This window comes from Falco cherrug, chromosome Z (genome assembly GCF_023634085.1).
Source record: "Falco cherrug isolate bFalChe1 chromosome Z, bFalChe1.pri, whole genome shotgun sequence".
In the NCBI taxonomy this organism is placed as follows: domain Eukaryota; kingdom Metazoa; phylum Chordata; class Aves; order Falconiformes; family Falconidae; genus Falco; species Falco cherrug.
The window spans coordinates 45,829,928-45,902,016 of NC_073720.1; the positions used below are offsets into that span (position 1 = coordinate 45,829,928).

Sequence of the window (72,089 nt, forward strand, 5' to 3'; positions counted from 1 at the left end):
TTGAAGCCATCTTTCATGTTGCAATGAAAATGCAAAGAAAAAAAAAAATCTTTGCTGCTTTATTTTCACACTGCAGGCACGTTTACTTGCTTGGCCATATGACCATGCTATCTGCCTAGAAACCCATTTGCTTCATTTCCATGTGGTGATGGTTTTCATCCTCCCTTTCATATTAGTTGTCTTGATCACAGTGTGACTGCCCATCAACTTCATTCTTATTGGGGTTCAGCTTTCATCAGCCTTTCAGCAAAGTGTTCATTTAGGTGAAGTATTATGAACCTCTGTGAGGATAGCTTTTTGTTTGTCAAAAAAAGTGCAGATGGATGTGCAATCTCTCATACTGTTGTTGTCTTTGGCATGGGTGTAGCTACCAGCTGTTGCAGTTGATAAATTTAAGGAGTGATAATGCTAAAGAGGGGACTGGACTTTTTTACTTCATAGTGAAAAGACTTTAAGGCTAACACTGGTTGACTGAGGACAAGAAAGATTGGGAGATTGCAGTCTGGAGGTTGTTTAATACTGTATCAGAAGGATGAATAGTTCCTTTATCTGTGAGTCAGCTCAGTGGAAAAAAAATATTAAAGAAACTAAAATTGAAGTGCAATAGCTGGAAATTACTCTGAATGATGACAATAAACAAAGACCAAGCAAACAAAAATCCACAAAATGAGTAAGAACCAGAAGGGCTATATCTTTTATTTCTTTGGTGTTATGGTGATATGTGGTGATATGGCTTTTCCCTCTGTGTCTTTCTTCATTTGGTATTCATTAATTCAGCCCAGAAATAACTCCATGATTCATTTGAGCTTGGAGCTAAACATCCCAGTTTTTGAAAGATATTTAGTGTTTGGGAAAGTAGGCAAGCTGACAAAATTGTGCAATGTCTGTGTCTACGAATTGCTAGATCTTAAGTAGGAAAGCTTCAAATTTTCCCCCACGGGCCCCTTGTTCTTGTTCAAATCTGCCCTGAAGGTTACACCTCTCTGAGCCTTGCTTGTTGAGTGTGGTCTTAAGTGTGAAACAGAGCGCTTTAGCAGTCATGTACTTCTCATAAAATGGAACAGACAAGTGCATTTATTTGCTTTGCTTCTGATTTGAAGCAGTGCTTTAAGGGTGAAAGGTTTTTTGTCATACTTCCCAGCTAAGATATCCCAACAGAGATTCAGCTGACCTAAACTGTAACATTATACCTGGCTGTGCAAATGACATTTAAGACTTCACTGCTTATGTATCTTGGAAAACCTTTTTTCTGTTAAATATTAATACCAGCTCAGAACAGTTGCTCCCGAGTAAAGCAAACCTTCAGGTCTCTGCAGCACGCTCTGTTGGGAAGGGTTCCACAAGATGGCAATGTGTATCCAGATTGTGTTTCCGTTTGCTTTAGTAGGAGATCTTCCAAGTGCATCAGCAGATTTTGCTGGTGGAATGAAATATTAAAAAGTTCCACAAGACAAACCCCTTATTTAATTAAATATTCTTGATTATTTTGCTTAAATTTAAACCATCTAAGTTGTTTTAATATTGCCAGATTAATAGGCAAAAAAATGATTGTTTTGTAAAATATACGTTTACAAAATAAAATAAAAATATACGAAAACATACGTTTTCTTTCCCCACCCCATTCCATATAATGAAATATATCTTTGTTCACACAGTATTATTTTATTGAGACAGATAACTGTATAGAAAATATAAGTAATTATGTGCATTCATAATTCAAGTAATAACCGTTTTAGTGAAGGAAACATTGCAAGTTAATTGTGCCTGGTTTTGTATCACTCTCTGCTTGGCTCTAGCTTAGCTGAAGATTGCTTTTGATAGCATCCCGAATCATACACGTAAATTGTAATCCACCAGTCAGTCCCCTACAGATTAAGGAGGTCTTTGTGGGGCAGAGAGATGAGCAACGGGGGAGTTCTCTTGTCAAAAGGGATAGGCAGGAAATACTTGCCTAGTGATGAAAGGCAGAAGTAACTCCCTTTTCATCCTGCATAGAAGATATTCCTCACTCCTTTATTACTGTTGGGCTCTGGTGCCTTCCTACTTTACATGAAGTAATAGATAACTACAGGCAGTTGGTGCCAGGGGCTGGGTGCAGTAGTACATAGGGAACAGGACCCAGTGCACAAGAGGCTGCATTTCCCCACAGAAGCAAAGTGGAATCAGGGTGATACTGAGGGAGGCTGTTTTAGCAGATTTTTAACAGTTCATCACACACACACACACACACACACACACACAAAATGAAGCTCATTTGTGAGACAATGAAGGAAGAGTGAGCAGAGCTATGGGAGAGAGAAAAACAGTTCCTCCAGGAACTACAGTACTATTAAGATCTGGTTCCCAGTGGATGTCTGTGCCTTATGGGGTCTAATAGGTATGAGCTCAAATCTAATCTTTGCTGGCAATTGGAATATTCAGAGACTGCTGAGAAACACCAAGTTTCTTTTTCAGGGGGTATCTCAGGTGACTAGTAATGTCAGAATGCATGCTTTAGCCTCTCTGTCTTTGGGGCACTGTTGTGGCTCTCTCCCTTCATTGCCTGCCTATTTCCAAGCAGCTTCCTTTGAGACCCCTTTTTCTTATTTGGCTGAAATTGAACATAAAGTTCAGATATTGTTGAAGGGAAAGAGACTGGCAGAGGTATGGGCAGATAGCAAGAGTATGTAAAAGTGAGGTTTCATCCCTCATGGTAGCGGGGGGAAGAACAGTGTTAAAAATGCAATTTCTGTTTCTCACCTTAAACTTCTGAGGAGACACAGGATCGGTACTGAGGAAATGAGGCTGAACTGTATCTTCTGCTACACATGAGATGACATGTATTTTAACAAAAATGTAAATATTTTGGGTGATGGATATTCATCTGAAGTGGATTCCTCAGGATGAATAGAAATGGGCTTTATTTTATATGCTGGTGGGCTACTTATCTCTCCTTTTACCGTCCTTCTAGCCTTCTGAATTTACAAGAGCCTGCTAATTTTCACTACTGGAGAATCTGAACATTCTTACCAGACACAGTCACCAACTTTCTTATAATAAAGGCAGTTCTGTAGAAGTGTACATTATTGAGGGAGTTCAAAATACTTGCTTCTGTGTAACTAAACTGGTGAGCTGTAAGCATGTACTTTAAAAGATTTATTTCTGGCATGTTGTTGAGGGTTTTTTTGGTTACTTTAGCAAGGTAAAAAACTATGCACAGAATGTTATTGCTCTGCCTAGTTGTAGTCTGTCTTTAGAGAATATGTAGGAATTTTGCAATGTATTGGAACACCTCAATTTTCAATTTGTTAAAAGCACTGAGCGTTTTCATAACAGTGTTTCAAAAATATGTGTTTTGGTAACATAAATGAGTAATGTAACGTGATCTTGTTGAGTTATCTGAGTCAGCAGTGGAAAATGCCTGTTTATTCATACATCTGTCTGCCTGGTGGTATAACTGCTTTCCTTATTGATATGAGACTGGCAACATGATTCTTATTTTCTGACACTACCTAGCTGATGCAAGCCTAAAGTGACCCTTCTTGATTCTTGCTGAAAAAACACAAGTAAAATTTTGACTTCAGTGAAGTTACAACAAAATTCTCACCCACCTCGATAGTTAGTGGCCAGAATTTCAGCCATATCTAGTAAGAAACTTATTCTGAAGTACTTAAAAATAACTAGAAGAAAGGAGACACGAGAGAAAGCTGCTGCTCACCCCCACCCCCACCCCCCACCCCCGGGTCTGGAGGTAGGTGACTGAAATACAAGGAAGCTAGGTGGGACCTTTTGAAAAGCACATAGTTGATACGGAGATCTACCTGGAAGCTATCAGAAATGCTTATGTGTAATGCCAAACTAAACAGAATTCTCAGCAGTTCCCCTGTACTTCCTATATACCTCTAATAACTCTAATGCTGTGTGAATTTCTTGAGAACACCTTGGCAAACTAGGCATTGGACCACTTTGCACAACCATGTCTTGATACAACCATTAAGCTTTGCTTTTCCGTGCAGTGGGATTGTGCAATGAAATATTTTACTCAGGATAGATGCCTCATTCAAAATAAGGCCTTGTGACCTTGGTTGTTGCGTACTTGAAATGTTCTGAACTTCATCTCCATTCTGCAGGGAGGTAAATGCAACTACTACAAAAACAGTATGCAAATTAAAATACTGCCCTGAAATCACTGTGGGAAAAACAAAACCCAGCATGACCCAAGAAAACAGAAAAATTCCCTCCAATCTCCACCTGATGTCCTATATGACTAGTTCTGTAATTCAGTCACCAGTGCACACTAGACACCTTGAGCACACCAAATGTTCCTTCCTTGCATGATGCAAACCTGCAGATAAGCTCTTTGCAAAAATACCAACCCAAAACTGAAACACTTATTTAAAATTGCAGATGTGGTAGACAGCAGCATCAGCAATGTATGTTGCACAGCATATGAATAAATCAAGTCCCATCGATAACTAATGAAAGGCTTTTAGATATGCTTAACACTAAATTACTTTTGATTAAAAGCTTACTGGAGAGACAAATGCAAACTGTAGCTAGGTGCACTCACGTTAGACAGTTACGTGCTGAATCTAATTTGAAATGGGTAAGTGCTAACACATTTCATTTCCTGCATACTGAGTGAGACAATGTTCACATTTTTTTTAAACAGTAATTTCAAGTGAGTCTTTCAAAGTGCTTGAGTCAGCAACGCAGCAAGAGTATTTGGAAAGATGATCAAGCAAATGGAACTTCAAGTGATTTAATGTGCTCACCATCACAGGTAGCTAGCTTGATCTATGGCATACTTAGAATGATGGAACAAGCTGTGTACATCAGTGGCGTATTTCAAGCTGTTAGTATTCTTAGCAAATAATGTTTAATATGGGTTTATCTTTAGTCTGGAAAACTTACTAGGAAGTGTGATGAATAGCAAAATTATGGAAGCAACAAATGAGAGTGGATGTCTGGATGTAACAGCAGAGGGGAGAGAGAAAATGAGCCGGCTGGGCTACACCATAACTGTTCTGGATCTCCTTATGCTAAGTTGTGTCAGAATTGTGATTTCTTATGAGTATTTCTCAGACTGGGATCTGGCAATCTAAGAGGAATAGCATGTGTGGTACTAGTCGTCACAGGAAGGAAAGCATGTTTGTGTGAAAGGGTGCAACAACGAGTTCAGGGTCAGTCAAAGATGAGAAGCAAGTGCCTCACTAATATCTGAGGTAATGGAGTGCTGGAAGTCAGGTAACTTTGTACTAGAAAATGCTGTTTCCAAATATAAAAAGCCTTGAGGTGAAGGAAAGAAATGTTGGGCACTGACAAAAGCTTTTTAAAAAGGTAGAGTCTGTAATGATTTTAAAAATGTAGACAATTCTGTCTGCAGTTGTTTTTGCCCAAAGGTAATAATATTGCATTCTAAGCAAAGCAATAGGCATGTAGTCCTGTCCTAACATCATCCTTTTAATACTCGCAGAGGGCAATGAGTACACTTGCTCTTTACTCATCATCAGTCCCAGAACAGTTACTGCCCTCTATAGCAATTAATATAAACAAAGTTTTTCACAAAAGAAATGTGTACCTTTTTGCAAGAGGACATAGTCTTTGCAGTTCTGGAAGTCTGAATAGGTAGGCACTATTTTTTGTACTTCTGGTGGCATTTAAAATGGTTTTGAAATGTAATGATATCACTAAGTTTTTCAATGCAATGGTATAGTTTGACCAGAACTGATACTCTCTGTTTCTTTTCTAACCAGACTTTGGCCACAATTTCCATGATGGCAGCAATCTGCTGTCTTGGTGTCTGGCCCATAGTGGGAAAACGAGACGTGAGGCCTCTGGACTGTAGTGAGACAGAGTAGCGACTGAGTAGGCACAGGTCTGTGCTGAATGGAGCAGGAGTAATACATCTGAAGAGCTCCAAAACAGTTGTTTTATTGTGCTTTTTTTTCCTGAAATTTCTGCTTCAAAGTAATAATTATTCTTGATAATAATTTGTCTTTTGGTCCAATCTGGCTGCATGCAAATTAAAAAAAACTTTAATTTCCAGTAGGATAAAAATTATAGAAAAGTCTACATGGAAAGGGACCCCTGGAGATCACCTCATCCAAATTTCTGTTGAAAACATTGAGTTATCCAGGTCCCTGTCAAGCTGTCTTCAGTATCTCCAGCAAAGGAGATTCCACCACTTCCAGCATTTAGTTGTCACAGAATTAAGGAATGGTTGAGGTGGGAAGGGACCTCTGGAGGTCATCTGGTCCAACCCCCCTGCTCAAACAGGTTGCCCAGGACTGTGCCCTCATGGTGAAGTATTTTTTCTATATCCAGAAGGAATTTCCCCTGAAGCAACTTCTGGCTGCTGCTCTTCTGTCACTGTGCATCTCTGTGCAGAGAGCACCCTCACCTCTTCTACATCTGCCTTTTAGCTACTGGAAAACTTTCATTAGGTGTCCCCAGAGCCTTCCCTTCTCTAGTCTGAACAAACTCCATTTCTTCAACATTTCTTTGTATATCTGATTTGTCAATCCTCTAACTTAGTGGCTCTTTGTTGGACCCTCTCTGGTACTTCACTGTCCTTGAGCTGCAAAGCAGGATGAATTATTCCAGGTGTGGCCTGACAAGCACCAAGAGGAATATTGACAGCCCTCAAGCTGTTGGGTTACCTCTGGCTGTTGGCCTCTTTGCTGCCAGGGCACACTGCTCGCTTAGGCTGTTTGCTGTCCCACGGACATCTTGCTAGGAAGGCAGTTAGGTGTCCCCAGCCAGGCAGTTAGGTCTGTCACTGGGTTCATCTGTATGTCTGCTCTTTGGACTCTTCCTACTCAAGATACCTTCCCAGCCTCTCCTCCACCACTCTTTGCTGCCTGTGTGTGGATCTCATGTGATAAAAATCTGAAACATGAGTTAAATGGTTAAATTCTTCTAGTCCGAGGGAAGTAAAAAACCAGTGCTTCCTGCTAAAGGTTTAGAAAAGGGGATAGGGATGTCATGTCATTATGTAGCAACCTTCCTGTCAGAGAAAAGATACCTCCAGCCCAAACTGAACTTGAGCCTGGCCATCAAAGAGGAATCTGCCTGAATACTTAACCATCCCATCTCTGAGGAAGGGACGACAGGCTGTTCTTTTTCTGTTCAGTGAATTATGTATTAATGACAGAAATGTGCATTTTATCTAACTTTTACCTAAGTGCTGTGATTATTTTTTAAAATTTTTTAATTTTAAGTACAGAAGAAGGGAGTTAAATCCAAAAAAGGTACAATGGAGGGCACAGAAGAGGTACAACTGGCTCTTCAGTCCACGTGTCAGTCTCTACGTTGATTCCATTTTATGTTATCTGGCTGAAATATCCCAGCCTTTCATGCCAAAATCAGTTACATCATACCTGTTCCTCAGCCAGACCAATGGTACTTCTGAACAGAATACGACTACACCATTATCTCAGAGCAGTGGTTTTTCTTTAGCTTTTAGGAACTGCCAACAGTTTAACTGCATTAAGGGTACTATATATATAATGTTTTTAACTGGGCCCTGTTTCTAATGTTCGTGTAGACTGTCTGACCTACTGAGACAAATACCTGCTTTGCATGATCCATCACCATTACTGTACCTGTGGAAAAATGTAAATTCTTTCTGTGCTGAACTCAACCTGGGGTTAAAAAGAACTATTTTTAAAATTCCTTAAATCAATCATGTACATATTGTTATTATTCTTCTTTTAGTGAATCTTAGATTAATCCATACACATATACTTTAAACTGCCTTCTACATTTTCTGCAACCCAAAAGAGAGCACCTTGTTATCAGGATAAAGAAAACAGAAATGGAAGAAACCATAGTCTGTGCTCCATTTACAAAAACCTTTGCAAATCTGAACCAACGCCTAATAGAAATACAAGGCAAAAGATAACATTTGAAAAGGAAAAAGTAAATGTAATACATATTGCATGAACCTATTATAGTTATATGAATTATCTGAAATCAAATACTTTAGAAGACATGGCTTGAGTTTATAACAAAGCCTGAGGTTTAGCAGATCAACCTCTGATCTGTAGCTGGGTATATATGCTGAGATAGTTGGGTAGCATTTAAGAGAAAAGTCAAGATAACTTCCAGTGATGTATTACTGGGCACTTCAAGAAAAAAGCGGTGGAATTCAGCTGAATGTTTTTCAGAAAGGGCAATGCACAGTGGCTTTAGGATATCATCCCCTTCACAGCACTTCACTTTCCCACTTCTCACACGATGGAATTGGGTATGCAAGCCCCCTGCACAGAACACAGCACACAGCTCTCACCAGTCATTTCTTCATCTTCTGCAGTACTGCCTGCTCTGCTCATCACTTGGGTCAGAGCAATCAGTGGATTACAGGGGCATATGTACCCTCAATTGAAATCTTTTCACACGGTTACACCAGGGGTGGTTACCCTCTTTTGGCATCTGTGCTACAGCGCTGCTTATGAAGCTTAACAGTGTGGGATAGGTGCAGAAAGATACTCTGGGAGACTGGGAATGTGGAGCCTCGTAAGTAAACTGAGTTAAGTCTGCCGCAAGAGGAAGAGCTGAGATATAGATTAACAATCTAGTTACTATAGTGACAAAGGGGAATATGTATTGAATGTGACAGTGTCCTTTTCAGCACTTGACATAATATGTATCTTTTCTAAAATAACAATACAATTTACAATAGGAAAAAAAAAGGCAACTGTGTAAACTGTGTAAACTGTGTATGCTGCTTTCTGGTATTTATTGTGTGTATTTATTTCACAAAGCTGCAATGGGAAAAAAACCAGCAAAATATCCACCCTGGTAACAGAAAAAACCCTGTGTAAATAGGTATACATGCGCTGTTACATCAATGAACTAATGACTCACTAACACTAATGCTTTCGTGTAAACTCTTTGGTTACCTGGCAATACATGGAACAGAATCTGATCAGTAAGAATAGCCCTGTTTTAAAAATCACTTCTCAGTTTCTTTTTTATTTGTGAACACCTACTGTTAGCCTCCTTTGTGAAAGGGCTCCCACAGAGTGCATAAAGAACTGCATTAGCAATTAATTTGCCTGGCCTCATTTCCCAGCTGTACATCAGTGTCACACTATGCATTAAAATAGCTGTCTTCATAAATTTTCCAGTAGGAAATAAAAACAGAATGATACTTTTTGAAGCCTAACTGAAAACCGATAGTACAGACATACAATGTTTTCACTACCGTAAAGAGGAAAGTCACGTCTCATACCAACAAAAGTCCCTCCTGTTGAAAATTAGGAACAGGCTCCCTGGTAATTTTTTCCTAAGAGGCTTTAAAGTTTCCTTTTCTCAGGCCTCCAGTGTTCTCAACTGCAATGCATATATTAGTATTATTATTTAATTATTTTGTACTCTTGGATACTATTTCAAAGAAAGTTAACTGCTTGTTATCATATAGTATTTTCTTCAACTTTCATAAGATGATTGCATGTTTTGACCTCTTCTCATCATGACACTGTTTAATTCTGGGTTCTCCTTCTTTTAAAAAAAATTTCTCCCAGGTCTGAATCCTCACTTTAGACAGCAGAGTTGGCATTATTCAAAGAACTGCTATCTTGCTATCTTGCATGGAGCATTAACGCAGGAATGAAATGCCTATCTGCCTAATGGGTTAAATTTGTATGAAGGAGGAGCTGGGAGGAGGTATTGCAATTCTAATGCTAGAGGTGACTGGCTGAGGAGCACCACAGGTCCTCCTCCAGAGCAGTGTCTCACAAAGATTGCCTTGCATGTCAATGACTCTTATCCCTGGCTTGCGATAAGTGACAGACAGCTCAAGTATGTACAATGCTCATTTAGTCTTTGGCTGACTTGCTGGTCCTGCCAACAAAAGGACGAGTTTGAACTATCTGCAGTGGTGGCGTTCTGGTGGACAACTGCGGTAGGATCTGATCTGAGATGGCCAACTCATTTCACATAGATTACCCAACAGCCTTCAAATATAGCAGGGTTGGCTGTTACTGACCTGGGCTGGATTCAAACTGGCAATTAAAGAATGAAAGGCTCCATATGCCAGTATCTCCCCGAGCCATTAGGTGACATATGGTTTCATTCTGAGAAAAATTATGTTAAGCTGCTCTGAAATTATGTATGCAAAGGTTAAAGGCATCTTTTGCCATACCCCTTGGGAGCCTTTTAGAGGTATTTATATCACAGGGGAGTAATCCATAGTGTGGAAATTATAAGTCCCTTCATTCATTTAGTATGCCTATTCATGTTAAATTGAATGATAAGTGGTATCCTAAAATGTCTGAAGAAGCCTTCAGGCCTTACAGTTTGTGAGTTTTTTGTTTGGTTGGTTTCGGGGTTTTTTGGGGGGCTTTTTTTTAGGGGAGTGACAGTAAAGATGGTTGCATACTTATTTGTTCTGTTCTAATCCCTCTTATGAAAAGTAAGTCTTTTAATTTCATTTCCATCCACAGCTGTCATGTCACCTGTCCAGAGTTCTTGTATAGCCTGGCCAACAGGACTCCTAAATCTACTTCTACTGCTTTTAGCTAATAGGGGCAGCTGGACTCTTGTTTCTGTCCTACTCCAAAATATGTCCAGAAAAGCTTTTGAGAAAATTGAGAGAGGTGATTGGAATAAGCTATCTACAACTGAAGATCATGTTGAAATTTTAATTTCTTCCAGGCTATGGATGCAATTTAAAATATTAAATTTTCTTCTCCCATTTGAATGAGTCCTGGTATCTAAACAACAGAGAGGTTAGCTTTACTTAACTTACATTTCATGCAGTCCTATAGAAAAAGAATCAGCAGACTACATTTCCTTCCCACACCAAATGTTTAAGAAATCTACTAAAACTGAACTTAAAAGTACATGAATATTTAGAACAGCAAGGTGATCTCATAGCTAGGTTGTGACTGCCAATCTGAAAGGCACTGAGTGGGGAAACAGGCAGGCCCGGGTTCATTTTCCACTACTACCAGAGTCACCCAAAAGTTTCAGTTGGAAGGAAAAAGAAGACTGGGAAGAGGCCAGGATCTGGACTCACAAAAATCTGGTCACAAATAAGTCTTCCAAGGCTTTTGTCAACACCAAAGAATTACTGCTATGCTTCCCCCTACTAGTTCTTACCTAAAATGTTCATGGCACAGTCATTTTAAGTTGGAAATATGGCACAAAACCTGAAGCAGACCTGTTGATTTCCTCTGAGAATTTTGTTAAGTGTTTTTATTCTCCTCACATTTCCTTCCTCTTAGTATGCATTATAAGTGCAGATACTACAGTGGGCATAGGAGACGCACCATTATTCTCAGACATAGGTCTACAGTTGTGGCACCAAATAAATGTTACTTCTGATGCCCCTGAACTTTTGTTGTAAATATGTCCCCAGAAGAAGAAAATATGCTTGTTAAGGGAGGGACATTATATGTGAGAGCATGCCTCAAGAGGAGGCAGAGAATGATTGAAGTTTCAAGAGGAAGCCATAGGAGAAAAGGTCTTTTATAAACCACAGAGAAGCCTGGAGCATACCCTGTGGGATCTGGAGGAAGAGATAAACCTAAGGAATAAAAAAGTGTGCACCAATAGAATGATGTAAATTACCAGGAGAAAGAAGTGATTGTGAAGAATGAAAATATTTATCAGACACCTGCTGGAAATAAAAGTGTAACAGACTAGGAACACTAGAAAGTGATCCTTTCACTATCTAAATCAGTTCATAAGCAACGTGAATAGAAAAGGTGTTTTTAGCCTTTACTGCGAATAAGAGAAAATAACATGTATTTTAGTAATTCAATTACATACGTCATTTTTGTAAACTTATAATAAAATATGATGTAGCCAAAGAAATGGAATTAGGAGTTTTAGACCACTAAGGATGACTGAATGGATTGGAATGGCTTCTCTGGAATAATCTGAGGACGGAATATATGAAAAACAGTATGCATATTATCCTATACTCAGTATATACTATTGTCCTGGTTTCAGTGGGATAGAATTAATTTTCTCCTCAGTAGCTGGTGTAGCGCTGTTTTGGATTTGGTGAGAGAACAATGTTGATGGCACACGGATGGTTTTAGTTGTTGCTGGGTGATGTTTATACTAAATCAAGGACTTTTCAGTTTCTTAGGCCCTGCCAGCGAGAGGGCTGGAGGGGCACAGGAAGCTGGGAGGGGACCTGAATTAGCCAAAGGGATATTCCATACCATATGATGTCATGCTGAGTGTATAAACTGGGAGGAGAAGATGGAAGGTGGGGACATCTGGCATTATGGCGTTTGTCTTCCCAAGTAACCATGACATATGATGCAGCCCGGCTTTCCTGGGGATGGCTGGGCACCTGCCTGCAGATGGGAAGTGGTGAATGAATTCCTCATTTTGCTTCACTTGTGTGTGTGGCTTTTGTTTTACCTGTTAAACTGTCTTTGTCTCAACCCATGAGTTTTCTCACTTTTACTCTTCTGATCCTCTCCTTCATCACACTGTGAGGGAGTGAGCCAGTGGCTGTGTGGTGCTTGATTGCCAGCTGGGGTTAAACCACGACAACTATTTTGCTTCAGGTTTTGTTTCTGGGCCCTGTCAGTCTTCTGTTCTTTTTCTACTCTATGCAATCAGGTGTAATTAACTGCAGTTTGTTTTGTGGTGGTTTTTTTCCTAGAGCTATCTACAAAAGCTCCCACTCTATGTGTTTGTATAGCTCTCTTAAGCACAACCATGAAAAGAGCTGTCAAGAGCTGGGCAGGGGTCAATGTTAATCAACAGAAAGACTTGGAAGAGGAATAGCCTGATTCAAGATCAAGCTTATCATGTTTGGGCAGAAAAGAACTGGACAACACAGTTGCTTCTTTTAGTGTGAGAGGTCATAAGGCCACAGAGGAGAAAGCTGCAACAGCAAAGTCAAGGGCATCAAACGTGTGTGAGGATTTCAGTAGTGATGACCTTCAGGCAGTGGCACTCCTGACCTGCTGCTTTCTGGGTGGTAAGGAAAGAGAGAGGGCACGTAGCTTAAGGATCAAGTTCAAGGTTCAGAGCTGGGTCAGGTTTTTCAGTTGCTTAAATTTTTTGCAGTCTTGTTCAATTTTAAGTGCAAATCAGCACACTTTCACTTAATAGAGGCTGGAAGACCTGAAGGTGTAGCTGGGGACGGAGTGAGGAAAAGCCCATAAGTTCATGGGAGACAGAAAAGAAGAGCAGTCATACATAGCATTGCTGAAGTATCTTCTGCAGAGAAATGGCGGCTGAAGATCTTTTTATTAAAACTGGTTGTACTTTCCCAAGACTGATTTGTAAGTTTTCCGTGGGAGGACAAGGCTGGTTTATCCCAAGGCAACTGCTTTTCATAGTGAAAATCAATCATTTACAATCAGAGTCTAAAACAAAGCTAAACTCTGTGAGCATAAAGATTATATATATCTCTGCAGAGTGCAAACTGGGATCTGATAGAAAATTTACACCAACAGTGGATATAAAGCTTAGTAATGTGACTCAGATTTTAAGCAGGTGGTTATTCTAGTGGATCTGCTCTAATTTTTGCTATTTTATGCTCCGGGCTATAAATCTTTACCACCTTCAAGTGTTTCACCCCTTAGAGGGCTCATTTTTTTTAAAGTTACATGCTGATCTAATTTTTAACATAATTATGAATGGAACATGAAGTATATGCATTTTAAAGCCTTTTAACTTGATATAGTTAAACCAACACTTGGGTAGTAAATGATTATTTTATCCAGGCTGAGGTCTTTTTCATTTGTACATGTATTTCCAATAGGTGGCACTCCAACAACTTCTGTAAATGTTACGCTGTTTGAATCTGAACTCTTGCAAAAGCAGAAAAGTCTGTACAAATAATGAAAAATTTATTTGTAACCCATTTATTTTAGACATCACACCAAAATCTCATGTGTTTATGAATTATATGTTTAAGGCTGTAAACTGGGGAAATAACAGGGGAGGAGGAGAAATAAATTTGTGGACTTGTTCGTTTATAAAAAGGTTGTGAAATGTGCTACTGGTAATTTGTTTCAGTATTCTCCAGTCATCTCCCGAGATAACTACAGTCCTTGTCCAGAAAGTTTGAAGTGCCTGGCGTGGAGGCAGATCTCCTACCTGGGGTGTTCTGGCATTTGATTCAACAGAGGAGAGATTCTTCTGGCCCTCAGAAGAGCTACTGCCAGTGAGAGAAAAAGGGAACAAATAGACTTGAAGGAGACATCAGATTACACAAGAACACAAGAAGGAACTATGAAGCTGGATTTACCTAAATTCACAATAACAGTAAGATACCCTGAGCAGGTCGATGTGCTTACTCCTAAAGGTGATCTGACTCCAACCTCATGCCCTTCTTTGGAATATGAATGAAACTGGGGTGAAATCCCGACAACACTGAATACAATAGCAGAGCTTCGTTAAGTTGAAAGAGATGGAGATTTTACCTTGTGGCACTTAATTCTCCATCCACCTGTAACCATCACTTGTGATACAGACAATAGCAGGGCTATGGGAAAAAAATGCTTGTTCTGAACGCTCTTTAAATCTGGTTTAGCCATGAAAAATTTGCCTGTTCTTCACTTTACATGAAGCAAATTTGGTAAGTCAGTGTGGTCATTCTTTGTGCCAAGCAGAGGAAGGGCATACAATTCAAAAGACTGGGGCATCTCATTCCAGACCAGCTCAATCTGCCAAGCAGCAGCATTACGACTGAGACCTTGTAATGCTGCTGGTATTATATGTGTTTCCCACGGATCTTTAGTTTTACTCAGGATAGTCAATCTTGCACAGTAAAACTTTGGAAAAGTGAAAAATAATACCTTGGTGATTTCTTAGTTTATGTGCACTATTTTAGTTGCTCAGCTTATCATTCTGGGTAACAGTTCATCCTTCCTTGTCCCTAAAAGAAGCACATTTGAAGGTAAAATGTCTTTTTTGTTAACATACAGTGTAATAACAAACTTCTAGTTCCACTTCCTAAGGGATAGTTTGACATGGTTAATGGAGGTGGCAACCAAAATTCCTGAAGGGTAAAAGTGCTTTTAGCTAAACATGCTGAAATCTGGCAAGCTAAAATCAGAGGTAATATTAATTAGGAAGTTTTGTCATTGTGTAGATTTCATTTCATATTTTCAGTAAAGGGCACAGGATTTGCCTTCACTGCAGGTTTACCTGGAACACAGAGAGCTTTATGCTGTATTAAATGTTTTTGTTGTTTTGTTTTTTTTTTTACGGGATGAATGAGTATCAGTGTGCAATACCAATACATAAACATGCACTGCCTCATTGTGAAGAGCTGTTTATATGAACATAATAAGGAACTTATTGGAACATTAACTGCATTGTAGAAAGTCTACTCTCTTGACAGCTGCTCAGGTTGCTTCTTTGCCCTGCCCTTCAAATCATGTTTGGTCAGAGCACCTTACTGTGTTTTTGTTGTCCATATTTGTGTTGATCAATCTGTCACACCAAGTTAAACAACACTACAGCTGGACTGTGCAATATACTTTATTTTTAGGTTTCTGGAAAAGGTTTATGTCCTACATGAGAGCTACGGAGGAAAGGCATCATTATGGAGGCATCCTAATTGTAAATTGAACCACATAATTTCCTCCATCCCCAAACTGGCAGTGTAAGGTAAGAGGGATTGGATTTCAAAAGCTGCGGCACTCTTCCCTCTGTTCCAGTTTACTTGTCCTTGATTCATCTGGAGAGAAAACAGGCATGTTAAAAGGCAGTATAAAGCAGATACTTCCATGTACAAACAAGCATCTCTCAGCCTCATAAAGGTTTGAAAAGCCCAGCTATTTATCATGTTACATTCTTGCTCATTGCCTGGTTTCAGATATCAAAGCAATATAGTCATACTTGTCAGGCAGAGGTGTGAATTTCTTATTGTGCCTTCCTGTGAAAGGTTCAGTGTTTTAGCTCCTCCTTTGCATCATTTGTTCATAATTATTGCCATCCTACAAGGGCTAAGATTTGGCTCCTTTGATAATTTACTTGTTTTAATACATATGACAAGTGGCTTGTTGATTAGACTGTGCAGACTAACCCTGACTTTTCCTTGGTGCTGACCAAAACGGTTCACACAGGCTGGCTGGCTGTGACAGTTTCAGCTGAGGGTTTAGAACTCCAACAGATCATCTATGGAGGATTTAGCTGCAGGAGTTTTGGATGTTACTACCCCCACCTGCCCATTTCTCCTTACCAGCTGCAGGTTGCTGCATTTCCTAGCCAGGATGACAGAATGGAAATTGCGTCTGTACTTCAGTTGTCCCAGGTCAAGGACTTGCATTTCAGTGCAAACCCTTCACTCTTGGCTTAAGCTAGTTCACTAAATTGTACCTGCATGCTTAGGTGGGCTGGGAGCCTGGGAACCTGGCAGCCTGAAAACAGGGACCAATAATTAGGTACTGCAGTACTAAATCTGCCAGAATATCTTGGTGGAAGTCCTACAAAACACGGAAAATTGGAACATCTGCCTTGTGTTGCACCAATAGATCAGTTTTCAAGCCACAAAACAGCAGCTGTTTGGGAGAGGTGAAAAAATGAAATTACCATTTATTTTTCATTTTTTTAAAAAAAGGTCGGATCCAGGAATTCTGACTCTTTTCTCTCTCCTTTAGCTTTGAAATCAACAAAAAATACTTAAATTTAGCTTTTAGCTTGGCTAGGAACAAATCTGTGAAATTGTAAGTGGGGAAAATCTATATACATAATTGCAGAAGTATTTTTTCATATGCATATGCTGTATTTAATATTGATATTTCATACATTATGTTTAATATATTGACCATACAAATAATATTTCTGTTAATTATTGTTCAGCATTTCACTTTGTTCAAATGTATTTATATTTTTTATGACAGTATATGCCTACACAAACTTAATTTTTAACAGGAAGCATATCTTGCATTTGGTTGTATTGAAGAGCTAAGCTATGTGAATGCCTGTGCTATAGAAAGAAGGGTTGTGTTTTTCTGACAGATTTTTTTAAGTCTGCAGTTCTCATAAATACGATTTGACATGAAATTTTAGGATCTCTTTAGGAGTTCCTCAAAAAAGCAATACCACACATGCTCTTGGAGTTCTGTATTATGATATAACAAAATCTTTCCTTAGGGTATTCTTCAGTATATTACCTGTCAGCTGGGGAAAGATGCTAATTAAAGCATGAATTCAGTTACCTGAGCTTATTAGCCTATTCCTAACTAACAAGGCAAAAGTCTCCTGAGTTTTGGGAACTGAACGGTATTGTGTTAAACTCTTCTCCCCTGTGAGAATTGCTGAGCTGCATCTTTTAATGATGCTTCCTTTCTTTGGAGACAAAGAAATGTTAAATGTTGTCAGTACCCTCCTTCCCAGTTTCTCTTTTAGCTCTGTCTGAATAACTTTCTGCTTTTACTTATTCCCTTGATGCAAAGTTTATTGAGATCTCAATTCCTTGTAAATTGGATCTCAAACTACCTTTTGAATTTTATCTAGAGGAAACATAAAGCTACTGAGAATGACTGTTCCTCTTTGTCTCTCCCTTCATGCACTCTCAGTAACTCCATAGACGGTGAATTATTTTACTCATTTCTGTGGCACCTTTGCTCTGCTAGCTGACTAATTTACATCTTGTAGAGTGACTTGAAGGTTATGAACACTGGACTCTGATAAACTGCCAATGAAGAGAGTATTTTCAAAAGTCAGGACTCCTTAACAGTCCTGCTAATTCGATGAAGGAGGCACACTTAATTGATTGAGATTCATTATGAATTTGCTGGATTTCCTCTGCTGCTAGATGTAGTCAGAACTAGTCTCAGAGTTTTGAATCCCCTGAAAGCAAGGGATTCCCAGTCAACCCTCAAAGCCTCGCCAGTACTACAGCCAGAAAAGGTTAGCTAAAAGGTGACTGCTCATCCTCAGTTCACATGAATCATTGAATGAAAAAACAGCGAGGCAACATACCGTGGCAGTATGTTCACACTTATCACCGTAAAGCTGGAAGCAGGAAGCTATACTCTGCATTTGTTCCATGTCCCAGGGGAGCTTCCAGGGTGTCAGGGAACACCCTGCACAATTCTCAAGGCTAAAGGCAGCAAAGGGATAGGTGAACCTGCTGGTTATAGCCCTAGGTATTGAAGACTGTTGAATCCAAATAATATTTTGCACATTAATTTATTACATGCACAATGAAATTGCTAGGTTTGGGTACAGCGTATTTAATGCTCACAGTAAGGTGTGGCGTTAGGCCTTCTGAATGTGAAAATAAGCCACATACCTCTTCCCCACTGCAGCTCTGCTCCCACTTTCACTTACATTGTATTTCATTGTGCCCACCCAAGGGAGCTTGTCCTGGACGAGCCAGGTCTCCCTAACCCAGCAGAAGTCTCATCCAGGAAAACTGGCTAGGTTTCTGTGACACCAGAGAATTTAACTGGCAATGTGCAGAGTCCTGCCTGCATGGGGGGAAGAGCCCGTGTGGAGACATGGGCAGGGCAGCAGGGGATATGGCCTTCCTGGTAGCAGCTGAATTCTGACAGCAGCTCAGTCTTTTTGTGTAACTTTGCAAGCTCAAGAGAGAGAAACTAGTGTGAACCTCTTTTTAATACAAGTAGTCCTGTACAGCAATTTGTTTATGGGGCATGATGGAATCATAGAAAAAAGTATTATGAATTTCAGGAAGGTTAGACCATGAAGTTTGAATGCCTGATATTTTTTTCTGTGCTGTATAAATTAAAAATTAATGTGACTTTAATGAAAACTCTACCATAAATTCTGAGAAATGTTAACATAGGAAAAACCTGAGAAAGCAGACTTCAAAGAACATGGTCAAAATTTCATTGGAACAGTCTTATTTAGCTAGAGAAATATACAACAACAGTTTAAAAGCTTTCTTTTCTGGATCTTCTGTTTGGCTCCAAAGCACCTGTTAGTCTGCTTAGCACTGTTGCCTTGACTTTCATTTTCATCTTCCCTTTCTCTCTTACTTATACATTCCTCCTCTTGTTGTAGCACTGTATGGCAACACCAAAGGGAATCTTTGCCTCATGCACACTGGCTGGGATTTGTCCTGTGGCTGCCCTGCTGCTGCATTTGGGACTGACATGAATGCAGCCAGTGGTTCTCAAACAGCTTCTATCACATGCCACTTCAGGGTGACAGGGAGAAGAAAGCCAGGGACAGGTCTGTCCTCAGACCCCATTCACATATTGCTACTCATAGACCTAGTGAGCTGTTGCTGCTACTCCTGATAATTGAAAGGCAGGTTTAGGTAGCTGGAGGCTGCGGAAGAGCAGGGTGAAAAAAGATTGGCTCTTAGGCCTGCTAGCAGGATGCCAGCTGTGGATGCAGCTGCCCCAGCTAGCCAACCTTCTCATATGGCCTTCTTGCACAGATTTGTGTTCCTCTGCCTCTTGGAGAAGGTGATGGAGCCACCCCTCAGTGACACAGAAACAGAGATGTAAAACTTCCTGTAGGAAAAGGCAAAATTTGTTTCCAGATTGAGGGAGAAGCTCAGCTTGACAATGCTGGCCTGGGGATTTGAATGTTCCATCTTTGACATTGCTCCTCTGACAGACCCCTGACCCCTCACCCCCCCAAAAAAAAATCCCAAAACCAACCAACCCAAAACCCCACAAACCACCAAAAAAACCAACCCAACCCAACCCCAACCCCAACCCCAACCAGCAAGAAAATCAAAACAAAAAAGCGAAAATATTTTGCTCTGGAACCCGCTTGTTTTGTGTGTTTAGAGCTTCCTAGAACCTGTGTGCCTGAGGCTGCTGGGGGGATGTGCTGGAATAGTGTTTGACATTCCCTAGCATGGTTTTCCTCTCTGATGTATTCCTTCTATGGCTGGCATACAGCCAGGTGAAATTGTGCGGAACACCAAAGATTAAGAAATCAGGGGCAGAGCACTGTGTCTGTGTTGCCTCCAGACTGGAGGCTGAGCATTAGAAACTGACATTTTCCTAAACTTGAGATTGGAATTGCTGAAGCATTTTAGGATAGTATGTCTGCATGTGCTTTTCTTTGGAACAGAAAAAATTATTTTTAACTGTAATTCCAGTTGTCCATGTGGAAGGCCTTCATTGTTTCAGTTATAACTGATCAAATGATACTGCTAGAAAAAATGTGTTTCACAAGGGTAAAATTCACATATATGTGTTTAGCTTGGTTTACTTTTTAATTGCCATGTAATTTGGAGCATCAGAAGGCATAATTGATAGCTTTTATTTCTATTTGTTTTCAATGATTAAAAATTAATTTTCTAAGACAAGTCTTCCAAGTACTATTTTCTAGTTAGAAAATACATGTGTGCAAGTCAGGAATTGCTCTGCACTTAGGAGATACAGCTTGCAGATCTGGGATACATAGTAATTACATGCCAGATCCTATCAAAGCTCGGGAAGCTTGTCACATTGACTAGAATTCATGCTAGAAGGCTGTATTTCTCCCAATTCAAATTTTGCTCTTGACAACATAAGTATAGCTCCTCTGTTTGAAAATCCTGCAGCCTAGCTGTGAATTCTTGTTGCCTAATTGCCAACAGAAATACCAGACTTTCCTAAGGTACATTGAGGACTGGCAGCCAGGAGAATTTGCACTTGGATAGGAGCCTTTACAGCTGAGTGCCAGATTCCAAGTAAGAGGTTACCTGAAAAAGGAGGTGGCACTGGTGGAACTAGGCAGTGTACCTGCTCAAATTTGCTGGCTTTTGTTGAAAACAATGGCTCAAATTTAGCAGTATTTGGGCTAGTCAGTATTACCCCCTTAGAAACCAGCTTGCTGGGAGAGATGCTGTCCTTATCTTCAGGACTGGCTTTCTCTGATGATTCCAGGGTATGTAATAGGAGTGTTCAGGTTAAATTATAAATACAGCAGCTAATGTAGTTGAAGGTATACTTATTTTCTGCATCCTTAATCTTTGTAGTTATGTATTAACTGAGTGCTGTCAAAATTCCTGCAGTAAAGCTATAAAATACACCTGTACTTACTTTAAGATCTTTTTCAGTGGTGCCTTGGAATAAAAAAAATAAATAAAAAGACTCTGTTTTGGATTTGAGATAAAGAGGATATTCTTTAGTGCATCCACCAATTAAAGCAATAAAACATCCCCGGAGAGACTAGTATTTTGTCAGAACACAGTGAAGTGTTACATATTAATTACTTCCATGTATTGCTCTTAATTATCTGTAATGGCCAAAGGTAACCAAACTGAAAATAAACAAAGCATATACAGAAACTGTCTTGACCAAACACATGCTACAGAATTTTGATATGGCTCCAAAGGGGCTTATTATGGTTTGGAAGTACTGAAATTTGCCTGTGGTTTAGACATAAAACTTTTCAAACATGGCTGCACTCTGTTAGTTTGTTGACAGACTCATTCCACACAATTGTCAGCCCCCTAGTACATATTATAGAGGGGTCATTAGTTCTGGGAAAATGGAGTATTTGTCATCACTGCAGCAGAAGTGTGTACATACCATAAATGGAGCCTGAAGGGATTTAGTTCCAGGTTATTAAGAGTTCATTTGAGACAGTGGATAATAACTTTTGTTTCTGATATTTTAGATTAGACTACCCTTACTGCTTGTAGGGCTCATTTTCATTGACTGTTATTATTGTTATTACAAATACATATTTAATGATTGAGGCAGTATAAACAAAGTCAGTAGACCCGTGTACTGTCCAAAAGCTGCAAAGTATCAATTCATTAGTTAGTGCTTAACAATAACTAAGCTCTAACAAGAACTCTGCTGCAACAATATCGAGTAATTAATGAAATAGCATTGATATGTGGAACTTTTTTACATGTAAAAATGAGCAATTGTGTGTGTTTATTCACGTATTAGAATTCTATAAAAGCACTGATACAAATCTTACAGAATAAATTTCTGTAAGGGAAGCTGCAGTGGAATCAACACCACACACACCCCCACACACACCCTGAAAAACTAAAATGAAGCTATCAGGGCAAACACAGGTACTTTTTCAAAAGGTTTGTCTGAAGTAACACTGTCACCCACTCTCTAATGTTGTGGTTTCCTTTCCTCATCAGACTCATAGCCTATACTGCAACTTCAGACTCTAACAGTGGTGATGCAATTGTTGACTATCACATTAGAGAGAGAAAACTAACATTAACTATAGCAAAATGTCTCTGAAAATATAATTTTCTGCTGATTATTTGCAAACAGACAACACAGACTGAGCTTTTTGTATCAGTATTTTGCAGATATAATTACTCTGTGTTAAATACTAAATCTAACAGAATCAAGAACTTTTCAATATTAAGACTACATTTTGAACTGTTCCTTATGGTTGAACAGTCAAAATGTACTGGCAAGTTATGGTTTTGATCAAACTGCACCAATGTTCATGTGGGATATGCAGTACAGTCATAGTGGAAGCCAAACACAAAAGAGCTAATCTTTAAAGAACTGGCCAAAATAGCTAAACTAAATATTAACTTTTGGATTTGCTATGCATCTATTTTCCCCCTTTGACTTTTGTTGGATGATTATTTTTATTACCGCAGTTGTTTGAAATTATGCTGCTGCTGCTGTTTGCTGTGGAAAAAATAGTGACCCTGACTGTGAACCTCTGAAGCTATACAATTGTGAGGTATGGATTGGTATCACTGAGGCTGACAACTAGCACTGAGTACCAGGTAAAGATTGGGCCAATAGCCTCTCACATTTCAATAGCCACTAGTAGGGCATTATTATTTCATTTAAGGAATGACATTTGAGACAAGTACACTTAATTATGAAGGTAACACATAGCAACCTATTGTTAAGTTTGGCTTCCCTGGTAATATAACCCTTTTTCAGCCTATTTGCCAGACTGCCATTTTTGGGGCTGGAATTTTCCCTGCTATGTGTCCACCTTAGCTTGAAATATGTTTAAAACTCTGGCCACTAAATAACACACAGACAAAAACACACAGCTGAAATATATGGGAAATAGGAGAAATAAGTAGGTTTTTGTATTGTCAGTCCTGATTACTGAATTTTTGCATGACATTTTGTCTCAAATGTGTAATACCATGGATAATCCTGTTCTCTGTAAGAAATAAATTGTATAGTAATGCTTAATTCATGAAGGGAAGCATCCTCAGGAAGTATAAGATTTTCTAGAGCAATTCTTTGTTTCATCCTCACTTACCTACAGATGCCATTTTCAATCCACAAGTATCTTTCATGTAATTTACTATTCCTTACTCACACTGTGGTGGTGAAGCCCCACTCAGGTGCTGTTTAATAGGCAAGGTAGAGAACAGCATCCCTCCGGACACAGCCAGTTTGTAATTAGGAGGAACATTTGGGCTAGAAAATTGGTAATTATACTCATATTCCTATCATTTAACTGTAGAACACCACGCATATCTCTTTTATGGTTCCAGAAGCGAGATCTGTGTTGTTTTATTGTAGCATGGGCAGACCCTGTTCCAACACATAGCAGCTTCAACAGGTCATTTGATCAAGCTGTGTGTGCATCGTTATGCATGTTAGCACATCTGCATGGCTGTATAATGAAATTATTATTCCTGAGTTCAGTCATTGTATCTGCTAAGGTCTTCAGATCTACATGAAGCATATTAATTTGCTTTCATCCCATTTCTATTGTTTTGGTTGGGTTATACTCATCTACGTTAGCAAGTGACTCAGCACATTACCAGCAGCTCTGTAGGTCACAGTGGCTGTAGCTGAGGTCCCTACATTAGGCTATGAATGGTTTAAGGATTTACATCACTCAGACTAATTTGGTGAGTTGGACCAAGTATCCCCAGTAAGTAGGTGTCTAGAAACTCTCTGAAGAACTACTGCTTATCCCAGAGCCTTACAGGCTAGGGTCCTTTTGTGTGCACTTGGAGCATGGCTTCTGGTCTGGTTTAATTTTCTTTGAAAGAATTCCAGTTTGCATGCCTCAGACTTGCTCTGTGATCCAAACCAGTGTGTGCTAAGTGCAGACAGTCAAGAGTTTCACTTAAAAAGGGCTCTCTTGCTCTGAATTTAAGTACTAATTCAAATGTACCAGCTGACAGGTTTGAGTTGCTGCTTATTTAAACATGTCCTACCTGTAACTGATTGTGTGAGTGCTTCTGGGTGATGTCTGAATGAAATCAGGCTGCAGCTCTATGTGATTTATATTCACCCTTTTGACTGCCTTGATTTGAGTAAGCTGGACTTCAACAGCTGGCCACAGCTCAGAGACAGTTTAAGAAAGCAATCCTTGCTGTTTCTCAAGCATTAGTCATTGGTTCCCAGATCAGACGCAGCACCTAAGAGTAACCATGTGAATGAGTGTAGTATTTGCTCACATTATCTGCCATGCACATACCTTTGGAAATGCCAGCTTAAGCACATTACCTCATAGACGTGATCCGTGCCTATTGTGTCATATATCACATGCCTGAAGTCCTATGACCAAAAACATTAGTCTCTGACCTATCTTGTACAAATTTAGTTGTTCTTTACTGGCTTAGGAGAGTGCTGGACTGGTTTATATGCTGAAGTAAGAAAGACATGGTAATAGCTTGCTAGTGCAGGCTCAGAGTGGTACTAGTTATGCAGGCTAACTGATATTTTATTCCAGTTCTTTTTCTATTAGGCAAATTAATAAACTCCAAGGAAAAAAATATCTAGGTAATAAGTTTTTCTTCTCAAATAGCTAGTCCAAATTTCTTAATATAGCTACTGTAATCTGTATTTTCACTTGAATTTATTTTTTGGGTTTTTTTCCCCATTGGAAAGGGGGAGAAACTAAGGGACAAAATAAAAATGCTGTATGGAGTTGGAGACATCTGCTCTCCCAACAGCTTATGCTCACTGGATATCCTGTTTTATCAATGGGAGCTGTATATATTAGTGCAGGGGTCCTCAAACTGTTTAACCAGGGGGCCGGCGCGCGGATGCAGTGGCAGGCAGCCATCTGCGGCTGCTTGGTTTCCCCCCCAACCCCCGGCGGGGGGGGCAGGGGGTCTGTAAATACCGGGGGCTGGATTGAGACCCTGGGGGGCCGTATACGGCCCATGGGCCGTAGTTTGAGGACCCCTGTATTAGTGAGACAGATGTATTTTAATGTAACAGTTCAGCTTGTACTGACTTGTTTGTTTGCTTTTTTTGATGAAAGTAAGGTTTGACATTTTCAGGCATGTCTGAAATGCAGAAATTCAGGCTGAAATTTCACCAGTCCTATAACAAAACCAAAAGGACAAAATGCTATCTGTCACCTTACTGTCTGTCTTCAGCTTTGCAATATACAAGCAGCATATCTGGCTTCTGGACTTTATTATTCCTAGTACTTGATTCCTTTCTGAGTCTGGTTTTATGTGCAGTAGCAGTGAAAAATGGATGAAAATGCACGCTGGGGAACAGAAAGCATCTGGTGTTCAATATAATGGAGATGCCAGGATACTGGTGTCCTGTAAAATATGTGTTAGAATAGCTAAGCATGACTAATGCATATGCACTTGAGCAACTCACAGAGAGCTGGTTTTCACTAAGAGTGAGAGTATCTTAGTCAGAAGACTTGTGATATACATGCTCTGCACCGCAGTGGGTGTATCAGAAACCCATTTGTGACTGAAATGGATTCCAGGTACTTGCAGAGATAAACAATGCTCACAGTACTTCTCTGGCGTGTAGTCAATATGATGGTGCCTGCTTATAGCAGAAGTGATTTCACACATCCCTGGGCCTCCTTAGAGCTCCTGAAAAAGCTTGGAGACATAAGGTGGTTTTTGTGTACTCTCTGGGAAGTGCTGTAAATTGCTGCATGTGAATTGCATCTACTTACGTGGTCTTTTTCCTGTGTCTTACATAGCTTCATAAACAGTCAGATATACTGTCATAAAAATGTTCCTAATAATTTAAAACATTGACATTAAATGTAAGAGAACAAGAAATGCTTATTGGGACAGCTTTTTCTTGTCACACTGGCATACAGTAAGGGTAACCTTCACTAATGTGTGTGGCATTACACCACCATAAAACACTGGTTAAATTAGCAAATCTAGTAGATCATGTTTTCAGAAGTGGGGAACCTGGCGTTTCTCCATTTCAATAGGCCCTGTCTATGGCCTTTAGCTACTGCTACAGAACAGTGAACTATGTTTTTTATGTAAGTGGAAGCAGGTTCAAGTCCTGCTTGATCTTCTTCACTAGAGATAGCTTGGGTGGCAGCAAAAGAACTTTTTAGAGAATAGTGGGAAATAAATGAACACAGAAGAAAGAGACCAGTCTGTAAAGGCAAAAGCAGCTACAACTTTATTTTTCCACATTGCTTTTCTAATAGAAAAAAAAAACCACGAAGAAACAATTTCTTTTTGGGTTGGATTATATGAAAAGAGACTGATTCTACATTCCATTCAGTGTTCAATAACCAAATAACATTTTATAAGTTTTTAATTGTTTTAATCCTTCCTGAATTATCAACTTTTTTGGCCTAACATGATTTTTTCTATAGGAGACTGCCACTGTGTAAAAGTAGGAACATTCTGTAAAACAGTGTGTTTTAATGAAATGTCTTAAAAGGATAAAAAAAGCATTTCTGTGAGGTCTGTAAAGGGTTTAATTTTTGTTTTGTTGTGAAATGTATCAAATTTATTCCCATCTCCTTTTTCAGTGTATAGAAAGATGCAAGGTAAAATTCCATATGGCTCAATATTGTTAGAGAAAAACAGTTGTTTAGACTTATGACTCTTGCATATCAAAGAAATTAATTTAAGACATAAAAAGTTAATGTTTTCATCCAAAATAAATGATATTTAGATACACAGACATATAGGTAAATGGAACACACTGTTATTACCCCGTGTTTAGTTATTCCTCACTCTTTTTCACCTGACCTAGAAGAAGATGAAATGCAGCAAGTGTTTGGATTAGTGCACACCAGGTATGGCAAGTGAAACCTTGCAAAGCATTCCTGTGCTGTTGAGATGAAGTGATTTGCTGCCTCCTATTTCAAACTCTTTCATACTCACTTGCTCTGACATTTCTCAGACTGGTTCATAATAACTTCAGTAGTCTTCTTACCTACCCCATGAAAGTCAAAATCCTTTCCTCTGTTCATTTAATGATTAAGATCTGCAAGTTTTCTTATATGTTGATCAGAAAAGTTCATTGTTATTGCCTGATTCCATTAAAGAATATATTTCTCCTTCTGCCCAACTGATCAGACTAATCCTTAACTCCCTTTGCTGTGGCTCATCAAGACAGGCAGAACAGCTTATATCTGCATTAAGCCAGACTCTGTAAGCTCTCTAAATGGAAATGTGCAATTTTGCATGCAGCTGTCTAAATGTATTATTCCTATTAAACAAGCGATCCTCTTCCCTAGAAATATGTTGTTGTCACTTGGAAATGCAGAGTTACATAAGAAAGTCCTGCTGCATCGCAGTAATAATATATCATGGAGAATAAAGGTGTCTGCTTCTTATCTGTCCCTTTACATTTTTTTTCAAGATTATGTTCTGTGGCCTTATTTTTGCACTGAATTTTAGTAGGACTTTATTAGTAACTCCAGTAAGTAGTCTGCAAAAGGGCCAGATTCTGACCTTTTGCTTGTTCAGCAGTGTACCTGCTGGTTTATAGGTGCGTGCAGAAGGTCAGAGTCATGCTCAATGCTTTCTGTTTTTTCACAGTAATTTTAAGCAACAGTTTTATCTGGCAAGGGAACAGCCTCAACAGCCATCATCATCATCTGTTCTTTCTGTGTTTTCCTGTGAGCCTGGACCTGCCTTGTTTGTCCTTCCAGCCGCAGAGTCCATTCATGACGGAGTCTGCAAAGAGAGAACAAGTGCTTAGCAAGTACTGAGCCAAATCCTTCAAATGTATCCAGGGCTTTTCAGCAGGGTTGAAGCTTTCCTCTCTTTCATCACTGTAGCATTTGTCCCATATTTATTTACCATCTACACATCTCTCTAGCTTACTAGATTGGGAATGCAGGGAAGAAAGGGATAGTGCTGATGCTATCAGTGGTTGACATTGCCGGATTCCTAATGAGTCAAACAACTGCTGAAATACTGTCAGTGCGAAGAGCTCTGGTTTTTCCTCTGGGGTATTCTCAAAGCCACACAGAAATACTGTCTATGCGGTAAGGTCATTCAATGTATAAATTGAAAAATACAGTTACACCCCCTGACCACCCAAGTTCCCTGTAAAATGCTGTGGAGAAGAGCAAGCAGAATGTTAAATATGTCCATTTGGGTTTACTCCGACGAATAAGAAAAAAAAAGTAACCATTTTGTAACCAAAATTTCTGCAGGCCTTGTATGTGTTTAATGAAAGGAATTGATGTCACATGCAAGAGGAGCCACATAGCTTCAAGACATAAGTATAGTACAGGCAAAAGAGAAAATCACTAGGGACCACTTCAAGTTATTGCTGGCCGAGTCACTTTCCACCAGAAATGGTGTTATGAAACACCTGACCCAGTAATACTATAGGATTAGGTATCATACGGTAATGCCAAATGCATCATGGAATATATGGGTTTTTATATTACATTTGGTGTGTTAAAAAGAACAGCAGCCAATGATTTAATCTGAGAAAAAGTTAGCAGTAGCTGTTTCACATGAATGCTTGTGGTAGTTTGGCTTCAGAGTTTGTTTTCAGATTGTGTTTTAAACTTTTCTTGTCTACGGTGTCTGGGCTTCACCATTCTCTTGTGCCCATAGTTAAGCCTGAAAACATTGGTGCAGGTATTTACCAAAAATTTGCCATTGAAGGCATCAGTGTTCCTTATCAACTAATGTCTTAGGTGTCAGAAAGAGAGCACTTTCCTATACTTAGAGCCATCTAATTCTCCCAGGTGCCACTTACGTGAGGTAGTGGACCTACGGATTTTGTAGTGACAGTGTCTATTATCTCCTGAAGGTATCTTTTTTTTTTTTTTTTTTTTTTTAAATTAGAGAACACTTTGCAAGCAATTTGGGCTTTGGTAAAGTGACCTTGAAGGAACTTGACTGGGTCTGTTTCAATTGTGATCAGTCAGTTAAGGCATACTGCATACGTATGTGAAGACATAGTCCAAATTCTTTTGCTGCATTTTTTTCCTGTTCAGAGAAGATCTTATACAAGCTTTTAACATTTTTGACTTTGTGAAGCTAGAAGTATTTTCTGCACCCCTAATTGCAATTAGTTTGTGATGTCTTCTTGCAATATTTTTTTATGAAGCTGGGGTGACAAAAGTTTCCAGTGCAGCTGAACACTGTGCTGGGTTTTGTCATACATGCTTTCCCTCCAGCAACTTGGTGATTTGGTTTTGGGACTATTACTGATTAGCTGGAGTAGGATGCTGGGAGCAGGACTGTCTACATCTGACTCTGTTGGGACACGAGGCCTGCCCAGTTCTTGATTTCTTCATCCTTGAAATAATGATAATAGCTTCCTCCTTGGGCACTAGGGTCACAGTACCTGGCAGTTTTTTTAAAGAAACAGCCATTTACCAGCACATTCCAGTTTACTGAAGTCAAATTAATTTATTTGAATGTCCCAGTTTTGAGGAAAGTTTATGCAGGGGAACCTTTGTCAACCTAAGGAAGAAACCCCCACCAGAAAAAAACACAAGAGACACAGGTATTTCTTATAATCTTTCTCCATCTGTTATTAGTCAGGGGATTCATGAACAGCAACAGGTTGTGCAAGTATTTGAAGCAGTCTACTAAACTTGTATGTTGTATCTATACCAGTCACAACTCTTCCTAGGCAATGCCTGGAGTTTTATACTATTTTGGAAAAATATTAAATACATTTGAATAACCTTATTTTTTACCTGTCATAAGCAAGAATGCTTATGAAATCTGTTTCATGGCATAGGAAAATCTTATTGTACTGTTTATGTCTTTGGGTTTATATGATGCAAAAGGCTGTTAAACATGGTAAAGACGCTATGGATTTGCTTGTGCTACACATCAAATGAGTGATTTGCCTGTCCCTTTAATGTAATACTATTTTATTTATTTGTGTAGCTGTACCAGTTCCAGGTAAAAATCCTGATATTTTCTGGCTGTCACAAGCCATAGTGCCAAAGTTGTGGCTATACTCCAAGGCCTTTGAAGAATGCTCATGAGGTTCAGGGGTGAGGGGTGTCTGAGTTTCCATGAAGAAGAGCCATGGAAATATGAGATAAGCAGCTGTGAGAGGAAAAGTGCCAAAGATCCAGAACACAATCTGTGCTATGAATAAAGCAGTACAATAATGGTTACCTTATTTTAAAGCACGTGATGACATGCCTTGCTGGTCTTGTGCAAAAGAAAAAAATACCACTTACTTGTTCAGGGCACTTTTGCTTAACCTAGACTCTTCACCTTCTCGTTGCTTAGTTTGCTCTTGGATGACTTTTTCCCAGAAATTCTTCAGCTCTTCTGCATCATGACCACCCATTTTGTAACGTCTAGAGTTGGTATGCGTGCTCATTTTCTGAAAAACAATTTGGAGGTCAGAACAGTCAGGAGTCTAACCTGAGGCAGATACCGTGTTGCTTAGCCCTTTGCAATTTCTTTCTCATGGAGTGCTATTAAAATAAAACATGTTACCTGAGAAGAATAAGTAACTGATGCTTACTCTGCCTTGAAGGAAAATACAAGGCATTGGAACAGGCCTTGGGTGATAATTAAATTGTATACTTATATTTTTGTAATATAATGACTGAGTAATGGCTACGCATAGTACAGTTCACTGAAATGTTGTGGAGGCCTCAGGATGTGTGAGATTTTAACTGGTTTTGGAAGGATTTGGGATAGTCCAAATATAGTGCCATTTTCAGTGAAGTTCAGATAAGATGTTGTGAAGGGCTTTCCCTTCCTCTGCCTCCTGCAGTTCTAAAAGAGATCGTAGATGGTTGCTATCCAAAGGGTATACATTGCTCTTAAATGATTCCTTTTACTACTCCAATGATATAAAGTACAAAATATGCAGGGGAATTATCAACTCAAAGTTAAAGCACACAGAGTACAAAGCCCTGGGGAACTTGTTATGGCCATGTTCTTTAATTTATCAAAATTCAGTCTTAAATGTTGTTAAAAGTAGAGCTTGTTAAAATATAGAGATGAGTTCCAATAAATGAGAAAAAGGATGGAAATGAGGTGAATTTCTCCTTGCTAAATGCATAGTATTCAAACATGGAAGGTTTTAAAATTCTCAGCATGACTGATGCACTTGCTGATATTACCAAATATACCTTGGTTATCAGATCTTAATGGTACTTTGAAAAGTTAAGTTCTGCTGTCTATTCCCAAATGAAATAATTAGAAAAATTCCATCATGTACTATATTTGTTGCCATACTATATTTGTTGCTGTACTATATTGGTTGCTGTTGCTTTGCTATGATGTTAAATAAGGTACCAACAACCCCTTATACTTCTACCCCTGCTGTGAAACAGTATTTCCTGCATCAGTCTCCTACACTAAAACCCTCCAGCAGGTGGGAGGAGGCAAGAAAAAAACCAAACCCCAAACCCATGTTCCTGAGTTTTCTATGACTAGATCAGCACATAATTTGAAGGTTCCTGTGAAATTCCTTTGCTTCCTTGTGTTCATGTATACTCTGCTGTCACTAGATACTTTTGCTGTCTGTCCACTCTGTAATGCTGATGAATTAATACCTCATAGACACTGATACGTACTTTTGAGTCTGCTTTATAGACAGTGTCATATATTATAAGCTATCCTTAATAAATGCTATAAAGATTATGCTAATGTAGGCCAATCTGAGGAAAGCTTTGAGTTGTGCAATGTTGTAAGGAGAAGATCAGAGAAAAAGAAAAGGACGGTCAGATGCAACACAATGAAGGCAGACTTGTGTAAGGTCTTCCTATCAAATACTGTATGTTAAAGTCCTGAAGTTTTAAATGGGTACGTAAGTCAGATCTTGGCATCTCCCTAGATGTAATATTTCAGATTTGGCATAATTTTCATAAACCTCTTTTTCAGAAAGATCAATAACAACAAATAACTTTGCCAAACTTGGTGCTAAGTCTGACCGGACTGAAAAACTTTCTTAACAAAAAGAAAAATCTCTTCCAGATGCAATATTTTTTCATGGAGAAGTCCAGTTGCTTAAAGGCTGGCACAGTCCAACTCGAGTAGCAAGTGTGAACTGGTTAGTCCATGTAATATAATCTCCTATGCAATGGAATATCAGACATGCTTGAGTTGTTAGGATACTGGTCTTCTTCACAGCAAGGTCAGCAAGAGCTACAATATCACCAGAACAATCAGATATTTTCATCTGAGGCAAACAACAGTTTTCTGGTGTTTCCTTTGCTGTGAACTGGGGATGCTGTAGCTGTAGCATAGTGGGGTACATCAGTAATTGTTACACTGGTGTGGGTACATCAGTTCTACTACCTCCTTTTGCTAAATGTGCTTTGTTTATTTATGATATTGTCTAAATGGAAATATGGATAATCTTTTAATGATCTTTTATCTCACTCTGAGGCCCTAAAATAACAGTATTATTTAAAGCTTCATCCTGCAAAAACGTATGCATGTCACAGACACACTGGAACATGCCCTATCTGAATCTTAATTCTATAGGCTTTAGGCAGTGTTAGAATAAACGCTCTGGTAATAGTGAGTGATGGAATATGATTATTTCATCATTCCTAGATCAACAGGTCACCTGGGTCTTTGCACCATTTAAAGGCTCTTCTCTCAGTAGCAGCTGCCCATTTGACACTGTTCAGGTAATTATCCTGTTGCCTCAGAAGCCAAGTGCAAGCTGCTGACAAACTGTCTGAGTAGGTTTGCTCTCCAAACCCTATTATACTTTGGCTCATGTAAAAGTCTGCCATAACACATTAACCTTTTATTAAAGATTACATTTTTATGATTATTAAACTTCTAGTAGATACTCTTCGAGTGGTACAAAGAGGGCCTCCAGTCTTTATCTGAGGTCTAAATTGGTTAGATCTTTTGGAGGTGCATGAGGGTTTTGCCTGCCTTAAATCTTGGCTGCTCTAGTCAGAGGAACAAGCTGTGGTCATACAGGTACCCAAAGGATGGAAATACTTCTGCAGATGTCAGTCTGGCGTGTCTGTGGGACTTCCTGCAAGCCAAGAACTTCTGACTTGATAATAATTCCCAGGAAAAACAGAGACAGTTGAATCTTTCACGTGGTATTGCTGTGGTCCTGGCTAAGACAGATTCTTGGTGTAAGACTTTTGAAGATGGTGCTGTCTGGCATTATTAGCCAGCTTCTCTTGTGGTATGGTATGTGAAAGCATCCTTTCTTTGAGCCTGGCATTACGACATCCATGTACACAGATTAGAGTTCACATATACTGTGTAATACCTTCTTTTTTTGCCAATTGAAAGATTCTGCTTAGGAGCTTGGTTTGGATTTGTGAGTTGTTCTTTAGTTTTCTTTTCTTTGTATCAAAAAAATTATTATTGCTCTAGAAAACATGTTTTGTTGTTGCAGTTGAGTGGTTTTCTGCTTTCTTTGTAGATGTCCCAATAACATAAATTGGAGTTACACTAACAATCTGACTTAATTTTGGCAAACTTCTTGATTCCTTCACTCACATATGTCATGGTTCAGAAACTAGCAGGACAGTTAGATTTCCTCTGTAAGTCAAAAACACACTTTTCTTAGAGTCACTCCACTAGTGTTACCTCGATGGAAAGTGAGCAAGGAAAAGTGGTTATCATCTTTGTTTTCATTTTGGATTGCCAGGTTATAATTCCAGAGAAATTAAAGGGAAGTCCAGGAGATGTCTTTCTGGCTACTAACAGGAGGTTGTTTTACATGTTTTTCTGCTGATATGAAAGTAAAATAAGCAACAGCAACACCTCCATAGCTTGAAAATGATTCATTCAGAAGACTTGATTCAGTGTAAGTATCACTTATGGACTGAAAATTTGTATTATGAAACTTTCAGCAGTACATTTCCTATAAAGGGCTACTAAAATGTGTATAACACTGGTGCAAGGCAGGGTCCCTTATGACATCTTCAACTAAGATGGTTGAGGAAGGACTGTTTCTGTATGGGTTGTGCAGTCCTACCTGCCCACTTGAAATATCGTTGACTGCTGTTTTGGGGAGTTGAGCTGATAAAACAAAATTTAAATAAAGGTAAAACTTGGATCTTGGCTCAAGTGGCTTATGTATTAACTCTGAACCTCAACTATGAGAAAGATGTGTATGTGCATATGAAAGGATTTTTTTACAGCATTCATCATTTATGGGAACTAATTTGTCTGTTAAAGAATTATTAATTTATAGCGAATGTCCACAAGAAGACATAATAGTAAATAAAATTAATGGCACTGTAAAAGAAAAATCTCCTGTTTATAAGCAAACCATAAATCACATGGCTATGCAATGATCTGTAAGGCACCCACTCACTCACAAAACACAGATAGCATTTACATATATGTTATCTCAGAGAGCTGCTGCTCTCCCAGAGCATGTTTAAAGGAGATTCAAAGTGTGAATGATGAATGTTTTTCCTCAACAGATCTCTCCAGTGCAAGGGAGAAGAAATTCTGCTTTTAGATGGAAATTATTATATGCACAACCTTTATTCACTGCCCCAAAATTGATATAGAAACAGCCAGTGGTACAGCCTTCTGCCTTTTAAACTGATGTGCAGGCTGAATGTGCTTTGGAAAGGTGTTACATTAGCATGTTTCCAAATGCTCTGGTTTTAGTCCTTTCCTGGTCTGTACATTTTGAATTATTGTAACCTTTGACAACCTCCACTGAGGTACAAAAAGGATTTTGAAGAAATATCTAATGTGAGGAATTTCTCTTTGACACACTTTGTAATTGTATTTCTACTTCAGACTCTTGCCAGAGAAATGTTTGAAATCAGAAATGGCTCTTGATATTTTGAACAAAAGTGCTATTTTTAGTAACCTTTATCGAAAATAAACAAACAAAAGAAGAAAATATTGTCTGAAGCTTCAGGAGGCATTTTTTACACTTTGTAGTCTACTTAATACATGTCTTGAGCACCCATTGTCTCAAAAATTCAGTAATTTAAATGGAGAGACAATACTTGTGCATACAATGAGATTCTCTGAAAACCTTACTTTTTAGTGAGAAGTCTTTTAAGGCATTCAGTAAAGCTGTTGACTGAACATAGTTTGAGAAAAATGTCAAAGTAATTTTAAATCAAAATGATATGTAATTTAAAAAATCATTTGGTTTGGCTAAAAAAAATAAACCAACCTTTTTTTTTTCTTATTGGAAAATATTTTAACCAGCAAAATAAAATAATGTTTTAACATTTCTAAATTTTATTTCTAACAAATTTCTAACAAAGTTTGCTGAAAGAAGAAAATCTTTAACAATAATGATTGTTTTTTGTATCTTAAACATATTTCCTTTCTAAAAGGTGGAGATAAGGCTAATTTTAATACTCTAGATAAATTTGATGATTCAGCCAATTTTGATATTGAACATGACCATGTTTCTGGAAGAATTTTTTACACTCACTACAGAATTTTTTGAAGACCATTGTAAACAATGGAAAAATTACTTTTGATTTCAATGAACTCAGTCCCTTGGGTCATATCATGACCATAAGCTATTTTCTTTGTTAGGCCACTAATTACTCTCCTATTCCTTTCGCCCTTCACTGGGGTTTGTTTGCCTAAGCATACAATATTTGCCAGCATTATAGAATAGTTACAGTACAATATATGAGTTCAAAGCCTGTTTAAGTTCTTTTTTAATATAAAAAAACTTTATGCTGTAATAAGTTTTAAATTATGCTTATAGAATACATCATTAAGATGAATATTCCCTCACATGTTCATTTTACGTGGTTTTCCTTTCAGCTGAAGTATGTGTAGTACAGAAGTTCTAGTAATACCAAAGCCAGACATAGGGATAAATAACAGGTTAATAACTGAAGTTAAGATTAGATTAAAACAAAACAGAGGCAGGATGCCTCTGATATTTTATAAATCTCCCAATTTATCTCCCAATAAAGTATACCATAATATACAGAATTCAAGGTCATGGAGGGAAGAAGAAGAAGAAAGCATAATTCAAATTCACATAATTTAACAAAAAATATAATAAATATATATGCGTGTATGTCTAGGTGTGTTTAATAATCAAGATAGGAAGAGAAAATCTTATTTTGGCAAAATACAAGAATATAAATGCTTACTTTGATTGTACAGTAGCTTCCTCTTCTGTCAAAGTACGGATTTCTTGAGTGATTACTGAATAGTGTCAGTTTTACCTCTGGGTTCCCTTTTTCAAGAGGACTGCAACTGCCAGGAATAACTGATGAAATCTATTAATCCGTCACTTATTTTTATTTGGGAGTGATGACATCTGCTATTGTGAATTAGTTTAATGGCAGGGGGGAAAAACCCAAACCCACAGTCTCATTTTGTGAAGTCTGCAACACACTAAGCGGAATGACCAGACAGTTACAGGGCACAAACTCTGAATACCACATTTGATCTGTGCTATAATTTTTGGCAGGTGCCACTGATGTCATAACTTGGCTCTGGGGAAACAGTTATTCTTTGACAAGTGCAGATCGCTGGAACATAACTTCCATATGACTTGCAAGACTTCAGTACTGTCCCCTCCAAGAAAATGCATAGATCTGAAGAGAACGTGTTGAATAACACAGCTTGTCTCAGCATTGTGCTACTGAGAGACTGACAGATAAATAGATTTTTTTTTCACCCCTTTTGAAGTTTTGGTCTGTAAGAGCACCTGGTAGGCTGCATGACAGGATTCCAGCTAAGCTGTTAATACACTGAATAGTGCAGGAATCTGAACTCAGCCAGCTGCAAGCTGGAATCATAGCGTATATAATTTGTTACAGAATGTAGCACTTCCACTTCTTGGACAGATTTTTCCTCCCTCCACTAGTACTGCTGGGTGAACAGAAAACACAGGGAAGTAAGGTGCTACTTACTCTGACAAAGAGAGAGAAGACTGAAAGGGACCTCCTGTTGTCAGCTACTACTGGCAACCTGACTGCATAACCCTCCTGATAATTTCACAAGTTCTGTCTTGAAATGAGTTATGTTTCTTACTCCAGGGACTTCCAGTGAAAAGTTGCTCCAGAACTTTTCTGTGCAAAGTACTAAAAGGTTTTTTCTAATTTACAACCTGAATTTATTCAAGAGACAAGTTACCCCTCCTTTGGCTCCATGGTATGTATGGCAGAAATCACCTCCCCTCTCCTTCCTTGTTTTGAAGATACATCAGTCAAGGACTTTGGACTCTTCTCATACTCGTTCTCTTGATAGGTGTCATGGCCTTTCTCTGCAGTCTCATTGAAAACAGGCAATGGGAACTGTATGTCATATTCCAGCTGAGTACTAGGACTTTATATGCTTCCTTATTTTGTTTGTATATAACTACCTGAATCTCGAATCAGATTTAACTTTTCCAGAGATATACAATGCTCATAAACACTCTCTAATGATTAATACACCCACCTAGTCCTCTTATTTTTTCCAACAGATAAGCTCCACCTTATAACAGAAATTTTGATTAGATCCTAAGCTTATGACCTGACTTTTGTTCCACTTTCTCTGTTTCAGTCCTTCAGGTTATCTGTGTCTTTTGTCTTTGAAATTCATTTGCTGCTGATGATCTTTTTGTCCTCCAGAAAATTTAACTCACTGCTTCATTTTGTGCCAAATGTCACCACTCAACACAGTAGTAAGACACTTACAAGACAGCTCTGGAGCAATTCCTTTTTAACCTTCTTGCAGGAAGGGAGCTTTCGCTAAAAGATGCTATCTGATTTTAACCACTCCTTATCCACTTAAATGAAATATTTTACTGAGGTTCACAGTTTATCTGGTCCACATGTATTTGCCCACATTTATCTTGGTTAAAGAGAAGCACTGAAGTAATGTGCCATGGTTGACCTTTGACAAACCCACTTTGTATTTATTTAATCTGCCTTCAGATTTTTAATTATTAAATCCTCTGAAGTTTGTTTGGAAGTCTTGAATGCTATTAAGTCAGACCAATACCTCTATTTGGAATGTGACAGAATATGGAACCACCTGTAACACAGTGGGTTTTATTCCAGTTCTCTGTCAATGCCTGAAGTTTGGATGAGATTCACATGTAGAGGTAATATCTTTTCTTAGATCAGCTAGTATAAGCTGGGAAAAATGCACAAGGTCTGAAATAGAAGCAGCAAACTTCAAAGCTAAATATCAGTTAGGAACAATTGTTCTAAGTTTAAATAGATAAACCTCAGTGAGACCATCAGAGAGAAAAGTTGGCTCCTTGTAGGAAAGAGGATAAGAGAGTAAAGGAAAAGTAATAAAGTTCACCTTATGTCTTACTATAAAGAGAAACAGGTTATTTATTGTTTGCTGTGCTTAGTAGATGGGGAGACAGGAAGAGAGGACATTGTAATATGTCATCAAGTATTCCTATTGAGTCCATAGTTAGTTTAGATCAACAGCAAAATTAATTTTTCCACTAACCATTCAGTAAGACACTCAGCACCACTACTCTTTCTGGAAGGTAGCTGTGAAATGTATCATGAGGTAAGTAATTCACTGCTCCAGGACAGACTGCTCTGTCTGATAGCTGATCCTGGACCCTAGGCAAATGCCCATAGTGCCGATGAGGGTATCCGACTCTTACAGTTTCTCTTCTTGGAGCTGCTCCACTTTATATAAATAATGCAATACACTGGGCTTGAGAGACAGAGTCAACAGCATGCTTGTTTAATCTCCTGTGTGAGTCAGGAGGGTTTTGCACTTTCCCACATATTGGATAGATTACCTCACATTTTGGCTACTGGGTATTCTAAGACATGCTTTTTCATGGCAAGGGAGTTACTTGGAATCTCTTTTGAGGTTTCACTGTGGCCTTGACATAAAACAGATCTCAAAATCCTGCTTGTGTTGTGCTTGAAACTGCCCAAACTCAACATGTCTAAGCAGTTCTGCTGTGTAGTTTCAGTGGTGCCTTAGTGGCAAGAAAACATAAGAAACTCTAGGCAGAGGACTAGGCCACTACAAGACACACAGAGAAATAATCAGAGCTCTTTGATCTTCGTAATTAAAGCAGCTGAACTTGGCGTGATGTCTGATACTTCATACAGATCAGCAGTACAGTCTGCTCTGGCCTTCTGGTAGTACGGAGTCAATTGCATAGATAATTTGTGACTTTAGAAGTTGCATGGATTTATTCTATAGACTTGTCAGACAAATCAATATTTTGAGTAAATTATTTCAACTTTAAAAATTGTGTAGATGCCACTATATGTTTGGAGGTTTATAGTCTAGCTTGACGGTTTCACCTAAGAAGTTTGCAAGTCTGCAGTGTACCTCTCTTGCTGTGGCTCTGACAGTCACTTTTCCTCATCTGTAACGATTTAGAGCCGTTACTAGGTCTCATGTAGTGTTGTCTTGCACTGATGTGAGGTTTCTTATAATTGACTGTATTTTGGATGTTGTATTATAGTAATTTGCTTTGTTACTCTGTCATCATCTTGTATTTTTTCAATAGTTGGTGCAGAAATCACCATTTATGTGGAGCTTTTTTCACTTTATGTCAGCAATTGCAGAATACAGCTGTAAACCGTGGTGTTTATAATGGCGTTTTTGGAGTATTTCCTGGTGGTACCACTGTCAGGGCCTGGAGGACCTCAACAGGCCGTCACAGACCTGCCCATTCTCGCCTGCAGCCCACACCTTTTCCCAAGCACCCACTTTCAGCTCAGGCCCAGCAACCTGGTTCCTGCCTGAGCTCTGCCAGGCAACCCCCTGGCTCCATCCCTGTCCCTCATTCTGCCCCTGATCAGATCTCAGACCTACATCTGGCAACAGTATTTGTTGACAGCATCATACGTAGCTTATCTTCGGACCTGTCTCCTGGATGTGCCCTAGACCTGTTTCATCCCTCCCTTCATCATTCTTGGCACTGCTGATGGATGCTGTTACCAGCACCTGATACAGCAACCTGCTTGGCCTGCCATTCCGAGATCCCACTTCTTGGCAAGGGCACTGCCTGTGCTGGGGTCACACTTGGCTCCTGCCTCGTTCCCCTGTCATGGGGCACAACTGCTTCTGTTCCTACCTGACCATTACCATGAATGCAACTCCATGGGTGACAGCAATACAGGCACACCAAAGACAGTGGAATACTGTCATTAAAGCCAGGAAAGACTGGGGGAAAAAACCCCTCTTGTCTACAATTGGGGTCTCACTAATCTCAGCACAATTTTGTAAAAAATGCTCAAAAATACTGGAGTTCTACCTTGTTCATGCCAAGTCTGTGCTGATAATAGCTCCAGACACTCACTAAACTACCTCCTACACTGAGAAAACATGAACCCACCTCCCATGGCTGTCATCGGTGTTTGAGATGCACTGATGTAAGTGCCTCAGAACAGTTCTGCTTCATCTGGGTGACTGAAGGAATACTTTATTACTTTCAAGTACATTAAGAAGGTGGAGGACAGCTGGACATAAAACATATTTAGTGGATTCTGATACTGCATGTGGTCAGGTGTGTAGCTACTTTTATCTAAACTGGGTACCTAAATGTAGATTCCTAAAGCCGAGAAAATTTCCTTGCAGTGTCTGAGTTCATGACAAGAACACATGGATTGTGTTTGCAAATGAGAAGGGACAACTTGAGTCTGGGGAACCTAGCATCTGTGCAGATTAGCTCCGTTGCTAATTTGATGCAGATGAGTAACACAGGATGCTGCAGAGCATGGAGGTGACTGTTACCCTTCCTATGGTAGTCTGACAACAGTGACTTTCGTCAATCTGTGATTAGAAAACAATTATTGCTGGGATGATCCAGGGAGTACTTGAGCAATATAAGTTTCTCTGCCTCAAGTTACTTCTAAGTTATTTCTAATTACACAGATGGTTTGTAAAGAATTTTGCACAGAGAGGCTTCTCTAGCTGTGTTGATGCTGTCAATAAAATGCTTGTTTGCAATAGGTAACCAAACCTTATCCTTCATTGAAAGGGAAAGAACTCATTTGTTACAGGCCATTGAAGATTTCAGTGGGCACTTAACTGCAGTGACCTCTGGATAGTTTAGCAGGCTGCAAAACAGCTGTTTCTTTCCCTAGTTATGCTTGGTCATATGCACTTGACAACCTGAAGAGGAGGAGTGTGCCCAGTCTCAGATTTTTGTTTGACTTCCATTTCCTTATCAGGAATATGTTTATCTTTTGTGTATTGCACATTATTTTCAAGCATGAGGGGAAGCAGATATCAAAAGGAATGAGACATAATTGCACTGCAGCATCTGGTTTCTGTTGTTTACTGACACAAAGCTCCTCCCAGCTTGCAGGGCCTTCAGTGCATGCTGGAAGCTCCCTCATGAAGGGGCTATGTTATGGATGCAAATTGCATGAAACAGGACAATGGGGCAGGTGCTGATGAGTTATAGATGGTACTGTAGTCTTTTTATGATCTGGGGAAGTGTTCTTGTTGTCTCAGCACTGCTCTTCTTTGGTACTCGGTAATCACAGCCCCCAACTACTTATTCAAGACACCTCTGTAGTGATCACTTGCTGAATCTTCTTTTAGTGCCATGACCTTCTTTTCCTTACTCCCAAGCTTCCACCTATACCGTGTGGATGTATCTTCAGTTGTGTGGCTTTGACCAGCAGGGTCAGGCTTCCTTAAGCTTGACAATCAGGGTGATGTATGTTTTCTCTGCAATTACACAGATGAACAGCCCACAAAATTTAAGGGTTCTTATTACCATCTTCCCTTCTGTGTCAGAGGACAATGCTGCTAGTGGTAGGGTCCATTTGGATGCTCTCTGTGTGCACCAGAAAGGGAGACATAATATGTACAGTTCTCATGAAAAAAACACCAGAAAGAATGAAAAAGTAGGGGACAAGGTGAAAACAGTGCAGTGTGTTGGCCTAGTGAATGATATCTTTGAGCCCACACAGAGATTATGCTGGATGATGTGACATTATTTCATCTGTGTTGCTCCAGGTTGGCAAGCATGTCGCTCCAATGAAGTCAGCCCTGCATAAGGTGACTGAAGAAATGTAAAATTATTGGACAAGAAAAGCAATTGGAGAAGCCTGATTGATGAACTAGGACATGCTACAGTACTACCTTGATCTGCAGCTTAAAGTCCTGACTTAAAGACTCAAAGGCCTGACCAATGTGAAGCAAAAGTCTTAAGAAAATGTGGAGAATGGTATACAACACAGGGAATCTATGTGAGTGATGTGGCAGGGTACAGAGGAATGGAAAGGATGCAATACCAAAAAAGAAGTATTTGTGAAAAGTCGAACTGAAATTTGGCATGAACAGACATGAGGGGACCAACGTAAAATCCACCAGTGCAAAATTAACCTGTCAAAATGTTTTGAATGAAACGGATTTTGCAGTTTGAGTTTATAGTCCATCAGTGCTTTACACTACGGAATTACATTACCGGAACTGAAAATCTGGTTTCACTATTGCAAGGAAAAGTGGCTTAGAAATGCATGCCTAAGAGGCTGTATCAGGGTACCCACTTTGTTTAAAATATACTCTTAATAACTTAGTAATCCTCTGAAGTAGAGAAGCAATGGACAGATTATTATACCAGTAAAATCTGGGAAAATAGCCACTGTAGATGAACCTGTACTTCAGCTGACAGCAAGAAAGGAATTGTATAAGAACTGCTATTTCCCAGATTGGTGTTTATTCATATTAACATGTTCAGATCTACTAGTTGCACTTTAATTAGCCAAGGAAGTAATGCAGTGGTTTCCTTCTTGTTTTTTGTTTTGTTTTTTTTTATTAATTAGTTCATCCACAAAAATGAGTTTCTGTTAGTACTCCACTGAATTTTAAGCCAAGTCTGCTTCATGGTATTTGAAACCTTTTCATGTTCTGATAACATTTCAGGAAATTCCTTTATGGACATGAACATGTAAATCTTAAATACTTGCTAATAAATGAATGAGCTATTCCCAGCTCCATATTACTTATTGCATTGAGTCATTCCCTTGAATTGCTCCTTTAATGATTTATCATATCCTGCCTTATCAGGGTACGAAGCTGTTCAGGATGCAAAACATCTTTTACAGCACAGAATTTAACATACTCATTCCTTAGTCCTAATGAGTTGCCTCATCCTTGATACTTTCTGGTAATACAGATAAACAATATTTCTGTTAATAAACTTTATTTATTTTTAATAGTACTTAAATATTATCTTTCTTTTAAATCTTCAACTGTTTTCTAGAAATATCTGAGGGTTTAAATATACAGACAAAAGTTACCATGGTAACTTTTTCTATGATATTTTAGCTGTGGCAAAAGTGAATAGTGTTGAGGTTGCTTAATGTGCAAAGGGCAGTCTAAGGTAATTTCTACAGTAACAGGTAGTGCATAATAAAAAAGCATCATTAGAGTAAATCAATTGGTGGTGAGACCCTGCTGTCCACAGCCTGTGCATTTCAGGGTCTTTAACAGGCTCACATCTGTATTATAGACTAGCTGTACTCTGGTTTGAAATTCTGTTAGCCATTGGTTGATGTGTACTGGGTGGGCTCTTGGAGCATATCTTTTGATTATTTTTCTTTTTTTATGTGTGTACGGTCTGGGAAGTGCACCAAAGCCTGGTAAGTAAGGGCAGTTAGGGAATTCGCTTCAAAGGTGCCCTTTGATTTCAAGGACCAGTGCTAAAGTATAACCAGCCTAATATTTGAGTTACTGTTTATTGTGGACTAAGAAAGTGGATCCACAGAACTGACATGAATCAGATGATGTACATAACTTACTACCTGTAGCAATATGTTTATGTATCCAAGCTGTTGAGGCCTTTTATTTCCTTTTTTTTAATACTAAACTGAGTTAATTCACACAGAAATATATAAGAACACAAATTGTGCAGGAATATAGTCTTGTGGCTTACACTTAATATTTCTTTTTACAAGGGAAACCTGAGACAAAAACCTCATTGCCTCAGACATTTTAAGTTAGACTGGGCAAAGCACCACCAAGTGCCCTGAGGAGTCAGAGTAAAATGGCAGGGAAATGGAATAAATGACCCCATAGGTCTTTTCCATTTATGATTTTTATGGTTCTATATCCCTATATATTTGCTTGCTTTTACTTTTTTTTTTTTCTGTGACAGATAGGATAAAGTTAGGGAGACAAAATTCATTGTATGGGGTACAAAACTCAATAATGGAAGGGTCAGCAGTTAGGGTTTTTTTACTGTGTTCAACAGTTCACAATTGGGCAGGTGTAATATGCTTTTTTTTTTTTAATTACTATTTGTTGTTCCTGAAGCTTGGTATGAATTTGATGAAGGAAAGCTCTGACCTGAAATGATCAGTGTGGCAACAGTAAAACCAATCGGAACAAATTAGCACTCTGAAATGCCTCAGTCTGGTGATAATTTGCCAATTTCAGAAAGCATCCCTCCTAGGCAAACCTCCCATAGTTTTGATAATGGTATTGCATAGCTTTACAGTTACTCTGCCAGTTCCCATAATTTGTGTAGTTTCTTTATGAGACCCACCTAATACTTTTTCTTAAAAAAGAGACCCATCTTAGCTGGCATTGTCTGGGTACGTGGGTCCTAAATATTTTAAATGCAGGTGCTGGCAATATTGAAATTTCTGGTGGCAACAAAGCTCTATTTCTGGCCAGCTATAAGTGACACAAATACCTTCTTCCTCTATGGCAAGGCCAAAGGAAGGCATATCACAGCGGGGAGTCTTTCTTGTGGTTACCATGCAAGCATCACAACATATCAAAAGCTTTCTGTCTCTTTCTAAATAAGCAGTAGGTGTCTCAAGCTAAAAAACAGTTTGCTGCCAGCAGATGGTTTGACTTGTGTGCTGTGCCTTTGTTTTGGCTCACCTTAAAGTCTTAAAATGTTTCATTCTGGAGTTTCCTCAACATATCCAAGATTTCTTAGGTTTTGATTTTACTATATTGTTCCTCCTTTCTGATTTTATTTAACATTAGCTATAAACATCAGCTATGCTACTGACACACCATTATGCGCATTCAACACTTCCACACCCTTGGTAAAGCTGCACAGGCTGAGACGATGGCCACCACCATCCTGCCTCAGCTACTCATCATTTCCCCCACACTAGCAACTACCTTTTCTGCTCTGCCAAATGCAGTGCTGAAAGGAGTCCCTGAGCTCTCCATCCAGTGCAGCCCAGAGGGTATGTCCCTGCTCACAGAATTGTTTCGATGAGAATGGTTTGAGGAAAGAGCTCATGAGAAGCTCAGCTGGCAGGCTGAAGAGAGGAATGATGAGGGCTGTCACGGATCCAGCTCACTACACCTAAACAGCACTTGTACCAGTTTGTATCATCTCAGACATGAAGGACAGCATAACTCTGTGTTTTCCAAATGCTCTTATTTGCTCTCTCTGGTTACACTGGTGAGCTACATGTCATGTTTCTTTATGCAAATGTTGTTTGTTTTTTGTTCCAGTTATAATTTACTTCAGAACAACTCTTAACTCCAGCAATCTAAAAGGATATTATAAAAGTAACAAGTATTTTTAAATGAGCAAAACATCACCTGAAAGTGCAGAAATAAAACCATTCACAAATATTTAAAAAAGAACAAATGTCCATCGTGGTGATGGATGTTTCTGGGTGGGGACAAGGCTATGGCTAAGAGCATTTTCTACACTGGGTTTTGTGCCAATATGGATAAGGCACTGAGCACCCTGTTGCCAAAGCATCTTTAATTTAAATTAAGTGATAGCCTAAAGGTTGAGAATAAATGTGAAATCAGTTATATCACAGTAGGACATGGTTTCCAAAAGGTACAGATGATGTCTAACAATATATTTTAAATGTTATTATCCACTGTTTCTCTTTCAAGGCAGAGATTGCTACTGAGAAGTTATGTCTTTATGAATAGAGGACAGATGATTTAGTAAAGTAAGGATTTTTTGAGAAATAAAAATTTGGCAAATATAGCAATAAAAATCAATGCTGGCCTTAGACTTTGGGAACTCCGGGGTCCTGGACCGTGGATGGTCAGCCTGATGACTTTTCTTCAGTCTGCCAGCTGGTGAGTGAAAATGACTTCAACTTTGCCAGTCTTATTCATTTGCCCCTGGGTTCTACAAAATGTGTTTTGTTTTGGATATCCTATGGCCATTTAAAAAAAATCTATTTCTTTAAACTACTGTTGCGGGGAAAAATTGTAGCAAAGAAAGATAAATTTTTTTTAGAAGATATTTTTTAGAAATTAAGTTTTCCACAAACAAAACATTCTAAATTTTGGTCTTTTCTGCCTTCACACCACTTAATCATTTTCTATGTCTTTGGAATATGCTATGAGTGTAATGTGGGCAGGGATGTAGACTTCAGGGTCTCCTCTTTTACAGCATAAGAACTCCTCAGGTAGCAATGAATGTCAGTTTTTCAAACTAATTTCCTTAGAGGTGGTCAAGTAATTTGTAAACTGTCTTCCCCAGAAGGGAAAGTTTCCAAGTATATTGGAAAGCACAGACAGAAAAAAATAGAAGAAAAAAAAATCAAAGAAAATTAAATGACTAGATATTTTGGGGAAAAAAGAAGAATAAACTCCCAACATTCTAACAACTTAATGCAGCTGGGTTTTTTTGTTAAGAAATTTAGTTCTATTGAGATGTTATATCCAATTAGTTAGTTTAAAATTAGATATGAATCTAGTTATGTTCTGTCCAGCCTACTTTAAATGTGGTAATTGTTCTTTATAATCAAGCTATTAGAATGACATTAAAACGTAATACTCAGAAACAAGTCATTTATCAAATGGTGCATTAGCCTGCTTGACATTTTAATTTACAAGTTTTTTATTATTACTTTGGTCTCTTGTTTATTAATTGCCTGAAAAACATGTCATTTTTCATATCTTACATAAACAAATACAAGGAAAGAGGTCAAAATTTAATCTTGGTGAAACCAGCATAAATCAAAGTTAACTGCACTAAGTCAGTGAAGAGTTATCCCAGTATAAGACAGAGAGATAACATCTTTTCTCATATCTAAATATACACAAATGAAAGTTTGCTTCAAGCATTATGTAGTAAAGACATGATTTCTTTACTTGGATTTTAAAAAAAAAAAAGTAGGCTGAAATTTTCTCTTCTGTTTCTTCAGTAGTAAAATCATATGGGGCATTATGCAATTTCTCAGCTATTGTGTTCTTCAAGTCAATCTATGCCTTGGGATGTATCCTGTAAGGACTTGGATGACATTTTCTGAAGTCTATAAATAAAGATTGCTTTAGCAGAAAAAGAAATAAAATCACCTTCTGGTCCCATTGGAAAAGCACTGGATTTGTGCTTGTTTATGAGCTGGTGTGTACGGCACATGTATTTATTTTATTGAAAAATAATAACTATGGGTTTTACCTGAGAAAACTTGGCATTGATGTAATGCTTATTGTCATTTTATTCCATTGTTAGGACTGTGATTACCAGACTGCTTTGTAATTTGCAAGCTGTACGTGAACAAATTCACCAAAATCCTCCAGTTAAATTGTCAGTGTTGAAAGTAAAATGTTGAGCACATATAACCAGCTGACCTGGAAAGCACAGCACCGTACATCAAATCAAAACTTGCCCTTTACGTTCCCATCTCAAGCAAGAAACCTAAAAATGTGATAAGCTAGCACAGTGGAAGGGATATCAGAGGAGATGTGACTTCTTTTCAGATGTTTGGAGAAAGCTTGGGGAGTAAAGTGATTTGTTCAAAGCAACTCTACAGCTGATCCGGGAATCCATTTATTAAATAACTGCAGTGAACGTGTCCTATCCCATACATAGAAACTTTTGCTGAGTTATTCACTTCCTCCACATCTCCTTTTTCGTCTTAATGTGCTTTCTTTGGGCCACTCTTGGGCATGAAAAAATGCTGGGATAAAATCTATTGTTGTGATGTTTCTAATGCAGGAAACATCAGCAAGTGTCTGAAATCTTTCATATCTGTTTTTGCCATAGAAGCTTGGTAGCCCTGTGAGTAAGGCAAATGTGGCTGTGTCACCAGTGAGTAATAACATTTCTCTCTGCTTCTTCTATCTTTTAATCTCATTCAGCCGACTACTTTCTGAATTGTCATAATCAGACTTTGATAACCTATTTTAAAGAGAGAGAAAAAAATATCTTTCAGCATATCTGACTGCTTTCACAGCCTTTAATAAGTATTTTAGAAAATGCCCATGTATGTTATGAAAGCAACCTTATTTCTGTTCTGTTGTGGGAAGTCAGGGCAAAAAAGCACCGACATGTTATTACTGCTCTGTATTTTCTGCAGACGTACCACAAGGAGTTAGTGGCGCACTCTGTATTTTTTTCTTAGCGTGTTCTCACATTCTCAGTCTGTCCTTTTTCTTGCTATCATTTATTTCTAGACAGTGTTCAAGATCTTAAACCAAACAACTCAGTGAAAGGCATGCACTTAATCTGTTAAAAATTCTTGATGGGACTTGACTTAATTCCAGGCAAAATCTGCACATTTTGCATTTGTTTTGTGACAGTTATCTGCCTGATGCCCACAAGACTACAGTTCATCTTGTCTACATAACATTTTTGTTTTTCTTGGTTCCCTTTGTAAATATATCTCCACCAGACCTCTCCTAAGCAAGCAAGGGCTTCTTAAAGACCTAGCCCTAAATCTGTAGGACTAGCTGGACCCAACATCATGGTTTCTTATGATTGAAATTCCTTGTTCAGTTCAGATTCAATGCTATAGTACTATCTGAACATTGTCAACAACTTTGTTTTGAATGTTATAAAAGATGGGAAACTATCTCTTGTGGATTCCCTGGACCAGTCCAAATCCTGTATCACTTTCCACCATAGTCAGGAGATACTCATCCTTCTTTTTTTCAGAAAAGGAGTTTGTGGGGTTTTGAAACAAGAGTAGAAAGCTATACGTGCTGGAAGGTATCAGAGTGTTGAGGATGGAAGAGAATGGGAACAAGGAGATGGAGAAAAAAAACCCCATGAAAGTGTACAAAGTGAGTGTTTTGTTTATATACCTTGAGCAGCCCATGCATGGCTTGGAAAGTCTATGTTCCCTGCTTCTCTGTTTCAAGCTGGGTTTTCAGACTTACTATAAATGACTGAACAGGCAGTTTTAATTATAGTAAAACGCGGCAACAGAAATGAATCCTTGTGGTTAACAGGTCATAAGACTGCACCACAGTCCTCAGGGACTGAGACACTGAGGACTCAAATGCTTGTAAATAGTGCAGGTGTTGAAAACCAATATGAGGTTATATAATTTCTTGACCAAAGAAATGCCCACACGTCTTGCAGCATTGTGGTGTGTGACAGCAGATTTCTGGTCACAATTTACAGGCAGGGAAAAAGGTCTTTGTTCTCACTACAGTTGGCAACCTTTACATTTCATATTTACTCATCACTGTCTCAGGATGAGCTAGTTTTCAGGCAAAAATAGTAAGACTAAGAAAATGTGGCCAAATGTGCTGTTAGTTTTTTAAGACGATATCCACACAGTTTATGTGAATAAATTTTATCCCATTATATATGAAGTATTACTATTACTAGTTCAATTTGTTAATTATTCTTGTGTGACTAGGAATCCAAGTCCCGCAACTCTGTATCTACTGTTTAACTGAGTGACCAAAGATTGACAGGACAGCAGAAAAAAGGATGATTGGCTAATGGTAATGACAACTGGTCAAAGGTAATTGGTATAAAAATAGTGGCATTTCTGTGACTGAGAAGTAATCCATTGTCATATGTCCATGAAGGCACAAGATGTGTGTCAAAAGACTGCATACCAGTGACATAGGTTAATACCATTTCTCTGAACAAATTTTTGTACTACATTTTGTAATTTTTGTCACTGTTGACATCCATGTTTAAAGCTGAATTTGTCCTCTCATCTGGTCAAACCTGCAGTATTATGTAAGGTAATTCTCGGGGCTCAATTTGGGCATACAAAATAGCAGATTTTTTGAGGTGTTTGAAAATATATGCAATGCTTTCAGGGCAAGATTTTCAGGAACATTTTTCTCTTTTGTTTTTGGTTTACTTTTCTGAAAGAACTTGTGTTTCTGTAGTGCCACAGAAATATTACTTCTATAATTGCTAACTCAAGCCTCTGAAATGTTACAATAATGTAATTTCAAGTCAAGTGGTAAGACATTCCATTTAAATCTCAGTATTGCTGTGAGCTGTACCCAGGTTCCTCTGTAATCCAGATTTATTGCCCTCCTTATTCTCAGCAAGTATGAGCAAACATGGAATAGTTTTCCATAATTATATAAAAAAAGAAATATAAGCAATGTTTCAAAACCTTCTATGTGATGGCAAGGTCGGCCATATGCTATTGAATATTTCCTGAGCATCTGTTCATTCTGGCTATTGCAGTGTTCAACAGTGCATATATGGTATAAATAATAACAACACTACCATTTACTGGGGTCTAAACCTGCAACTGTGCATTTTGTAAAAGTCCTGCTGAAGGACATGGAGTTTTGAACATGAAAATTTTGGACCGATCATAACAATCAGTATACTGCTTGACCTTCATTACAGCACTGAGCAAGTACAGCCTGAAATCAGACATGTAGCTACACAAAGGGAAACACAAAGAGTTAGTGCATCCTGGCATAGGGAATTAGCTGTCCTTTTCATATCTGGACTTTGCAGAAGACAGGGGTTTGAAATGTGCTGGGCTAAAACACTTGGCAGCTCTTAAGTCGTGCACAATAAAAAACGGATAGGAGACCTTAGTTCTAAGTGTGGCTTCTCAATGACTTTCCCAGGTTGCTTTTAATGTTAAGTTCAAAAAGGACAGCAAGAAACCAAAGACCTTGTAGTTCACAACCCCTTTTCACAGAAGTAAATGTCACAATTTTATCCCATGGACACACTATATTTTTTGTTGAAATTTCTGCTGTTCCTTGCTACATCAGGTAAGAGAGACATTCTCTTGATAGCTTTTTTTGGTGACAGCTCCAATGTATGTTCTCATAGAAATACATATTTTTATAACATTGTGAGAAGGGCCCAAGTCAGCCAGAAAGACAGTCCATATTCAGGTCGTTTGCGGTTCCTCAGGCTTCCTGGCAGCTGTTCTCATGTCCCTCCAGGAGAAGGGAACTCTCTACATACACCAACAGCACACAGACCTTGTGTACAGCTGCCAGCGCTGCTTTCCTAACCATGGACTGTGTTTCTGGTGCTGTCTCAGCAGATAAGACTCTGAGAAGAGCCTTTTAGGGTCTCCTGAAGGCTGTAATTTTACAAAGATCGGTTTAGCGGTGTGTCTGTTCCAGGCTTGCTGAACAAACCGGGTGCTTTGGGGTACCTTTGAGGCCAAAAATTATGGTAACGTGCTGCAACAGTTCCTCTAGAGAATGCAGGAGCTGGCGCATGTCTGGGTCATGGCAAGGCAAGGCACGCTCAGATGTATTTGCAGTCCAGATCCAGATCTGAGCCTGCTGTTTGTGTAGCCCTGTGCAGGAGCATAACAAGCTGCATGGCTTCACCGGCAGAGAAGGAGGAAAAAGGCCAGTTGTTTCCATTTGAGGAGACAAGCCTTTAGTTATGACTGTTGTAGTGAAATTTACCTTTTCTCACAGTTACATAAAGAAGTGCAAGGGGGGAAAAATCAAGACTAAAAGGAACTGAAAACACCTCTGTATTTCAATATAAAAAACACAGCCAGGTAATGAATAGAAAAAAGCTGTGTTTTGAAAGAATAAGAAAAGTCACCTGGGTAACTGAGTTGTTAATGTGTACCAGTTGCAATGAATAAATTTCATCAGAAAAGTGGAAGTACAAATATTTGCTGTCTTTTCACTGATATTTCCCAATCTTGTGCACTCCTGTCCCATCCCCTTCTGTTGCCTAATAAAACCTAATGACCACTTCGATGATGGGTAATGTGTACAGTGGCATAATGTGTTCAGTCTAATTCAATTGTGACTAAGTTAAGTAGCATTTTTTCTCTCCGGTAGCTCTGATTGTCCTTTTGTGATGAGAGAGATATAGAATCAAACTGGACTCCATTGAACTGCTCTTCCCACATTTACATCTAATGAACACTGAGTGGAGAATTAATGCTCTAGTTGCTTTCTCATCTTCATTTATTTGTACATGGATAAGAAAAAATGTACGCGAAATGTAACCCCTTAGGTGCTTAAACCTTACTAGAAAAAGAATAATTTAAAAAAGGGTGTTAGAAAGGTTTAACACAGCTTGTTGCTGTTATTTGAACTACATGTCAGTATTTGCTATCTTACAAGATAAGACAAGGATGACCAGCTAAGGTCTTATGGGGTGGTGGTTTTTTTTTTACGCTGGGGCAATGCCGGTCAGTTATTAGGTCAATCAGATTAAGGATATTGCTACATGTTTGTGTAGGTGGGGATGGGAAATGTAGAGCCATATACTGTTGGCAGAGTTAATTAAGTGCACCTGTATACATTGTTTCTGAAAACTTGGCTGAAACAGAACGTGTCCCACATATACATAGAATGTATTTGTCCTAGACTAGGCTGGGTTGGAAAAAAATCCATTCCTGAACTCCAGATGACTTCTTTGTCTTTACTTGAAAGAATAAAAATATTTTAATCAGGTTTCCTTAATGCAGGAAAAGACAAAACCTCTGAGGCCCTATGGGGAACCAGAAAATCTTTGACAAAAATATTAGTTAAGATATTTTTCACTTCCTTTCATTACATCAACTCCATTATGATTAACTAACATGTTTTTAAGCAAGATTTCTGTAGTCCACATAAGAAGACAAATGTCTGCAGTTGTGCTGGATAAAGCTATACCCGAATCCGTTTTCCCTGCTGTAGACAATGGCTAAGTTACTGGTGGTCTGTACAAGAGCAGTTATGTGACAAAAATTCCCAACATACAAAAGAGTTATGAAACTATTGCTTGTGCAACAGATCCTGCCTGAGTAGGAACATGTGTTGTTTTTCATATACCTCTCTCTGACTGCTTAAAGAGAGGCAAACATGAGGCTTTTTTGTGTGTAGAAGTGTATTTTGAGGTACAGTACCATATAGGGTTACTTCAGACTTCCTGCATTAGGATAGGCAAAGACCTCTTAGTATTCCTTTGATTCTGTTCTGGAAAAAAAATACCACCAAAACCTGCTCTTGTGAGTGAAGAAATCAGTCACTGAATGTGCTGAGAATTAATGAAACAACTAGGACCCAATGATGTTGTCTATGCTCTAGATAAATATTAATGTTACTACCGCAGCAATCTATGTATCATAAGCAGCTTCCTAAGATTGATGGAAAGGTCAGTTTTTCATCCAGTTAGTGCTGTTTTTAAAGAGATCATGTTTAATAAGTAATAAATATATAAAAATATAATAATTGAACATGCATTTTAGAACATGGCTTCAATTATGTGCTAGCTCTGTTGTGATGGGCATAGGTATAAATCTGCTCTGCAATGGTCCCAGATTCTTCCCTAGAGGAAAAAAGACATGAAAAGTGGAAATGAGATTGAACTTTGTGATTCTTCTTGCTCCATTTTTATTTTCAAATGAAACTTTTTGAAGTAGAAAGTAAACAATTTGGTCAGTTTGTTGCTTATCAGAACCGAAAAGGCTCTGAGTGTGCACAGTGAAAATAAAGACATCTTTATTACAAGGTGTTAATACTTCTTATGTGAATTTTCCAGCTCTTCTGAAATACTAAAGTAATGCTGAGAAGAAACCCCAAGATAAAAATGTGAAAGAAAATCAATCATGCTATTTTTGTTTCTGAAAGGAAGGTTTGATACAAAATTTCTCTACTATGTATTACCTGGTTAAACAAAGTGTTTTCTACAATAATACATGTTGGAAATGCAGATTCAAGATTCTGACAAGCATCAGTACCATATGCTTATCTTTTGTAAGAAATGGAACAAAGTAATGTTTGCATTAGTTTTGAAATAAAAATTTGTTTACACATGGCAATATTAACTAGAAAGGTGAAATACAAACCTAAACCTCCAATATTTATGATGCAAATTTTTAAAACCATGATTCAAGTGAAAACATTATCTTTAAAAAGACCAAAAATCCCCAAACAAAAAAAGCCCCACAACACTAAAACAAGAAAAACCTGCCCCCCCTCCAACAACAACTCCACACACGACATTGTGAACAGTTTTAAGTAGCTGAAATGGGCAAATAAATAACAATAAGTTATACAAATAGGTAATAAATGTATAAAGAAGGTTTTTTTCTTCCACAGGAGGAATTAACTGTCAATACTGAACAAAATGACAATTGTTGGATATAATAAGGTCATTTCAAGATGCAGAGAAGTCGGGGCTTTTTTTGCATCTTTTCTTCAGCTCCCAGGAAATGTGCCACCCCTTTAGTGCTGTGGCCCTTCCATTCGTTCAGCCGTGGGGAAGGTGGACATAGAGGTGCTCTGCAATCCTCCCACCACAGGCAGATAATCACTCAGGTGTGGAGTTTCCAGCTACCTGAAGCTCCAAATGTGAAATGTTTTATTACGTCAGGCTACCACTGGTTTGTCTCTTTCCGTTGTTCCCTACAGAAGCTGCCAAAGCAGTGGGAACCGGGGTGGTGAAAGAAGGAGCTAGCCCTTTATGCTGAAGGCTCAGTCTTTCAGACCTGGGTCCAACCTGCTTTCAGTCAGGCAGATTTTCTTTTGTGAGACCTGAACAAACAAAACACTTCCATTTAAATAGCTTTAAATTAAAGCAGAAACAAGAATTATTTGCCTCGGTTGTTTCAAGTTCTTTATTGCTCTAAACTACTTCCTTTCAGCCTTCCCAGAAACTACTTCAAGTGAAAAGGCAGTGATGGAGGGTCCTTAAAGACAGTGTTCACAGTTTTGAAAGAGCAGCAAACAGCAGCACTCAGAACGTTTAAGAAATGACTGATGAGATTTTATGGTGCTTAGGAGAGAAAATATCTGAGTATTCATATGTAAATCTCAGATATTCACCAGAATGTTGCTTTTTAAGTACTGCCATATTTTTCTTTGCAAGTGCATATGGAGTAAGTAGCTGGAGGTAATGTTCCCTCTAGAGACTCAGAAATTTGTTTTAATGTGAAACAAAAATGTCAGAGTACTAAAGCTCTCAGGCTTTTTTTTACTTTGCAAGGAAAGTCCTCAAGGGAACAGGGATAGAAAAACTCCTTCTAAAGAGATTAACAAAATCCAATTAACCTGGTAAAACCATTAAGTAAATTAGCAAAATTGGTAATCAGAACGTTGTCCCTTTTTGTTTGCTTAATTCTAGCAGTAATAGCTTAACATGTTTAACAAAGAACTCTCTTTTTTGTCACACACAAACATATATAAGTTCATGCATTTGGAATATTTTTGTTTAAATTGCAGAGCCTCTGAAAGAAGTTCACCATAGTTACTCATGAATCAAATTTGTTCAACACCACCTCGTTTGGATATAGAAAGCAGAAAACTGAAGTGCTCTCCATTTACTTTCCCACAAAGTGTAAGTTTCACACTTTGGACAAACCTACAAACTCCAGAAATTATTTATCCAAAACTTTCAAGCTGCACATTGGATTTAATATGAAAGCAAACCCAAAACAACTCACAACCGAACCCCTAAACATATAGTTCTTTCTGAAGCTAACACCATAAACAGCAACTATATAAGCAACGTCCTGCATGTGCCTCAAATCTGCATCTAAAGTCATTGTAGGGCAGAAGAGACTAAACTTGTTTTTGAAGAATCTCTCTGCTGCTGTGATGGGTCAAATGTCATGGTTGCTAATGTAGAAAAGATCTGGTGACTGGTGAAACCTATGTTACGTAGTGACAGGCTGGTCTGTAATGGAACTGATGCTGGTTAGCGGAACCTGTCCTTACACACCTGAGATTTCTGCCATCCACACCCAACAACCCCAGATGCCATCTGTCCCCCTCCCATTTGCCCCAAGCCACATGCTCCCTCTTTTCTGTGGGAAGAGGTAAGAGCCACTTTTGTAGCAAGCATGACTTTCTATTGCATTGGTGATCAGGGTCATGAGGACCCGGTTTTGGTTCAGGGGTGGGGGTGGGGTGGAAGTATCACTAGATGCCAACACATAAAGGATGCATAAGTTCCATCATATAGGGTGTCCACATGTGTCTCTTACCACAGTCATTTCTCAGACAATGAGGAAAACAGTGAAGGACCCCATGGATGCACTGACAGAGCAGACAGCTATCCTTGGTCTGCTGCCCATGACATAACATGAAATATTATGTAATAGTCATAACATGAAATAACAGCAATAATTAAAAGAAAAAAGCCTAGGAATTGGAATTAAATGTCTTGAAAGTAAGCTTACTATTTTTGGGAAAAAATTCTAGTCCACATTTTGCTCACCTGATACATTTATCATGTTCACAATGTCTACCAGTAAAATACTTTGGACATACACAGGAAATCCCCAGGAAACAGGTTCCTGCATTTTGGCAACAATTCCTGTTCAGCTCATGGGCTACAATCAGAAATAGGAAGTTATTTCAGGAAATCTGTTGAGCAAAGAAGGCAGCCACTTTAGCTGCAGACAGCCAGGCCACCAGTTTAAGCCTGATGCTTTTAATATTTGCTTTGTTTGCCTATTGCAAAGACTCTACACAGTTATCCCAACTTGTTAGCAGATTGAAAAGGTCAAAGACTAAATTAAGCAGCACCCTTATAAGTTTAATTAGTCTTTCAGTGAGAGATACAATTGCCTTCAGGGTTCTGTTTTTGTTCCTGTACTTAATCAGAGATTAAAGTTTGTAGAGGCACTCAGCTGAGGACCTGACTTTTCACATGCTCTTTAAAAACATAGCAGGAGTTACTTTCTTTGATCCATTTTTTTTGGCTGCCAAGTCTGGAAAAGACATGCAAAACCTGGTGTCCAAACAAGTGACTGCAACTCTCAATTAGACTGTTTCTGAGCTAGATGCATCTGGATTCTTAAAAAAGGGAGTGGGTAGAAATGCGGCACCAAGAAGAATAACTCTCTTTACTAGTGTGTATTTCAGAGATGTTTCAGAGTATGCTTCCAGGTAGAGAAGAGAGACAAGTGTCATATATATCTAGAGAGCAGGCACTACACATATAGCTGCAGCTGAAGCTGATAACACACATCTTACATTAAGTATAAAAGTATCAGTTCTTTGTACTCTGGATGGGAGCTGGGGGAAATGTTAGGAAACATAAAAGGAAATAGCTCTCTCTGAATCAGGGCAATAGCTTTCAGCATGGTAAATTTTCCTATTCCCAAGGTAAATAAAATGCTCCAGCTTTGTTAACAGCACTGAGAGCAGTCTAAGGGAGGTGTCTCTATTACTGCCATTTTATTTTTTCCTCTGGAAAATGAGAATTAAAAAATTAGAATTTTAGAAATTCTTTTCTCTGCAAGTGAGGGGAAGAAGAGAATTTGTAGGAGGCGATAACCAGCGCCGCTGAAGTATGTTCCAAGGCACTGACCAGGGGTGTCTGAGACTGACCTTCTGGCCTCTGTAGATGAAACACAGGGTGTTGTTCTTTCTTTACACACTGGCTCCTTGAGTTTGGAACTGCCCTCACATCTCAAAATTGGGAGCACAAGGTGAAAAGTGTTTTTCTGATCACATACCATCCAGTGATTAATTAGCCATACAACCTGAAGTCCTTGCATCACCTCTGAAGGAGGGAGGATTTGGCACCGTCTTCTGAACCTACCTCTACATCTGCTTCCTTTTTTCAAACACAGTTATCAGCCCTTTCTGGCTTTCTGCACCAATTAGCAAACGTAATGAAATGATGATGTGGCACTTCCTATTTCTCCATAAGACCAGCTTATTTCAAGTACTTCAACGGATATTTTAACAGGCATTTGTGATGTCCTCAGGAGCACAGAAGAGTGCATTTGTGTTCATGAAATGGCTTGCCAACTGTGTTGCTGATGGATGCCTGCATACTTACCAGGCTTCACAGGTGCAAGGACTCCTTGCTGTTTGCTAAAGAAACCAGACTGTGGTGTAAAGGTCCTTTGCACAGAGCCTGCAAGTTTTCATTGACGTGTAGGACTTTCTTTTGTTTGCTTGATTTTAACTAATATACCTATCAGTATGTATCAATGACTTTTGTGCATTTGATTGTGCATTTAAAAGATGGTAACAAAGTATTCTCTGGAAAACAATTTTCTGATCTTCATGCCATCCTTTTTCCCCCTCTAGAAACACCTTTACGGTGGGCGTGAAAGTCAGTTAGATTCTCATGTGATGAACAACTTATCATGTGTTAACTCAATAAAAGGTAAAATGTCAGAAGAGTTTCTCCTTTTCCACTTGGAAATGAGGTTATTGATTTCCTTACAAGGGTGTAAAGACATGCTCCCATTTTCCTGGTTTGGGGAATTTTTACAGTTTTCCCCTTCACACCCTTTAAACATATAAATTAAAAAAGGACATTCCTGGGAACAACTAAATCACAGAATTAACCTATGACACTTCTTAGGAAAATTGACAGCATAAACTTATTTTTTATGAAGCTAATGAGTGTCAAAGCTGTAATTTTAGAAAGCGATAGAGAAGCTGACGTTCTATACCTTATGTTAGCTACTTCTCTTTCTGTTTCACAATTCAATCCAGTGTTACTACATGGGTTCAGGAGGTGATAGAATGGTAAAAGAAAAACACTGGAATGTTTGAAATGTTAATTTTGTTATTTACATGAAGAGTATCAAGGCATCAGGGCACATACTGTGGCCCCTGAACAAGCAGCAGATAGACCCTATAATCAGATCCTGTTCAGTCTGAAACTCCATGTGGATGTCCTGCATCCTTCATCATGCAACAGACCCTGGCTCACTGAAGAAACCAAAAGGACAACATTGTGGAAGATCCTAAACCTACAAATATGAGGGCAATGTCACACACAAAATAACTCCACTCATGCATGAGAATGTCTGAAAACAGACTACAAGACAGCAGTTATTTTAGTGCTAGTTATTTACAGGAGAGGGAGAGAACAGTCTTTAGTATTTTCTTTGCTTGATAGAAACACCGCCTGTTATAGAAAAAAAACCCAAACAAATAAAGGTTATGTCTTACCAGTTTCAAACTGGAACGCTTGTAAAGGTAATGAAATACTTCAAAGAAATCTGCAATACAAAGATAAAGATATATGAATAATGAATTCACAGAAAACATTAAATTCTAACATGAAGTTAGTGAAACATGGTTATAACTACACTTTTGGAACGTATAAAAGGAAGCAAGCCATTGCCTAGGTACGGTACAAGTACTGTGAGAGAAGTGATATCCCCCAGTTTTAAGTCACTACTAGAAAAAGAAGCGTCAAAGGTACAAAGCAAAAGAATTTTTTAAACTAAATTGATAGATTAATTCTTTTATTTCTGTAAGCAGTAGCAAACACTTTAAAGACGGTATTTTTATTGTTATTATTAAACAAAATGGTATTTTTTTACCAAAAAACCTTCCTACTTTTGATCTCTGGTCTGCCTATATGTCATTCCTTTCTTTGCACATGAAATTCCCCTGCTATAACTTTACACTGCTAGGTACACAAAAAAGAATTAGTTTGACAGGGAAGTTTTGGTGAAATATAGAAATGAAAGTAAAGAATTGGTGTACTTCACTTTGAGCTGTAACCCTGTACTCCCTGCAGCAAGACACTTACAGAACATCAACAGCTTTCTAGTTTTGCCTCCCATTTCCCTGTTTGACCTCTCTTCATTAACCCAGCAATTTGCAATGGCATTGGGTGGTGGCTGTATCACAGCACTTGCTCTGAAGTGGTCTCTGGGGGCAACAGAAGTAAAGGTAAACTGAATTTCCTACACGAAGGCCTCTTTTTCTTTTTTCTCTTGTCTTAAAATGTAATATCATCGCCATGACTCTGGTTAATGACATAACAATAGACCTATATGGTCAACATAGTATAATCCCTAGAATAGATCAGGAATCGATCTGAAAGGTAATATTTCAAACTTGATTCTATTTTAATTTCTATTTTATATGTGGCTTTTTGGTTTAGAGTATATTTTTATGGTACATGCAATATAGGAATTTTGAACCTAGTCTGTTGTGACAATCTAAATCAAAAAGATATTTTGTGCCAGATTTTGCCTTGCTTTAAATAAATGTTACTAAGCTGGTGAACATTTGTGTGGAAATAGTCATAATGAAATCTATTATCCTCCTGGACGCTTGCATGCCTCAAAGAGCATGTTTTTCATTTATCATTTGCAATTATGTCAAATCTCCACCTTTCTGAAATAACTGGTTGACCTCACCACAAAAGTTTCTTCAAACAGCTGAGTTAAGCCTAAGCCTTTCAGCTTCGCTTGGTTTGCATTCTGTTTCTTGATACTGTTTTTATTTTGTGGCTTCACTTTTCCAAAGATTGCCCTGTACTCACAAACAGACCAGTCACTGAATGCCTACTAAGTGAAGACCAGGATTGTTCCACGACTGTGTGGTAGCAGGAGTTTAGATTAACACTAGATTGACATACCAGGAAGAAGACACACGGACTTTACATACAGGAAATACTTTTCAGATCTATTTGCTGGACTCTGGAAATTTGATCAGAGATGGGACCAGTGTAACAGTCCTGTGGCTTGTTTGGTTTTGCCCTTAGAGTTTATCTGGGAAAGAGCACCTAATTTAAGAGGCATAATGAGCAAGGAGTAGCTTTGGTCTATTCGACTAATCTCCCAGAGCAATTCATTGCTTCTCTAATGATTTACTCCCCAAAACCGATGCTATCTCTTCCCACCATACCTTCTGCACACACACATGCAAAAGACTTTGAAACAATTACTATCGTCAGTACCCTGGGACAATTTAAGGAGAATAAGACTTGCAAATTGAAGCAATGGTCATTTCTATCAACTCTGATTTAGGTTAATGATTGTAAAGAATAATTAGTAGTTGATATTTGAACACTTTGTCATTGAAAGCTCCCCAGTGATTACAGCACACTAGGTGATTTAGATGAACAGTTCCACTCATTCTAAGGCAAATGAGTGGGATTTGTGGCTGAAATCTAGAGCCTTAAGCATGGTTTAAACTTTTGCAAGCCTTGAATAATCCCACTGGAAGTGATTCAGTGCACCCTATCACATTTGTCTTGTGTGAATGGCTGTTTCACCATTTGTGATGGATGCACTCCTTAACCAAATCAGCAGTGGTTTGATACAGGCTCCAGAGGCAAAGGTCTGACCCACAGCTAGGCCAAGAACTCCTCTAGGAAACCCACAAAGCAGCAGTGACACAGTGAACATCGGTGCATGTGAACTTGGAACACTGGTCATGCGATTAATGCTTGAGTAGTGGGTGGTTTTTCCGAGACTCATTTCTCAAGGAAAAAAGAAAGTTGTAGGTACAAGGAGTCTCATGCATACCTTCTCCATTCTATGCAATTTGTCTATGAGCCAGCCACTTTATTCCATAGACATGACAGCCTGCATGAGCTGCCTTTGAGCACTCCCTGCTCGGCAGTGCGGCTGCACGGCAGCTATCTCCCCTTGAGCTGGGACGCCTCCCAGGTTGCTTCCCGGAACAGAGAGGTCTTTTACCAGAGACAGACCTTTGGATGAGTCCAGTTTGAACACTCTCTCAGAATTGCAGCTGGACTGCATGCCAGGTGACCTCCCCCTTGAGAGGGATGCCTTGCAAGGTTTGGTATTCCTAACTTGAGACTAGGAGATCTTTCCTCACCCAAGGCGGAGAGACTTGTTACCTGTAACAGATCCTTGGTAAGCAACTGATAGCATGCTGTAGTAATACTAATGAAATGGGTACTCAATATACATTTTTATGAGCTTTGTATAGGTAATTCCACTAGACATAAACCATTGTCCAGGTCTGAGGTCAAGGCTGGGCCTGGCCCCACCTGAGGTGCATCAGGAATTCAGGAAGCAAGGAGGGGTCTGCCCTGAGCCTCCTGACCCAGCAGGGGCACCTTTCTTACCATCTTGTGTCTCCAGCCTCTGTGTGAAGCAGTCTACTCGATTCTAACTCGACTTTCCCTGTCACATTTCTTCCATGTGGCAACAGAGTGAACCTTGCCATCTAAGTCGTGCTTTTACAACATCATATTAAAACCACTTTTGCTAATATCTTTTCATGGTGATTCTTTAAGCAATCTAAGTCACCCATTCGCAACAACTGGTGTGGCTGGCAGGATCCTAAATCAGGATTCCCCACAAAATGGTGTAGTTAATCACCTCTTGAGACAAAAATTCTGACAGCACATGATAGATGAATAATTTTACAAGCTCACATTTCCCTTCTGATTCTTTACAACATGTATCTATTTTTAAAATTATATTTAATTAAAAAGTAGGATAAATATGCAGTTGCTGTAGTGAGACTTAAGGAGTCGGTGATGACTGCAGGAATACTAAGTGCAAAATGAGCTTGATTAGTTCCCACCTATTACTAGGAAGTTCAAAGTCCCTTCTACACTATTTGAATCAAAGCCTATTTATTTTCTCTACTATGCTGTTGTTTCTTTAAAGGTTGATTCTTGCTAAGTTTTATTAGTAGGAATTTGTTTTGACCAAACATCTTCTCAGAAATCTTAATCTAAAAGCAGATTATTGAAGATTGTTTTGAAATACTAAACACACACAGTTTTAAATTGAAATACTAAACATGGTTTTAAGTTTTATTTCTTAATAAACAAAAAGGATCAGTAAACCTCAGAGATAAACTTGGTTTTGATAATTTCTTGTTAATATAAAAATAATGATTTCCTGCTCCCTCTTTTGATTTCTTTTTCATTTTCCTGCAAGACAAAATTGAAAGGCAGTGCTTTTGGATCAGTGTAATACAACTTACCAGCTTTTTAAAACCTAATGGCTCTCGGGACTGGAGGGTGTGTGTGAGTGCCAGGGTGGAGGGGTGTCAAAGTAGTAAGCCTGTTAACACAAAGACTGTCTGAGTTTGTCATTTTTGCCCTTCGCCTGACTGTAGAAAACTGGTGTGGAGTCTCAGAAGCATAAATTAAACCTCAAGAATATTAGAACATAATAGTAAACTAATAATTTTTTTCAGTTCTATCAATGTATGAAATTTCCTTAACTTACTTCTTACATTAATTGTGTGGTTTCTCTGCTGTTGTGTGTATTTATGACAAGGGCATGATCAAAGCCAGTATTCCTGTAGCACAGCAGTGGTTGAAACCCCTTAACTGCATTCTAACCGTAACAGCATAAGTAAAGTGAGTAAGGCTGGTAGATTACACTTCTTGCACAGACATCATCCAGAAAGTGCTAATGTTCCCTTACCTCCATGTTTCATCACTGTGGTTCAGTTTCCCATTTACAAAACACAGACGAAAGTGTTCCCTTGCATCAGAAGAGCGTTATGAGCCTATATTCATTCATAAACATGATGAGTTACATAAAGATGTTCATAAACATACTGCTGAGAAAGTAGTGTTATAAATGGCTTGAGGATAATGGGCCTGCCTATCTAACGGTTAAAACCATTTCAAAACAGTTACTGAGATTATGGTTTTCATCTTTTTGATATACATACTATACCAGGAAAATGCAGCTGTCTGAATCTTGTAAAGATGATGTGTAACTCTCTTCTCATGGAAATTTTACCCTGGGTCACTGTTGTCAAATATCAGTTTCATATTCTACATTTGCCTAGAGATAATTTACAGACTCACCTGCACATTTTGTGCAGCCCAGTGGCACCATTATGTAGGCATTTCTGCCTGTGTTTTTTGAAGCAAATGAAGGCTCCTGGGTTGTTTGAGGCATTCAGGGTTAAAAAGCAGGAGAAGAGGGGATTTTGAGAAGCTGGAGTTGTCTAAATGTAGGTTCTTTGTGCAAAGTAAGTCAGATGTTAATGTTGAAACTGACAGGCAGAATTGTATATGGAAATTATGCTAATACTTTAAATATATCCTTATGATTCTTCTTGTTGTCAAAACTTTTAGGGGAAGTGAAAAAATCTCCCTTCAGTGGGGTTAATTAGGGAGAGATTCTCTCTGTTCATACGTGGGAATCTCACTTTTTTTTCAGGTTCGACTCACACTGTAAATGTCTGTCCACACTGCTCAGACACTGGTTCTTTGAACGAACAGGATTTTCTTTGTGATAAGAACAAACGAGTCATCTACTGAAAACTGGTATATTCAATCTGTACGGGAGTGCTAATATGTTTTCTCATTGGAGTATGTCTGTTGTAAAAGCAGGTAAACCTCATGTGCTTTATTATGGTGTATCACACTATCATAGCAGATGTGTCTTGATCTGTTATTGGCATTGTCCAGTCAAACAAATGTAAACTGAGGCTTACTAATTGGTGTTTAAATAAATCCATTTCCCAGTCAACTTCAAAAAAGAATATAATGCCTTGTTTTTCAAAAGCTGCCTATTTCAAGGTGAGGTCATGCATGGTACTAACACAAATAAGGTGAGAGTTAATTTCTTGTTAATGAGTTAAAGATGTCAAAAGAACAATAGCTTTAGGGCTCAATTATGTCTCTGCAGAAGCAGATGAGAGTAGAGGAGTATCAGTTTAATTTTTTTCCTACCCAGTCATGCGTTATCACAGAAATGTCAGTGAGTTCCTTGGTTTGAAGTCCTTTGGGCTCACACGTGCTGTTTCTGAAATAAATCATTTGGTATTTGAAAGTGTAGCTATAAGGTCTTTTTTGAGTTGTTTTAATACAGGTTATTTCTGCGATTTGTGTTACAATTTGATCCCATAAGTGTTTGTATTGATACCGTGAATGTGCATAGAGCTGTGACACAGGGCTAAGAGCCAAGATACAGTGTTAACTTCATCCTGAAGTTGCACCAATCATCCTCAGGACAAGAATATTTCCCAGAGGACTTTATTTGTTGAAAGGTGATGTTGAAGGATTCACAAAAGGTCCAGACACCACCCCACACTCTGCAGCTCCACACCTGGAGTGATCCCTCCTGGTACCTCTGTGCACAGCCTTCATCACCTTAAGCAATGTCTTGTCTGAGAGATTAACAGGCAGCCCAAGAGAAGGCAGAAGAGAATGCACGTGTGTAAAGCACTGCCGCCTTCTTGTGCATGTGTGAACCTGACGGGGATAAACGTGTAAATGCACCTCTTCAGGGATATAGGACGTGACATGCTGGCCACACATGAAAATCTGATTTTCTACTAGTCTGAATGAAAACATTGTGAAGGAGAGCTCACTAACAACCAGTGTGAAAATGTTACAAAGGGAACTTTTTTCTCCAAGTGCTTTGTGCAGTGTTACGGTATAACTACAATTGAGGTTTTCAGCTATTTCCTTCGGGAATTAATTATACACTGCTGTGAGAGTGAGATGTAAGAACATTTGTCTTAATATTCACAGTTTAAACCTCAGTGATGAACATGGCATCTCCACTGTTGATTTGAAGGTTTACACCTGTTTTCCTGGTATATCAGCTTCACCTTATTCATACTTACGGCCTTTGCTTGCTCCTTCTTGTATTGTCTGCTCTAGTGTGTCCAGCCTATACACTGCATCCCTGCCCACATGTGTTCAGAAAATGGCTGTTAACAGGTCTGACAATGAAATATATCTCTTGACATTATGTTTAAAGAATCAGCAGACTTAGAGAAAGATCTTATAATAAAATAAATAAATTTAATATAAATAAATAAATTTAAATGTACCTTGGCCCCTAATATCACTAATGCACAGAATCTTTACAGCAGTTGAGATCCCATGAAAAACATCTCTCCATCCATATCCTTACAGAGATATTTAGCTTGGAAGAACAAGCAAGGAATTCTGCTTTTAATGCTGAAATTACAGATGGTGGTCTGTATTTCAACAGCTGTGCAAGGGTAAACATTTTCTTTGGGACTGGCCACTCAGCCACTATTTCTTTTGTTCTCCTTAGGTATACTGAGGGCACATGATCCTGTTCCATGCCAGTCTTATCTGTCTTCAGGATTTTTCAGTGGTTAGACAAGGTGACTGTAGATTTGGCTCTTTCTACCGTAAATTTTTCACTGTTCCTAGACTCTGCATCTCCAGATACTCCCACACTACTCTCATGTCTTACCCAGGACACACAGACACCACCTCTGCCAAGTGAAGAAAACTGCCCTCCAATTGGCTGCAAACCAGCCCTCATATTAACAGAGAAACCAGGAGCTCAATACCTCCCTCCTATCCCCACCTCACAACAGTCATTATATCTTCAGGCCATCAGGACATGGCAAGGGGCCAAGCTTTCTATAGTGGAGATGCAGCCAGTTTGTACAACTTTGGCTCACAGTCAGAGAATTGTCCTTGTTCCTGTTTCATTTAAGGAGAGATTTCATGACTAGTGTTCTGCTTCTACATCTCCAGGCTGAGCCTGGGGTAAGTTTCCATTTGGCCCTTCCTCTATTTCTGCTGGTCTTTTGGCTCTGCATCGCTACCCTTTCCTGTAAAGCAGTTCTAGATGACAGCATCCTGAAGTGGCACTTCCCAAGTCACGTTGGTCCAGATATATAGTTTGTTAAAGTAAATATTGAATTAAATCCCCTGCTCCTCCTCTTCTTCCATTAGTTGAGTCAGAGTGGCATCTGCATCCCTATGAAACAGCAGAGTCAAATCCAGCCACCTGCATCACTGCAAATACACATGCCATCTGTTTCTTATTAAGGGCTGTCAAATTCACATCATTCAGAACTGGGTCTTTGCTGCCAGAGAAGCTGTTCAGAAGTGCACTGGAAAAATAATGAATGCCAAGAAGATAATCAGAGGAATGTGTTAGTTTTACTTCTCATATAATTTTTATAGTTTCTTGTAGATATGCGACAATCATGAGGAAAAAAATGGCAAGAGACAGCTTTCCCATCCTGAGACATCTGCTCATAGTACAAACCAGTTAGCACTAACAAAGGTAGAACTGTAAAGAGGCAAAGGATTTACCAGGAAAACTATGCATGATAAGATAAGATGTGGTGGGTGCTGCTATGTTTAACAATTCTGTTCTTTCCTGCAAGTGAGGAAAGTAGACAAATGTAATATTGCCATGGAGACATGACCTTAGTGATACTGACTTGGTATCAAACAGGTTTGTAAATCGTCATGCTGTCCCCACAGGGCAGAAACATTCAGAAGCATAAAGGAGAATACCCTGATAACCACCGAAAGATTGAGGCAGGGTGAGCCTGACCTTGATAAGGAGTTCAGCTAAGTTACCAGTGCTTGAGTCTCCTCCCAGATTTGAAAGGTTGTAGTTAAAGACCTTCTGGAAAATCAAAGTGTGCTTGTGACCCCTCATGAAGATCAGAAGAGAGGGGCTGTAACTGGTGATGAGAGCAGGGTAGTTGCCTGCTAAAGCTGAACCAGGGAGATGCCTTGGAGTCCAGGAGGAAGGCAACTGTCCAGACTCACAGAAAGAGTAAAATTCATTGCTTTCCACAGAAAGGGTGTAACAGAGCCACGACTGAAATGCATGAATGAGCTGCAATTACTCCATCTTGCTCTTCCAGTAATCAGGATGACATTCAGTTTAGCCAGTTCCTCATCAACATACATTAGAAAGTGAATGGAGGTGTAGGAGGCCCTCTCTCAGAGACTGACAGCCAGGAGTGGTGTAATTTCGGTTGTAATACTAGGAAGCTTCTAGTCATTCATTTGTGGTGTGCTTTACTAATTGCCTGCTAGACTGAGTTCAGAGTCATGTTTAACATGGCAATTAATGGGGATTAGAGTGTTCTAAGGAGGCAGATCATGTCAGAACATTATAGTGTGTCTCCATCCTTATGACTAAACTGTCGTGGGGAGTATTGCATTCATTATTTGATTAAAAGTTGATGGTTACCCATTAATGAAAATCAGCTGTTTTAGGTGAACTGACAGCTTTTATGGGGAGGGGATAAAACGAAAGTGAGGAAAATGGCCTCTGAAACACTACAGTCATAAATTGTTAAGTCTAATTCTTTGTGATCTCAGCCTGGACCACCTGAACAGCTTGAACTTCTGCTTTTGTCATATCACCACCAGCAGGGTTGTTCTAGGAAGGGAAAATAGGTAGGGTCGCTTCTTGCCTCTAAGGCATGTAAGGCTGCTGCGCCCCATTTCAAAATTAAGCTGTGAGACTCGTGGGACATCCTGGAGGTCCTCTTCCATCATCTTCCTAGTATATATAGTATACTGATGCAAAGATTTTGTATGCAACTTACAGGTTCAGGAAAGCTGGTTTCCTTTCACATATTGCTTATATATATATATGGGCTCAGCTTCACACAAGTGAATTTGTTTTTTCATAACAGAATTCAAATACCATAAAACAGTTGAGTTTTTTTTCACAGAGATGCAGTCAGGAACTTTCTGGGGCTGTATCTCTTCCTTGCTGGGAACATGCCCTAAATGTTAGGCAGAGTACTTCAGCTAACAAAATGGAAAGGCTTTTCTTTGTCCATTTGTTCTGTATCCCTTCTGTACAAGCTGGTATTCAGTCTCTGCTGTGTTCTCCAGGAGAGATGCTCTTCTTGGCATGTATGAGAACTATGCTAGCTACATTTGCCCTGTCAGAGGCCTTGTTTGCTGCCTTGCCTATTTTCATGCCTGAGTGAGGTGTCTAATGGTTCAGGCCAGGGCAGACCAGTAGCAGAGCTGTGGGCATGTGTCTGCATTTAGGCTAAAATGGCAGAGGTTTTGGAAATGGCTTTTCAAAGCTATGTCACTGCCCTGTTTTGATCTTACATGCCTTAATCTGGTCTTTTTGGTTAAGCATGCTGGGTCTCCTGAGTCTTTGGACAAAAAAGATCAAAATAAGTAAGAAACTGGTCCAAGAGGAGTTTTCACATTCGATATTCTGAAAAAAAAAACCTAGTAGAACCTTAGCTAAGTTATTCTTCCAGCTCAGCTATGTGTTGTCTCATTCTTTCTAGGATATGAAAGTAGAGAAATGTTACATCTATGTTACACTAGGAGGCAATCTTTTGCTCCTGAAACCCACTCTGTTCAGGTAAAACAAAGTTTCTTTCATTTGCACTGCGAAGTTAAGAAGCTTTATTTCCATTTTCTTGAAGAAATATTGCTTTAAAGCTGAAAAATTATAAAAGAAGAGATCAAGGTCATCATAATCATAAAAGTAATTTGTGGTGTTTGCAACTTATGCGTAAAGAGGGATTATTTGTTGAATATAATAGTCTCTGACCTGAGATGGCCACTTTCTTGAATAAACCATTTTAATGTGAACATATGTTGGATGAATGAATTCTTTGTACAGAAGATGCCTGAAATGAAGAGCTTCTGTGCAAGCAGTTCTATAGACAGTCTTCAAAAAATTCAGGCTGGATTAATTTTCATAAAGGATTGTTAAACTCCGTGTTGTATATATGCAGGATTTGTCTTTTTTAGTTGCTTTGCCCAAAAATTCTGGAGGGGTTAGATCACAAAACAGCAATGGGAAAAGGGTGTTTCTCCCCCACCTAAGCATGGGAATGAAACATGGCTTTAAAGAGAACAGAAGAACTTGTCCAGGACAGGTTTGCTATTTGTGTGATTGTGATAGACAGTATTGTTTTCTGGAAAACAAGGAATGGAGTAAATCATAGTACTGGTACATGTAATTTATGAATGAACCAAAGCCATGCATAGTAAAAGTTTGCAATATTTTTTTTACTTGGGTGCATTTTGATTTTGTTTGGCAAACAGGGAGCGTTTTCTGGCAGATAGGGGGCTGGACTGATGCACAGAGCTGGGATTATAACCAAGATCCAGCACTAGCCAGTTATGTGCACTAAAACACAGCAGTTCCCTGCCATATTTTCCCTATCAGTGAAAGAATTATGTAAGAAGTCTCATCTTTAAATGCTCTGAGACCTATTAATGAAAATCACTATCTCAATTTTAGGTGTATGTTACTGTTTGGTGGCTTGGATATTTTTTTTTTAAACCATTTAGAGCAGTTACTAATGAAATGCTTTTGCATTCAAACAGGCTGGGGAGATAGCATGTTAAATAGCTCAGACATGGGCAGAATGAAGTCTGTCTTAAATAGCCAGGATGAATGCTTTACGCAGCTCCTCTCTCCATCACCCAAGCTTCTGGCATCCCTCTGTCTCCTGTACAAGTGCATGAGAATAAGAACAAGCAGGGAGAGAATAAGATCAGGGAGCAGATCTAGTTGAAAACCACCCAAGCAAAAATATGTGTGTATCTGTTTATTTCAGCTGGATGGATTCTATGACTTGCTTCACTGTGCAGCCTCCTCAGCTAGAGGGGAGGGCACAGCTTATGGCTAGGAGTGGGGCTATGAGCTGCTCGTGTTTGCTCACTTATTTGTTAAATTGCAGACCGTGGATTGCCCTGTGAGCTTGTGTTGAGGAATCTTCAGGAAAAGCCCTGTCTCTTGGCCCTCCAAGATTTCCATTCAGAGGAGTGAAACCTTAAGGATTAGAGCAAAGCTGTCCTTGAGAACTCTGCAATACACAAAAGACATGGGGGCTGAGGTGGGCATGGAGCAAGCAGGCTTTCTTGTGTGTCAAGGGCCTGGGCTGTGCTGCTCTCGTGAGCTCAGCTGCTCCTCTTTAAGTCACTGTGTGTCAGCTGGGTTAAAGGGTCTCTCTATTCCCACAGGTCATTAAGTCCCCAAGGGCTGTAAAAAAAGCCCTGGTATTTCTGACTTGCTAGTTCTTGTTAATATGACTGCTTTTGGACTGTTGTTGTTGAGGGCCAACTAACAGTGCTTAGGGCTTTTGGTATCATTTCGGTACACAAATCTATATGTGCGTAGCTCTAGTAACCACTGAGGAACCATTGTCAGAACTCCTTTTTGGGGTGGCAGCTGGTACAGTTAATGGCACCATTCAGCAACCCACAAGAGTCCCATTGCTCTTTTGGTGCAGCTGATCCTTACCTTTGAAGCTGCACTCTGTGAGTAAAAAGGTTATCCCAGGATCTGGCCTTCAGTGTAACATTGCCTATTAATAACCTGCAAACAATATAAGGATTAGATGAGCTGATTTCTGTTTGCTTTTCTTTTTCAATAGACTACCTGATAATTTCCCATACCTTTACACTTTCCCTTTAAAACATGAACTAGATCATGAGACATATCAGATATTCTGACATCATTTAATCGAGGTAAATCAAGTCAAACAGAGAATACATTGGTGTGGCATGTCCCCATCCCTCCCCCGCCCCCCCCCGCCCCAGCTGATTTCTGCTCTAACCTTCCTAATTAAAATAATCTTAAATGCCACATGAAGTTTCATTCACATTGCTTGGGCATCAAATGAACTATCAGGTAGTGTAGGATTAGAGCAACATCAAAGCCCTCATAGATTTTCAGCATTATGCAAAGCCTCTCATTTTCCTTTTGATTTAGAGCACCATGAAGATTATAGGTTATATTCAATAATTATACTGGCACTGTTCTTTCCTGTCCATGGGTAAGGCTATGTCAGCATTTATATTATAATCCCCTAGTTTCAAAGGGCTTTATTACTTGTTCATAAAAATTTGTTCTGGGATAGAATTTGGTATTAACTCTCATCCTGGGATAAGGAGAAGAAAAACTGTTTAAACACTTGGTGACCGTTTCCTGGTTTTAGAGATACTATGTGCATTTAAAGCAGTTGCAGTCAGTGCCTGAAAATTCTCCACCAGTTTTACAGTTCAAAGCAAGCTCTATTTTCTACAGTGAATGTTGGCAGGTCACTATTAGACTGTTTGGTGGATTTGTTCTTTCTCCTTCCCAAAGCAGAAAAGGGGCAAAGGGTCACAAATACAAAGTACTCAAATCTCAGAGTAAACTTTACCGGTGAGCTCTCATGCCAGGTCTACTGCACTGAATCCTCTGGGACAGAAGAGTGGTAAGATTATAAAAAGAAATATGTGCAAGGAGTGAGGTGGGAATAAAAAGAAGCCTCTGGGAAAGGCTCAGTGCTTCTAAAGCAGCGGCAACCAAGATCTTGCACACTGTGCTCACTAACAATAAAATGGTTGCAGAGGAGAATAAAAAGTTGAGGGAGTTTTTTTCTTTGTGAGGAATGCTCTGGGAGTGCTCACATTAGTAATATCTATCCTAAAAGCAGGATGAATTGCAGAAGTGTAGGATAAGTTGAGGGTATCATATTAGCAAAAAGTAGGTTGTGTTGATAGAAGAGTAAGAAGATGTAAGTAGGGTATCCTGTGACTGTACTTTATAAACTGTTCCTGTACTGGGCTAAGTCTCCAAATGCCTACCAGCAGCTGCAGGTGGCATGTTGCCAACAGAGAAGTGCCCTGCAAATGTAAGGC

General features: G+C 38.9%; 1 protein-coding gene across 1 annotated transcript; it reads right to left on the minus strand.

Moving 5' to 3' along the window:
• Nucleotides 1-26,276: 26,276 nt before the first annotated feature.
• LOC114017870 (protein FAM240B-like) lies at nucleotides 26,277-36,155 on the minus strand. Its single transcript, XM_027815468.2, has 3 exons — nucleotides 36,076-36,155; nucleotides 30,217-30,365; nucleotides 26,277-27,724 (listed from the first exon to the last, which is right to left on the minus strand). Exons 2-3 carry the CDS (start codon nucleotides 30,360-30,362, stop codon nucleotides 27,592-27,594), a joined length of 279 nt encoding a protein of 92 aa, XP_027671269.1. The 5' UTR covers nucleotides 30,363-30,365; nucleotides 36,076-36,155; the 3' UTR covers nucleotides 26,277-27,591.
• Between the last annotated feature and the right edge of the window lie 35,934 nt (nucleotides 36,156-72,089).

Coding starts and splice junctions, on each gene's coding strand:
- LOC114017870 (XM_027815468.2), bottom strand. CDS start 30,362: ATGAGCACGCATACCAACTCTAGACGTTACAAAATGGGTGGTCATGAT. Junction 27,725..30,216: donor AGCAAAAGTGCCCTGAACAA/GTAAGTGGTATT, acceptor CTCTCTTTGCAG/ACTCCGTCATGAATGGACTC.